The sequence below is a fragment of the Equus caballus genome, chromosome X, assembly GCF_041296265.1.
Source record: "Equus caballus isolate H_3958 breed thoroughbred chromosome X, TB-T2T, whole genome shotgun sequence".
NCBI classification, from domain to species: Eukaryota; Metazoa; Chordata; class Mammalia; order Perissodactyla; family Equidae; genus Equus; species Equus caballus.
Window position 1 is genome coordinate 118,365,857 of NC_091715.1, and position 72,089 is coordinate 118,437,945.

Genomic DNA, 72,089 nt, shown 5'->3' on the forward strand with positions numbered 1-72,089 from the left:
CTAAATCTGCTTTATCCTTTTAGCTATTAAGCAAATCCAACAGAAGCAGCCACCTATAAGAACAGCACTTTGCATTTTTGTATAGGTTTTATTTCACACAAAAATGTGCTGGTGTGGGTCTAAGGGATATACACACACACACAAACCTGTTATATCCACCAGGAGCAAAATACTTAAAATGGTGAGATTTCACAAATCTGTAGAACTGAGATAGTTAAAGTTAGTGACATTTTTTTCACATATAAATAAGATCAAATGGCCATGAACTCTTAGAAGTACTCTTTAAAAAAGTACTTTTAAGGAACTCGTGGTCTGTCTCTTCAAGGTCATCAAAATTGAAAGAGGCCTTATCCATGGGATGGGTTCAAAAGGCTGAAGTAGAGTTTGCCTTCAAAAAAGTGTATACTCAGGGGCTTCATCAACAGAGGGCTCATCAGTATCCCAGCTGTCACCATGGAAAATTTAGGACAGATTTGAAGACCATTACTTAGGTTAGACTGTTAAGTGGTTTGAAAGGGCTTAAGACTCACCACTTCTTCAAGCTGTGGGTCTTCTTCCCCACTCTCAGAGCAAGAAGGTTGCATGCTCCTCACTTCTAGGTTGTGAACTGCCCAAAGTGGAGACCATAAGCCTGCTACTGGGACTCAATCCTCATTACTAGAGAAAATGTACTATTTTTCTAATTTTCTATTATTGAATTCAGCAAACACTTTCTTAAAGCACCAGATAGTAAATATATTAGGCTCTGTGTGCTGCAAGACCACTGTTGCAACTACCCAACTCTACTGTTGTGGCACCAAAGCAGCCATAAAGAATATGTAAACGAAGGAGTGTGGCTATGTTCTAATAAAATGTCGTTTGCAAAAGCATTCAGCTGGCCCAATTGAGTTCACAGGCTTTAGTTTGAAGACCTTTTAGCTGTTCTATACAGAGTTAGGGATCTTGACATAATCTCAACCCTTAATTTTTTTTTATAACTTATTACTACATGGTTTTCAATTAATCTCTCTCTGTCTCTGTTTCTCTGTCTCTCTGTCTCTCTGTGTCTGCCTCTCTCTCACTCTCTGTCTCTCTCTCTCTCTTTCTTCTCTCTTCATTTCCTGCTTGTCTTACTCTCAGCTCTGGTGCCTAATCTTCCTCCTGTGCTATGACACGCTATTTATTCAATTGGACTAGCTCATTTTCTGCCGAAGATTCTGTCTCCCACCATTTTCTTTCTTTCTTCACCCTTCATTCTTCATCAAGTGTAGTTCAGTAAGTTAGTCATTGACTCGGGGTAGCAGTCATCTCACACTAACCACGCTAAGTATCTCACAATCAGAAGCCTCGTTTTCTTTAAATCATGCAGAGAGCCTGTTTCTTTGATTCCTAGTGATGCTGTGTATGGAAGAAATGAAGAGCAGTAATGAGGGCTGGGTTGGGGGCAAGGAGGCTTGGGTTCTATAGGGATGCACGTGTCCCACCTATCTGCCTTAGACTGAGGGTCTTATCATTTGCTCCAGGACCATAATGAGAGTTATTTGACGTTAGAGTGGTATTGCCAGCTACTATGTAGTGTGATATGTTGACTACTGCAAGGCCTGTACAGACTACTACCCTAGTCTGCTTACTTCTTATTATCACCAGCTGTAAAAAAAAAGGACTGGAAATATTCTCTCCTTAATCATGAATCTTAAAAATTTGCTCCTTCCACAATTTAATTAAAATGTGCTTTTATAAGGACTTTGATTGAGTCAGTAGCAACTTAGCAGAGAGCAGAGCTCTAATGAAATAAGACACAGGGCAGAAAAAAGTTGATAGGGAAGGAAAAGCCAGAACATGAAGTGATGTCTAGGATGGCCTGGTAAAATTGTGGGAAGCTTCACGTAGTTAAAGCTCAGAATGAGGACTCTGAGTGCCTGAAGGAATAGAATAAATCAATAGATAATTCTCTATCACAAATTTGCCTCGGGTAGGTTATGCAGTGATGTTTTAAATATGAGAAATAAGGAAAGAGAGTGGGTATGTATAACTTCAGTTTGAAAACTGATAATCAATATTGGCTCATCTATACCCTAGTTGTAAATAGAATATCTGTTGAATGGTAGAAGGACAGTTGCAAACCCTTCTATTAAAACGTCCTATTTGGGCTTGCCCGGTGGTATAGTGGTTAAGTTTGTGCATTCTTTTTTTTTTCTTCTTCTGCTTTTTCTCCCCAAATCCCCCCAGTACATAGCTGTGTATTATAGTAGTGGGTCCTACTAGTTGTGACATGTGGGATGCCGCCTCAACGTGGCCTGACGAGCAGCGTCATGTCCGTGCCCAGGATCTGAACCAGCAAAACCATGGGCTGCCGAAGCAGAGCACATGAACATAACCACTCGGCCACAGGGCTGCCCCAAGTCTGTGCATCCTGCTTCAGCAGCCCGGGGTTCGTGGTTTTGGATCCCAGGCATGGACCTACACACCACTCATCAAGCCATGCTGTGGCGGCATCCCACATAGAAAATGGAGGAAGATTTCCACAGATGTTAGCTCAAGCGAAAAGAGGAATATTGGCAATGGATGTTAGCTCAGGGCCAGTCTTCCTCACACACACACACAAAGTCCTGTTTTGTGCCAGGTCCTATGTCAACTGCTCAAGGCATACATATTAAAAAAAGGCATAGTCTCTCTCCATAAAGATCTTACTATTTACCTATTTCTCTTCCAAACTATTAAAACAATGTGATAAGTGCTACAACAGGAATAAGTGCAGTGTACTACATGAGCACGTATGAAGAGTACCTAACTCTCATTTATAGTCAAGTAATGCTTCCTGGAATAAGTTATACTTGACATGAGATTTGAACAAAATATGTTGCAGATTGAGGGAGTAGCAAGTTGACCAGACCTAAAATTGAGAGAATCAGAGCACATTTATAATTGAAAGAAGTTCAGTTTGGCTGGAGAAAGAGAGAGCAGTGGTTGCAGATAGCAGTGAGGCATGGGCATGCTGAAGTAGCTGTGTGAGCAGGATAAACTGGGAATGTCAGCAGGTGTGGAATGAACATTGACCCTGACTGATTTGCCAAAGAAAAATGAGTCCCGCTGCTATCGCAGGAACCTCAAGAAATCCTCCATGGGGTGGACCACTTAGCCAAGTGGAAGCAATGAGTCAATCTAATTTGGGCATAAATGTCAATGTCACTTCATTTGCACTGTTATGCTCATGAGGCCTGGGGACATTCAGTTTATATAAGATTGATTTCTAGCCAAGGCATTAGGGCATTTGTGGGTTACAAAAATATCCCTCACTACCCTTTGCCTATTTACTGTTGAAGGTTAAAAATATAATTAGCAATCGAGGAAAAGAGACACCAAGAGTGTGTTTGCCTACCATTTGGAGCAGGGGATCTATCAAGCCCTTCAGAATGGACAGTCCAGCTAAAGGCGTTTACACAGAATTTGTATTCATATACAACATAGTCAAGCCCTAGGGACTCCTGGAGCTCACAGCTGATAGCTGATAGTTGATAGTAGTAGCTTCCACTTCTAGCTTATGTACATGCACACACACTCTTCTCCATAGTTTCACGTTTTGATTATTATAGAATTTGGAGTCTCATATTACAATTTTCAAAGAATAAAGTATACTTAGCATTAAACTAGATTGAGTTTCTTGTCCTTTTACTAGCTCTATTTTTTTCTCATGCAGATGCCCCAATGTGAGTTCTTCATAACACTTGTTTCATTGGAATTGGCTTAGGAAACACCTGTTAAGCAGCAGGTTTTGCCGTCGTCATTGTTGTTTGCTTGTTTCTTATTGCAGAACTTTTCAGAGGCTTTAATATGCCAATATGAATTCTGGATGTGCGAAAGAGATCCACGTTGTACATTATTTGCGCCCCTTATGACCTTGAAACTTTTATAAGAGTAGAGATTATGTCTATTGTTTATTGCTACTTCTCCATATCCAATGCCTTGCCTGGTACCTATTAGGCACTTTAAATATTTGTAAAATGAATGATCATTTTAAGGGCTGATGTTCCATGGAAAACACTTCTCAAATGTATTAAGCAAATCTTTCTGTCAAATGCCAGCTAGCTAATTCTATCATATTGATATTTGGTATCCAATCCATAAAGCAGTACTAACATTTTGATAAAATGTATACTGGTAGCATCTACAATGATGCCAGGAAAGGTCAAGATGTAACAATAAGCATTTAGACAACAGGAAAATTTCAGAGAAGAGTTAGTAGATGAGAATCCTACGTAGATGGACTACTTCAGCTAAACACTGACTGTAATTTTTATTCTGCTTCTAAAACCCTTTTCGGTTGTTATGTGAACATAAGCTATGTAGTCAAAACATACTGTATAATGATCAAAGAATGATTGTTTTCCAAAATTCCCTTGGGATATTGAGAAAGTAAATTTGTTTAGTTGTTTGTTTTAGATTTTAGTAGTTTCTCAATCAAAAATAAATAAATAAGATCTCCTGGGAAAGAAGATGTTTTATAAATAAATTGGATGTGCATTCTGGATGTCCATGCATTCTGGATGACAGATGCTGAGTTCAGAAACATTTTGTCACTTTTTATTGGGAGCACCATCTTGCAGTGCACGATATGCTAATATGTCCTCGTATGATTAGAAGAATCACTGCCAGTTACTGATGTGAACAGACAGCAACTGCTAATTCCAAAGCCCAGTTGTTTAGATCAGGAAATGAAAACCCTTTAATTAAACCCCATAGCCAATTTATAATCACCCATTCTCAGGCATTCCTACAAATTTTTGCAATAAGCATACAATAAGCCTTTGACATCTGGACTTCTATGTTTATTCAGTTTAGGAACTCTACCACCATGAGTGAAATGAGTGTACACTATTCTTTTTGGTAGACTAGGGGAAACAGGTATAGGAAGTGATTCTTAATTTTTTTCTCCAACTGTAAATCTTGAGCAGGTCTTAGTAATGTATAAAGTGGTCTACATATTCTCCTTGGGAAGTTAATGAGTTTAATTTCCTGTTTTCTTCTTCTTTGTAAGTATTCGAAGATTCAAATATTTGTGTTTGTTTGCTTTTTTGCTTGTTTCTTTAAGTGATGCAGGCTAAGAGAGAGAGAGTAAACAGCAGTAAGAATTGAGAAGATAAGATTGACATTTGTGCTGATCTAAGATATTATAGCTGAATGTGACCTTAACGATTTTCTGGTCCATGAAGGATACATGGGCTTCTGCTGGGTTGCCAACTCTGAATGTCTGTAGCTGCCTGAAAAACTATGTTGAGAAAGATCCTGGGGTTTTGAGGTAAGTGAGAAAGATTGTCTCCATTGATTAAAGTGCCAGTTGTGGGGAGATGCTGTAGTCTAGTGACTCCAAATCTGTGATCTAGCCTTTGCAAGTATTTCATATGGGGGGTGTGTATACATACTGAACCACATGTAAGTGTGAAACTGTTGTCAGAATTATGGAGCAGTTTATGTCTGCAAAACAACATCAGCCTACTGATTAAGCAAGTGTTATCCCTTTTCCACTGCTAGACTTACTGCAGGTAAATGTTCTGTGACAAGAGCAATATGTTTATGTGCATGTGGATGGATAATAAATTATGAGCCATAACTTTGTCTTTAATACTTCTGGATATGTGGTGTTTGACTCCTATCAGCCACAGATTATACAAGGCAAGGTTCAGGAGGGCCTCTTTGCATAGAAGCTTTCAAGCATTCTTGCTCATCTATTTGAATAGTTCTGTGGAGCCCTGGGATTCTATGAAGGTGTCTCACAGGCTACCTCAGGGACTGATACATATGATTCCAGACTCCTCACCTATGCCCATGCATGTACTTTGAAACTTAAAAGACAAAGAAATGAAAAGTTTCCAAGCACATTGTTATTGTTCTTTTAGCAGCAGAACTTGTTAAAAAAATATTTTGTTGTTGGTGCCATCGAGTCAATTCCAACTCCTAGCCACCTTGTGTACAACTGTGCAGAACCCTGCCCTGTCTTTTTGCACCGTTCTCTCACCTTCTGGCACTATATCAGACAATGCTCCGTTGCTATTCATAGAGTTTTCATGACAAATATTTTTGGAAGTGGGTGGCTGTTTCCTTCTTCCTAGTCTGTCTTAGTTTAGTCTAGAAGCTCCACTGAAACATGTCCACCATTATAAAAATTATTTAAACCACTGATATAGACTCTAGTTTGTTTTCTGACTATGTTTTGTGAATTATGCCCCAGAACAGATCTTAGAATTTTTTCAACCTTTTATGAGATTAATATTTAAAATATTAATCTTTAAGAAAACAATGAGTTACCAATTCCCAAATGGTGTGTCAAAACAGACTTCCCATTTGAATAGTCTACTGCATATTTTATTTTTTTCCCTGAAGGTTTCCTTCCAACACTGAAAATGGGCTAACCAATATTCAGAATGGAGGGAACGGTCTTGCTAAGGAAGATTGCCTATCTCCTCAATATCCAAATAGAATACTATGTTTATTTAATTTCATTAGCCCTACTCTGTTTACTGCAACCAGTGCTTTACCAGAGCTCTCTTGTATGCGTTCGGGAGAGCCTATTATTAAATTTTCATTAATTTTGCAAGCCAGGTATGAAACAGTCATTATTTTAAAATACAAATTATTTAAATTTACAATTAAATAAATAATATTAAAAACAAAGAAAATAAATACTCTAAACCCTTAACTTCCTAATTACTCTTCAATATTTGTACTGTTATCCATGCTCTTGAGGTTATGTACATCTCTTGCATCTGTGTGGTGGAAATACTGTATAATGGTATGCTGCTGTGCATCTCTTCCCAACTCTTTGTTCAGTGATGTCATGATGACAGCTTGAAAACAGGAATCAGCAAATGCTACAAATTGCACTTACCCCCTTCCTTGATTTAAAATGGTGTTTCTACTTTCCCTATATCCAGACTTATCTGCTATCACTCCCATTTCCACAATGTATTTTTTTTATCTTCAGTCAGACAAATGCATCTGTGCTAAGGAGTGAAAGAAAAAAAGTCGTCATTTGTTGTTTCTCCTCAAATAGTTTTCTCCCAGTAAAAACCATTGTTGAGGGTGTGTCTCTCTCCTGACATAATGAGGTGATGGATTTCACTGACCCTTCTAGAGTTCTATGGTTCAGTTTGTTAAATGAATGACACAAAGAAATGGTTCACACCATAGTGCTAACTAACTAAATTAACCAAATTTTCACCTTGAAGCTAAACTCTTGCAGTGGTTAGCAAGCTTGCTCTTGGTATTAAACCCTGCTGACTCCTTTAGGCATTCATCCTAGGTTAATTAATCTCTAGTTGGCAAAAATTTGTTTTAAGTTATCAAGACAGCTTCTTGAAAATGTCTACTTGTTCACAGAACACTTTGGGGTAACCAGACTGTTTCTAAGAAGACCTATGATAATGTGGTAATGCTTGGTACTTCTCTAGTGCTATATTAGATGGCAGCTGCTTCTAGAAGATATAACATAAGAAATCAGGGTGAATGATGCTATTTAGACATAGACACCTGCAATTCCTGGATCAAAGTTGACTCTATTAGTCAGGATTTTTGAAAAAAACAATACTAAGAGAACATGTTAGTGCAATGATTGTTCCACTGTACCAAGTTAATCATGGTCCAGGGGTGTTATCTAAAGCCTCTTTCACATCTCAATAAACAAAAATAAGCACAGCAAAATATGTTTTGTACTCATGGAATCTTATGAACTTTTCTCTGATAGCTTACTAGCTTGGTAGGTATTTTTTAAGCTATCATTTTAAGGCAAGTGGCATTGCCATATATATTCAATGGAAATAATACCATTGTATCTTTAGAAATTCAAGCTTTTTTTTTCTATTTGTAATCAACATTTTCCCCATCTTTATGAGTCTGTTTGGAAGGGATAGAGTGTTCATAATTGTTGCTATAATAACTTGCCAAATAAACTTTCATAATTCAGTGGAAACATTAATAAATCATGATATGAGAAGAATAATACTGATGGAATAAAACCAAAACAGAAGGTTAGATGCCAGTTAGTTCTTAGCTATTCAACAGTAACAGGAAAATATTTGACTGTAAAATCTCCAACATCAGTCTGGAAATAGGATGCACATATTCCCGAATGTCCAAATAAGAAAGGCCTTCAGAGTGATATGAACTCATTACTTTGGTAAGTAGTTGGTCACTCAGTTTTTAGCTTCCTTCAGCTTCTTTTCTGTTGAGAGGGCCATCAGTACTTGTTTGTCCATTATTTTGGAGGATGAGTTTCCTAATGCCACACTAAATGAGCAACATGGATGTGCAAAGACATCAATGAGCCACTGATTTCCCAACAAGTTTCATTAAAATTTGAAGTGCAAATATTGGCGCATCACCTTCCTATTACAAATATATCCACATCAGTCCTTCAAAGCTTATTTTATGCATATTCTAGAGCACTCCTCTTCCTTGATTTGGTTGCAAGTAGGGTTCTATGACCACATTTGATGGAGTTGAGCAAGACAAGGTACAAAGCAGAAAAATTAATTAGCTAAATTAATAAGTATCATATAAAACCAATAGGAGGATGTGTGCAACTTCTCAAGCCCTTAAGAATGGAAAGAGGATAATACATTGCACTATTAAAAAGTGTTACTGCTGGGGCTGGCCCCGTGGCCGAGTGGTTAAATTTGCGCGCTCCGCTGCAGGCGGCCCAGTGTTTCGTCGGTTTGAATCCTGGGCGCAGACATGGCCCCACTCATCCAGCCACACTGAGGCAGCATCCCACATGCCACAACTAGAAGGACCCACAACTAAGAATATACAGCTATGTACTGGGGGCCTTTGGGGAGAAAAAGGAAAAAAATAAAAAAAATCTTTAAAAAAAATGAAAAAAGTGTTACTGCTAGTAGCTTATTTCCTCACACAGAGTCCAGAGGAAACTACCAAAAACTGTTTTTCGCTCTAGGTTTTGATTGTATCATTCTACTCATACTGAGTTTCTAGATGTAGGAGTGTTCAAGAGTCATTTCTCTAGTCTCCTCCAAACAATTCTTAGCCTTTAAATTGCTCTGAGTCTCACCCAGTTTTCTCATGGTGACCCAGGAACAGAAATCAGGAATACTGGATATTCTGCAAAATGTGGGACAATCTTAAAGGATAAGTTTCAATCCTGTGTCCCATATGACTTTTGAATTTCTCACTGGACATTCATGTAGCATAAAAGGAAAAAAAGCTAACAGTCATAATCTGAATCTAGAACTTAATTGTTTTGCTTGCAAACCTAAAACATTTTTCACATATTTAATATACACTGATTTTTTGAGGAGTAAAACTACCAAGTAAATCAAAGGAAGACTGTACTTTGTTTTGCTTAGAAAGTTACCAAACCTTGTTTGCCACTCTGGAAAATGATGTCACCAAAGATAATGCCACTTGTGGTATTTGAGTCAATAGTACAACACACTTGTATCACTATTTGTAGCTTTCATGTTCATAGCGATGTCTCACATTAGGTAGAAGCATCTGATAACTTCATTATAGCTTCTAGTGTAGTTGTGCCTGAGTATTTGTACAGTGAAGTACATATTATCTCATTATGAATTGGTTATCTTGTATTTATTATTTTTATTACAGTTGAGGCAATATATCTAATTAAAAACACGTGTGTAGGTAAGTTAGATCATCTGAGAATTTAATTTCAAGATAGTAAAGCAGGGAACTATTACATATTTTATGTAAAAAAGAGAATATTCAGTCTTATTGACAAACACTGGTATATATTAAACTCCCAACCATACTACAGAATTCCAGAAAATGAATTAAGTGTGTGCCTGAATGGGTGAAATTCCACCTTGTGACATGTGCACCTCTATCATCACAACACTTATGTACTTGAAACCTCAAAATCAATCCCCTTTATTATTTTTTTTTGAGGAAGATTAGCCCTGAGCTAACACCCGTGCCCATCTTCCTCTACCTTATATGTGGGACGCCTACCACAGCACGGCGTTTGCCAAGCGGTGCCATGTCCACACCCGGGATCTGAACTGGCAAACCCCGGGCCGCTGAGAAGCAGAATGTGCAAACTTAACCGCTACGCCACTGAGCCAGCCCCTCAATCCCCTTTAAATGAATAGGGCAATATACAAAGGAATATAAGTGTAATAGAGCCTGGATTTGAGTCTCTCAGTATAGCCCATTAAGTCAAACACTTTCTTTCACCCCATATATGTGACTATGGGTCCTTCAGGAATGTGCATTCTCAATCGCTAAAATCCTCCAATGACAGAGAAGAATTTTTCTTATTGCCACATCTATCATTTAGTACAATTTATGTGACAAATAAAAGAAGACAATATAAATCAGCTTAAATCATAAGAAATTTATTGCCAGGGGTAAAATGGCTCCGGGATTGTTTCACCTAGTAACTCAAGTATGTTGCCTAGCACCTTTCTTTCAGTCAGTTCCTTTTTATGAGGTATCCAATTAATTCTCCAGATGGTCCCCTTATGATTGCAAGATCACTGCTGTTAACAACCGGGGCTACATACTTTCTCCTACATATACAGAAAAGGGGATATCTCCTTCTCAACCACTGAACAAATTTCTATGATATTCTCTCTGAATAGATTAACCTAATTCAGGTGTCTTTCTGTGAATCAATCTCTACAACTGAAATAATGCCATATAATGGCTGGCTTTGGCCAATTAGGGCTCAACCATGGATCCAACCTAAAATAAATCCTACCTAATGTGCATGGTTGCTACGCAATGCAGAGAAGAGTAAAAAGGAATTGGGGAGGCAACAAACTAACTATGTCCAATAAACTACATTTCCCCACAGTGCCTCATCTTAGCCTTAACAGGAAAAAAGTGTTGAATAAAAAACTTAGTACCTAACAAGAAGGGCTGTACTTATTTTTTATGAGGTAGACTCCTTTATTTATCAATTTTTACCATTTTTCATTCCCAAAAGGAATTTATATATGCTATATATATTATTATAGAAAAAGAAAACATGTACTCTTAAAAAATAATCTGTGATGAAGAATGTTCTGGGGAAAGCCAGCTGCCATATTGTGAGGAAACTCAAGAAACCTGTGGACAGACCTACAAGGTGAGGAACTGAAACCTTCCAACAACCATGTCAATGAACTTGGAAGCCAATCCTCCTTCCCCAGATGACTACATGCCCAGTTGCAGCTTGATTGCAGCCTCATGAGTGACTCTGATGAAAGAAATTGAGGAAGACACAAATGGAAAAATATCCCATATTCATAGATCAGAAGAATTAATGTTGTTAAAACGTCCATACTAGCCAAAGCCATCTATAGATTGAATGCAATCTCTATCAAAATTCCAATGGTATTTTTTTACAGAAATAGAAAAAACTATCTTAAAATTTGTATGGAACAAATAAAGACCCTGAATATCCAAAGCAGTCCTGAAAAAGAAGAACAATGTAGGAGGCATCACACTTCTTGATTTCAAACTATACTACAAGGCTATATTAGTAAAAACAGTATGGTGCTAGCATAAAAGCAGACACACAGACCAATTGAACAGAATCAAAAGCCCAGAAATAAACCTCTGAATATACAATCAACTAATGTTTGACCAGGATGCCAGGAACACTCAATTGAAAAAGGATAGTCGCTTCAGTAAACAGTGTTGGGAAAACCAGACAACCACGTAAAGAAAAATGAAACTTGACCCCTATCTTACACCACTCACAAAATTAACTTGAAATGGATTAAAGACTTAAAATAAGACCTGAAACCATAAATGTCCTAAAAGAAAACTTAGGGGGAAAGTTCCTTGACATTGGTCTTGGCAACAATTTTTGGATATGACACCAAAAGCACACACAACATATGCAAAAATAAATAAGTAGGACTATCCCAGACTAAGAAGCTTCCACTTAGTAAAAGAAACAACAAAATGAAAAGAAAATAAAATCTATGAATGAGAGAATGAAGAAAACAAAATGAAACAAAACAAAACCTAAGGAATGGGGGAAAATAACTCCAAACCATATATCTGATAAGGAACTAATATCTAAAATATATAAAGAATTCATACAGCACAATAGCAAAAAAAGAAAAATCTGATTAAAAAATGGGCAAAAAGCCAAATAAACATTTTTCCAAAGACATACAAATGGCCAACAGGTACATTAAAATATGTTCAACATCACTAAGCATCAGGGAAATGCAAATCAAAACCACAAGGAGATATCACCTCATACCTGTTAGGATGGCTATCATCAAAAACACAAGAGAGGGGCTGGCCTGGCAGAGTAGTGGTTAAGTACATGTGCTCTGCTATGGTGGCACAGGGTTAGTTGGTTCAGATCTTGGGCGTGGACCTACACACTTCTCATCAAGCCATGCTGTGGCTGCATCCCACATACAAAATAGAGGACTATTAGCACAGATGTTAGCTCAGGGACAATCTTTCTCACCAAAAAGGAGGACAAGAGAGACAAGAGATAACAAGTGTTGGTAAAGATGTGGAGAAAAGGGAACACTTGTGCACTGTTGGTGGAAATGAAAATTAGTACAGCCACTATAGAAAACAGTATGGAAGTTCCTCAAAACATTAAAAATAAACCAACTGTAAGGCCTAGCAATCCCACTTCTGGGTTTATATCCAAAAGAAATGAAATCAGGGTCTTGAAGAGGTATCTTCACTATGTTTATTGCAGCATTATTCACAATAGCCAATATATAGAAACAACCTAAGGGCCTGGTAATGGATGAATGGATAAGAAGATGTGCTGTATATATCCAGTGGAACATTATTCAGCCATGAGAAAGAAGGAAATCCCACCTTTTTGTTTTTTAAAGATTTTATTTTTTCCTTTTTCTCCCCAAAGCCCCCAGTACATAGTTGCATATTCTTCGTTGTGGGTCCTTCTAGTTGTGGCATGTGGGACGCTGCCTCAGCGTGGTTTGATGAGCAGTGCCATGTCCGCGCCCAGGATTCAAACCAATGAAACACTGGGCCGCCTGCAGCGGAGCGCGCGAACTCAACCACTCGGCCACGGGGCCAGCCCCAGGAAATCCCACCTTTTGATACAACATTAATGGACCTTGTGTACATTATGTTAAGTGAAATAAGTCAGAGAAGGACAAACACTGTGCTAAGTGAAATAAGCCAGACAGAGAAAGACAAACACTGTATGATATCCCTTATATGTGAAATCTATAAAAGCCAAACTCATAGGAACAGAGTAGAATGGTAGTTGCCAAGGGCTTTGGGGTGGGGGAAATGGGGAAATGTTGGTCAAAAGGTACAAACTTCCAGTTATAAGATGAATAAGTTCTGGGGATCTCATGCACAGCATTGTGATTATAGTTAACAATACTCTATTATATACTTGAAAGTTGCTGAGAGTAGATCTTACACGTCCTCACCACAAAAAGTAAGTGATAATTATGAATTGTGATGAAGGTATTAATTAACACTATGGTGGTAATCATATTACAATATATAAGCGTATCAAATCAACACCTTGTACCTTAAACTTACACAATGTTCTGTGTCAATTATATCTCAATAAATCTGGGAAGAAAATTATCAGAGATAAAGAGGGGCATTACATAATGATAAATGAGTCAGTTCTCCAAAAAGATATAACAATCCTTGATGCATATACACCTAACAATATAGTGGCAAAATATGTTAGATAAAAACTAATAAAACTGTAAGGAAAAATAGGTGAATTCACTATTATAATTGGATACTTCAACACCCCTCTATCAGTAACTGACATATCCAACAAACAGAAAATTAGTTAGCCTATGGTTGAACTGAACAGTACCATCAATCAACTGGATTTAATTGATATCTATAGACTACCTCATTCAAAAACAGCAGAAAACACATTTTTCTCTTGCTCACATGGAACACTCACCAAGATATACCACATTCTGGACCATAAAACACACCTTAACAAATTTAAAATAATAGAAACCAGGGCCAGCCCAGTGGCACAGTGGTTAAGTTCACACGTTCTGCTTTGGTGGCCTGGGGTTCACTGGTTAAGAACCTGGGTGTGGACCTACACACTGCTTGTCAAGCCAAGCTGTGGTAGGCATCCCACATATAAAGTAGAGGAAGATGGGCACGGATGTTAGCTCAGGGCCAGTCTTCCTCAGCAAAAAAGGGGAGGATTGGTGGCAGATGTTAGCTCAGAGCTAATCTTCCTCAAAAAAAAAACAAGGTAAAAAAAATAATAGAAAGCATACAATGTATGCTGTAAAACCACATGGAATTAAAAATCAATAGCATTAAAATAGCTATCCAAAAATATTTGCACATTAAACAGCAAGCATCTAAATAACACTTGGGTCAAAGAAGAAGTCTCAAGAGAAATTAAAAATATTTTGAACTTAATAAAAATGAAGAGACAACTTTTCAAAATTTGTGGGATGCAGCAAAGGCAGTGCCTAGAAGGAAATTTATAGCATTGAAGCATATATTAGATAAGAAGAAAGACCTAAAATCAATAAGCTAAGCTTCTACCTTAATAAACTAAAAGAACAGAAAATTAAATCCAAATTAAGCAGAGGAAAAGAAATAATAAAATGTGAATATTCCTTTCCAAGACCATGGTATAGCTCTCAATTTATGCAGGCATCCATTGATATTATTTAGTAAATTTCTATAGTTTTTTAAATAAATATGTGGCATTCTTCTGCTTTGATTTATTCCTAGGTATTTAACATTTCTGAAATATCACCACAATGTGTCCCTGTGTGGGCTTATTATTTGTGATATTTTTGATTTCCTGAAGAATATTCAGTATGTTCTTGAGAGCATTCAACTCTTTCTTCATTTGTGTAAAATTCTACTTATCTCATTATTTTTTCTAAAATATTATCTCACTCCACTCCCTCTATTCATTTGATCTGGAACTTTGACTTGAAAGATGTTGGAATTTACAGATTTATTTCACATTTCCCTTAATTTGTTTTTGATATGGCATCCTTTATCCCTTCACACTCTTCTGGAAAATTCCGCAGGTCGGCCCTCCAGTCCACTAATTCACTCTTCTGCTTAGTTTTTTGTACTACCCATTCAATCAATATTCAACAACTAGATATTGAATGCATATTATGTTATGTTATGGTATATGTGCCTATTACATATTAATGAGTGCTGGAAGAAAAACAAAAAGATACTCAGAGAACGGAGAGTGAGGGAGGTACTACTTTAGACAGAGTGATCTTAGGGGAAGTGACAACTGAACAGAGGCTTGAATCAAATGAGAATGTGGAAGCTGTAGGTACCTGAGGAAAGATCAGGTGCAAATGTGCTGAGAGGAAATGTGCGATAACAAGGAAGTCATTGTGACTGGAGTTTAGTGAGGAATAAGAGAATTAAGAAAGATAAAGAGGTGAACTTGGGCAGATTATACAGAGCACTAAAGATTATTAGAAGGACTTTTTATTTTATTCATGTGTGATAGTCAGGGGAGTCCTTTGAACAGGGGAGAGGCATAATCTGATTTATATTATAAGTGGATCTCTCATGCTGCTCTGTTAAGAGCAGATTTTAGGGGCTGGCCTGGTAGCACAGTGGTTAAGTTCGCACACTTGGCTTCAGCAGCCCAGGGTTCACCAGTTTGGATCCCAGGTGCAGACCTACATACTGCTTGTCAAGCTGTGCTGTGGCAGGTATCCCACATAAAATAGAGGAAGATGTTAGATCAGGGCCAGTCTTCCTCAGCAAAAAGAAGATTGGCAGCAGATGTTAGCTCAGGGCTAATCTTACTCAAAAGAGAAAAAAAAAGAATAGATTTTAGGGGGACAGGGGACAAGGATGGGAGCAAGGAGACCAATTAGGAGACTACTACATTAACTCCAGAAAGAGATGATATTGGTTTGTTGTTAAAGACTGAATGTTTGTGTACTCCCAAAACTCATATGGTGAAACCCTACCACCCAATATGATGGTAACTGGAGGTAGAGCCTTTGGGAGATAATTAGGATTAGATGAAGTCATGAGGGTGGAGTCTTCATGAAGGAAGTTTGTGCCCTTTTAAGAGTCTCAAGAGAGTTTACTCCTCCTCTCTGTTCTCCACCATGTGAGGATACAGTGAGAATGATACTGAACCTCTTAATCTCAAATTCGTATGCCTGATGCACAATAAACCAAGCACCGAGACGTTGTGCTTGGAGACGGAGAAAGGTTTACTCAAATTGGCCAAGCTGAGAAGGTAGGAGCATGGGTTCTCTCAAGTCCACCTTAGCAAGAGAAGAAAGCAAGGGGTTTTACAGAGTTAGGGGGTGTGGCAGGAGGAGGTTCAGAGAAACAAAGGGGTAATCCGTGTTTCTTTTACTCCTGCTAAGCCCCTGGGAAATCTAACTTCTGGATGTCAATAGCAGCTGGGGGCTGGTTATCTGGTGATCCTTGAAGGCATTCTTTTTCTTCTGTAAAACAAGCTCATAAATCCTTGTGACCCTTGAGTCACCCCTCAGGTTAAACAGGAAAACAGCAAATTGAGAAGATTGACTTCTTTTCATAACAAGGTCAAAGGTAATCTTATTGAATATTTACAGTAATCCTCAGGTACCTGGCCTCAAGAAGCCAACGGTTTGCAACTTGGAAGAGGATCCTCATCAGAACTGTACCATGCTGGCACCTGAATCTCAGACTTCCAGCCTCCAGAACTGTGAGAAATAAATTTCTGCTATTTATATGCTACCCAGTCCATGGGTACTTGGTTACAGCAGCTGGAAAGGACTAAGACAGAAATTGGTTACTGAGAAATAGGGATGCTATTGTAATAAATACCTAAAAATATGGAAGTGATTAGGGAACTGGGTAATAGAGGCTGGAAGAGTTTTGAGGTGCATGCTAGGAGCCAATATAGCCATGAAGGGAATTTTAAAGGCAATTCTGATTCTGGTGAGAGCTCAGAAAGAAAAGAAGAGAACTGCCGATAAAGCTTCCATCTTCTTAGAGAATATGTAAGTAATCATGATCAGAATGTTGCAAGAAATGTGGACAATAAGAGAAATGAGAAACATTACCGGAAACTGAAGGAAACTTGATCCTTGTTATAAAGTGGCAAAGAACTTGACTGAGCTGTATTCGTGTTCTAGTATTTTGTGGAAGGTAGAACTTGCAAATGATAAAGTTGGATATTTAGCTGAAAAGGTTTAGCAAAATGGAACTTAAAGATTTGGGAAATTCTCAGCCTATCCATATTGCAAAAAATGAGAAAGCATGTTTGGATGAGAACTCTAGGGGTGTGGCTAAGAGACTTTATGATAAGGAGATTAGCATGGATGTGAGCCATGAACTTAATCAGCCACCTCAGTAAGAAAACTGCAAGTTTGGACTGAAGTGGGAGGAGATGGGAAGAAAGGAAGAAAGGCTGTTGGACTTTTTGGATTTTATAAGACAGGACCATAGAGTTATTTGGCTGCAAATGTATGCTATTCTTTATGACAAGGGAACAATGACCCCGATTGTGATTCAGAGATCATTGGGACTGCCTCCTCAATTTCAAAAGCTGCGGAGGGGAGATCATCCAGCAGAACCCTGGGAGCACAACCCCTGTCCAGTAAAGTTCCAGGGACAAGACTACCACCCCAGTTGGTCCAGAAGGTGGACTGCTGCCCCAGTGGACCTGGAGGGCAGAATATGGAGCCAAAGAGAATTGTCCTTGAACCTTAAGGTCTCACGAAGTTTGTCTAGCAAGATCTGGACTTGCTTGTGACCTGTCACCCCTTTCTTTCCTTCCAAATGGGAATGTCTACCCTATGCCTGTCCCACAATTGTATTTTGGAAGCACATAACTTGTTTGGTTTCACAGGTTCACATCTGGGGAAGAATTTTGCCTCTGGATGGATTGTACCTTAAGTCCTATCCATATCTGATTTAGATGACATTTATATGAAATTTTGAACTTTAGACTTTAGAGTTGATGCTAGACTGAGTTAAGACTTTTGGGGCTATTGGGATGGAATGAATGTATTTTTCATGTGAGAAAGATATGAATTTGAGGGAGCCAGCAGTGGGATGTTATGGACTGAATGTTTGTGTCCCTCCAAAATTTATATGATGAAACCTTATCCCCAAATGTGATGGTGTTAGGAGGTGGGGCCTTTGGGAAGTAATTAGGATTAGATAAGGTCATGAGGTTAGAGCCCTCATAAAGGTCACAAGAGAGCGTCCTTCTCCTCTCTGCTTTCTGCCATGTGAGGTTACAAGAAGTCAGCAGTCTGCAACTGGGAAGAGGGCCTTCATCAGAACTGACTCTGCTGGCACCTTGATCTTGGACTTCCAGCCTCCAGAATTGTGAGAAAAAATTTCCCGTTCTTTATAAGCTACGTAATCTATAGCACTTTGTTATACCAAGCTAAATAGACTAAGACACTTGGCCTTCGGGTTTCTAATTTCAAGAATTTTCCCATGATCTCTAATCATTTCTGTCATTTGGCCTAAAAAGGGAAGCAGGTATCTACAGCACAGGGATTGAATTGTCTGGATAAGTGTGCAGAGATAGCCATCTAGTTGTCTTGTTAGTTTATCTTAAGTCCCTGCCTGCTTCTGGTTTCTTCTATCTCCACATATGGAACACCTTTGGTGCTGATCCTCCCTTTCTGGTAGCATAATGTTCTCATGCTTAACCTTGATTGCAGCTTCCTTCTGAGACTCTGCTTCCCTCTTAGGCTTACTGTCTACTTTCCAGTTTTCAATTATCCCTCACAATTTCTGGTCCACTGAGAATATCTCTTATTGATTTTCAATGTCTGTCTCTCTCTCTCTTTCCATATGTGTATGTGTGTATATTCATCTGTACGTATGTGTGTGTGTATATATATGTGTGTGTGTGTGTATTTGTATGTGTTTGTGTACTTGTTTAATCTATTTCCATTTGTACCTATAATTTTCTGAGTTAGGTGCCAGAAAGAAACATCTTTGTCTCTATACTTACCTGGAAGGTAAATGTTTAAATAAATTTTTAAAAAATGCTTCCTTGAGCAAAACATACCATGCACGACACTTTGTGGTTCCTATAGATTACACTGTGTATACACTTTTGATGATGAGTGCATACTTCTTTTCTCTTGACATTTGATGTTTCAGAAGAAATTTAGTAATTTGATGGCTGATGTTGATTACTTAAGCCCTGAGGCATTATCATTGTACTGTATCCATTCAATAGAAAGATTATTCAGGAGTTCTTGTTTCAAATAATGATCAGATCCATCATCCTCTATATTTGCCTGGTTACTTTTGTGTATAACAGCACAAAATAAATGAGATTCATATTCACTAAGCATAGTTAGTTTTCTGTATTACAGGATCCCAGACTATAGCACTAGCTCTCATCAGCCATCTCCAGGAAGGGAGCTTTGGGTTACTAGAAGCCAGTTACTTTCTGGCCTATCTTCTGATGATATATCCCTTCCAGAGCAGGATCATCACACGACACACATTTTGATGATGGACTAGTCTTCTGTTTCCTCTTCTAGTTTAAGCCTGCACAAAGGCAGTGTTCGAGTGGAGAGCTTCAGATCCTGTATCCTCTTGATTGTTCTTTGTCCTTTAACATAATATTCTTATTGTTGTAATTCAGATAACAACTGCTCACCTGAGGACTCCCAAGAGTCCTTCTCCTTGGGTGATGGACCCAAAGGAAAGATCTCTGGAGCCTTGTTGGGACACATCAGAGTTGTACATAATGAATGAATGAAGGCATTGCAGCACAGAGCCCAAGGCAGAGACAATGTTGTGGAATTCTCTGTAATGAGGACTAAGATTTTCTTTTGGGAAAAATGCAGACAGAGTAGCTGTGAGCACTGCTATCAGTGGCTTCTGAATGCTGACACATCATGGGGGCACATAAAAATATAGAGAAATTTGATCTACCTATTTGCAAAATAACATCTAGAAAAAAAAGTAAAACTTGTAATTCAGTAAATGGATGGTCTCCACCAACAATTTTCAAACATTTTAGATAGAAAGTACCCTCACTGGTTCATAAAAAAGGCCATTCAAGCAGGTAACAATCCTCTCATACTATTTAAAAGTTCATGGTTATAATGAATAGAGAGAATAATGCTGTTTTAACAAGCACTACATGGAGAAACATGATAAATTTGTTGCTAATTGAGACCTGAATCCTACCAGTATGCTGTTACATCATTAACAGAAGCCTGTCTGCAGACCCCTCATATTATTTAAAAAGAATTACTTGCCTACACAAAACCAGTGCTCCAGGAGTGGGAAATACTAGGTTGACTGCAGAAAAAAAGCTGGGAGTAAAAATTGAGTAGACACACCCAAGCATAATTCTTAAGACTAGGTTATAATAATATAATAATTATAATGATAATAATGATTCTCCTTTAATATAACCACAAAACAGTGAAACACTGGTATGATCAAAAGAAAGAGTGAATTAGAAAGAAACACTTTTCTCTTCTGAATCTAACAAGAATGACTCATCTTTATGCAGATCCAAATCCAACAATCACAAGATGCTCCCTGAGCATTAAACTTCCACCTTTCCTTCCTTTTTCCTTGCTCCTTCCCTCCCCCATTTCTTCCCTCCCTTCCTTTATCAAACACAATTCAACAAGCTTATGGATGACATAAACCTAATGGGAGGACATTTTCACTGGCACTTGAATGGTTCTGTCCCCTAAGAAATATCCTGACCCGCATTAAGTCTCATCATTGTTTCCTCAGAATCAAGCCCCCTCCTCAGAATTTTAGGAAATAACTAGAAAATAATTAAGAAAAGGAGAGAGTTTATTGGAATTTTACCCATTGTTTGAATCTCACTTACAAGGATTAATGAGCAGGAGATGGAAGCTTATGTTGTAGGAATATAGTAAGACTTAGAGCCTTTATAACAACTATTTGTTGATTTAGTAGAAATTGTGTTTCAATAGCAAGGTCATTCATCAGCATGAGGCACTAGCAACAATGTGCCCAGGAAAATCAATTTTCCAGAAGACTCAGAGCTTACCAGAAGTCTTCTGCTCTGAAGGCAGGAGATTCAGTTTGGTTGCTGATGAATAAAAAGGAAGAATAAAAATGAGCATTTAAACCAAGGTACACATCATCATTGCGCTGTGTCAAGTTTTATCAGTCAAAGCTGGTTAACAAAATTTTATGGATTTAATAACCTTTTTATAGCAGAAATAAATCATTTGAGTTTCAGAAAATCTGAGACACTCAGTACTTCAGATGGACTTTCTTTCTGGATATGAGAATTTATCATCATCATCATCATCATCATCTTCTTCATCATAATTATTTAGCATTTTGGTTAATTACTGTAGAAGTTATAATATTTTATTGCTCTCAAGGCCATAATAAAGAAGCATACTATTCCATTACTCATCAGTAACATTTTCATATCTATTTTCTACCCAACAATTTTTCCTCCACATTTAGGATTAGGGACAGCACATGTTGCAGGTAAGTTTTTCATCTAGGGTAGAGTTCTCACTACCACCAGCTCATTTATCTCTATCTTGCTTTTTAAGAAAACGACAGCTGAAGTAAACCATGAATGGAGGTCTGTAGCTCTGGAATGAGTGTGATAGACCAGTGACTTTGGTCAGGGGACCAAAGGCTTTGGGACAGGGGAAAGTACCCATATAAGCCCTGGTCAGAATGGACAGGCTATAGACATTCGGTATTGAGATGGCACCTAGAGGAAGAAGGTCAGGTGTGTGTTAGGACACTTGAAGAGAAGATGAAAATGACAATACTTAGAAATCACCCACTTCACAATTTTACTGAGAGCTGACACTATAATAATCTGACCTGTATATTTACCATGTAACACCCCAGAAGGGAAAGCTTGGAACGAACTTAGCTTGAAAAGGTATAATTAGGCTACCAATCTTTTGGAATGGCAGGCAACATTCTGCTTAGTAAATCACACTTATGCAATAAAATCTTGTCGCCTAACTTTTCAAATGATAAAACTGAGCCTCAGTGAAGGAAGAAATTCACCCAAGATCATCTAGGCAGAAAGTAAGGGACAGGACTAGCAGCCAGGTCCTAGGAATCCCAGGCGTGAGTGTCTTCCTAACTTCATTGATTGTTTCTGCAACTGGCAGAATATCAAGTGCCACAAGGCTAATACCACCCTTTTAAAATGTGTTTGTTCAGAGTCCTAGGCTGTCCTGACCCTAGGGAAACTAGAAGTTGCATTTGCTAGTTACAGTATGTTCACCTCTGAAATTACATGTCGCTATTACTCAGAAAACACTCCATTCTAAAGCCAAGTTTGACACTACTGAGAATACTATTTCTTGGGAAACTGCTTTGCTTTCTTATTGATGGTCTAAATGTATTCAAAGGACTCAGAGGAGATCTCTCTTTGTCTCTGAGATATCCAGTATAGCTTTTTTGGGTAGTTTATTATTATTATTATTATTAATCTCACCTCACAAATAGGTACATAACATCCTAAATGGTGATATCTTCCTCAAGGCCATGTAGCTAAGAAACTGTGGAATAGGGACTAAACTTCAGATCCTACTCCTACAGTGCTTTGCATTTGCTACCCTTGACTGTGAATAACTCTCTGAGATATGTTGGATGGAGACTAAGATTAGCTCCTCTGAAAATAAAATGAATTCAAACCTCTATGAGTTATGTATGTGTTTCATAATTACAGTATGTGTGGTAGACGGTGATAGGAGCTGAGCCATTACCTCAAAGAACCAGAGAGGGAAAGAAACTGACAACAAAAAGTTCTATGCTTAGGAACAAAATATTCCCTGAAGTAGGAAATGTTGGCTCCACAGGGGAAAGAGAAAGGAATGAAGATCGATGGCTATTTTCCACAAATCCTTTTGAAAACTCAGTCCACCGGGGAAGTAACTATTCATTTTACGCAATTATAAGATATTTATACTTCATGATTTATTCAGAACCAAGTACTGAGATGCAATAAGCAATGTGTGCTCATTTATGAAAAGGGGTCTTCAGGGGACAATTGGATATTAAACTTAATTCTTCCTATATAAGTGTATTCTGTGTTAGGACACCTTTGTTCACTGGAAGAAATTGAGATTTTGTTCAATTTTAAATGGAAAGTTTAGTAAATATTTCTTATTCAGCATATTTTGGAATTGGTTGGATGCCTTCAAATAAAAATTATTTTTAATGAAGAGCTAATTTTTATTATTTATGGTAGTTTTTATTTTATGCCAACACAAGGACTTGAGAACTATTAAGAACTTGAGTTTATGAAACTGCCCCCATCAAGCAGCTGTAAGAAGAAAATTATTCACCATGGAAATATACTAAGACTTTTTCTGCCATGAAGGTAGAAAATAGCTGCATGTAGAGTTATGAACATTTAGCTGTGTTCCCTTGGTATTAGAAGATGCTCGTGTTCAAACCTGAAATCGTATGATTGATTGTGGTTTCTACGACAGAGAAATCTCCCTCACTTGAAGCCTTGTCTCACTTAATTCCCTTCCACACATGAAGCCATCTTCATAGAACATAGCTTTCACCATGTTATCATCAAAATCAAGGATCTTCAATAGTTCTCAACACCTGGCAACTAATGATTCTCTAAGAAGCTGCCTCATGTAGTAGAAATAACATAGGATTTGGAGTTAGACAAAGCTGAGTTCTAATCCTTGCTCTCCAATCTCTAATGTTTGCAAGTCATTCAAAGTTTCTGAATTTCATTTTCTGCTCCTCTAAAATGAGACCATGCATGTCTACCTCCATGGTTATTTTGACTATCAGAGATAATGTTGATGTAGATTGTTTTAGAAGGGCCTCAATAATTCCTCCCACCCCAGCAAGCATACTACTTTTCAATGTGACTTAGCAGCTCCTTCCATCACAAAGTAGAATCTATTTCTCCACTTCTAAATCTGGAATTGGACATGTAATAATCTGTGGTCAATTAAATATTAGCAAACATGTTGCAAGCAGAGGCTTTAAAAGCACTTGCACGCTGAATCTTGCCCTCTCCTTCCCTTTTTGAAACCTAGTCTCCAAGTGAACGAAGCCTGAGTTGGTCTTCTGGGTGATGAGAAATACATGACCCTTCCACCTGCATTGCTGCAGTTGACAAGAAGCCAACTCCCAGAAGCTAACTGCAGGTGTGCGAATGATCCCAGCCAAGATAATCAGAAAGAGTGTCTAGATGAGCCCAGCCCAAATTCTCAAGTTGAAAAATCATGAACTAAATACATGTTTTTTGTTTTAAGTCACCAGGTTTTGAGGTAGATTCTTATGCAGCAAAAGTTAAGTGATACAAATGTATGTAAAAAGTCTGTTACGGTCCGTGGGCTGTAATTCATGCTTTAAATTATCTTTCCTCATCTCCCTAATATAGCTTGACCTGAACTTTCCAAATTTTTGTTGCTTACTTACATAAATTTTCCCAAAGCATTGACATAGCAACCATGCTTCTTTCTTTCTATCTGTGAAAATCTACTTTTCTAAAACCTTTCATGATTTAAACATTTATTTCAAATCTCCACACCTCAAGAAGGCCTTCTTTAGCTATTGTAGACTACCATGATCACTTTTATTTTTCTGATTCTCTGTTATTTATAACCTAAAATATACAATGTAGCACTTTAGGTATTAATTCACTGTCCTTTAATAATTGATTCATATGTTCGGATCTTCATTCAGTGAATAAATATTTATTGAATTGTTACCAGATGCAAGACCATGTGATAGATTTTTGAGACATAGAAATGAGTGAGATATGACTTTACTCCAAAGTTATTCACAGTAGTAGGAAATGCAGACAAATAATCGTGATACAGTGCAATTTGTGCTATAAGAGAGGGAAGTATAGTGGTGGCACAAAGGCAGTTTTGAGGGTCAGGAAAATCTTTACAGAGGAACATATATTTTAGAACTCCAACCTCCCCCCCACCCCCATATCATTCTGGTGAACTCAGTCTTCCAGTATTCAGGAGGAAGAGTGTATACAAAGTTATTGAGAAACTGTGCACTTAATCTTTGGTGCATCACAACACTGTCAGTTTTTCCTGAGTGTTTATTGTGAAATTGGCGTTGTTATTCCTGTTTTACAGATGAGTAAACTGAGGTTTTAAGTGTTAAACAACTTACCAAAGATCTTGGTTTTTCTCCAAACTAGACTGCATGCATTTTGAGGACAACAACCACATCTTCAACCTCTATTTTCAATAAAGTTTATAGGACCTATGGAATGAAAGATAAACAGGACCTGAATATAGTAGTTTTCTATCATGGGTTAAGAAATAATTCAGTGGCTTCTCCTTAGTGTAAAATACGAAACTTGGTCTACAGGTCCCTGAAGGAACTGTCACTAATATATCTCTACAAGTTCCACTCATACTTGACTCAACTGTATGCTCTAGCCATACTGGGCTTCTCTCAGTTCTTAGAATATGCCAAACCATCTTCTAGGCCCTAACACCTGTTCTTCCCTCTGCCTGGAATGTTCCCCTCCTCTGTGAGTCTCCTTCATCCCTACTTCTGACCAATTCCTACTCATGCTTCAGGTTTCAGCTTAAGCATCACTTCTTTAGAAGGAAACCATGAGTCAATCTCCAGACTAAGTCAAGTCCTCCTATTAGAGACACCCACAGAATTGTATGTATCTATATATTAACTACATTTTGTCTTTTCCTCTATACTGATAACTTTCTAATAGGGTCTCTTTTTCACCGTTTTGTCCCCGATGGCAACTGGCATATAATAGGCATTCATAACATCCATTCATTAATTTGGTGAGCGATCTGTGCCTGTCCTGTGTAGAAATAGGTATTATGTTGTGCTGCAAAATATTTCATTTGGTGTTTTATTAAGGCTTTAAATTCCATCATGCTTGAAAGGGGTCTATGCACATTGTATCCAGTCTGCACTTGGATCCATATTGTACATTTAGTATCTTGATTGAGAATGAGAGACATGTGACCCCAAGCAGTCACAGCTAATGCAAACATTTCACTTCCATCCACTTGGCATTGTCTAAAACTAGATATCAAATTGATCATTGGAAATGTAATTTTTTTTTTTACTGATCAGCTAATGTTTGCTCCTGGGAAGCTTTCTTTAAGAAGGTCTGAGTAGCTATTTCCATCAACTTGCAGGGATATTCTATTAAAAAAGGAGCCTATTTGGTCATGAAATGCTTGTTGGATAAATTTTGTTTGTGGCAGATGTTTCCCTTTAGATATGATTTGTCCATAGGGTTAATACCTAATGTTTTTAAATTCTTAAAAAATAATAAAGTCACTGAATCACCATCAGTGGAAATTGTTGTTTGGAACCACTTCCTTTCTTTACTCAATCACAATATGAGAACCAAATAGTTTTGAGAATGCTGACTCCAAGAAGCATAACACAAGGGTTAAAACTCAACTCCTATAGTAGGATAAAACTGAGTTTGAATTCAAGCTCTGCCATTGTGTAGTGTGTAGTGGTGGGACTTTGAGCAAGTACTTAATCTTTTCAGTCTAAGTTTTCTTATCTGTGAAATAGAGATCACAATAGTATCTGCCTCACTGGGTTGTTACAAGGATTAAAGGAGATAATGCATGTTAAGTACTTGACTAAAGTCAACTGTGCTTACCTTTTGCTCAAGGAAATTATTTAATATCGAAATTCTTGATAACGATTATCATAAAGAAAAAGGATTAGGGAAACCCTTTTAAGCATGGGAATTGAATGTACAAATGCATGGAACTAGAGCTACAAAAAGAATATGAAGTATATTTAGGTGTCAGTGAGGAGAAGCCTCTACCTTGATGGAAGATTTTATGAAGAAGACTAATAAGAGACCAGATTGGAGATATGAGTACTGAAGATAAGAGGATAAGAAATTGGAACTCTATACTGTAAGCAACAGGGAGTCATTGAAGTTAACTGTTTTCCAAACACCGGTTTTTCAGCATATGTTCTGCTATAATTTCAAAGTATCAGAGGAAGCTTTCATTTTTACCAATTGCCATGGACTGAATTGTGTCCCCCCAAAATTCTTATGTGGAAATATTACCCCATTCCATGTGATGGTATTTGGAGAGGGGGTGTTTGGGAAGGAATTAGGTTTAGATGAGGCCACGAGAGCAGGGACTTCATGATGGGATTACTGCCCTTATAAGAAGAGAAAGAGATGCCAGAGTTATCTTTCTCCCTGCCATGTGAGGACACAGTGAGAAAATGGCAGTCTACAAGGCAGGAAGAGAGCCCTTATCAGAAAACAACTGCTGGTGTTCTGATCTTGGACTTCCAGCCTCCAGAACTGAGAAAATAATTTTCTCTTGTTTAAACTTCCCAGTCTATTATATTTTGTTATGGAAGCCCAAGGAGACTAAGATAGCAACCATTGAGAAATAACTCTGTTTGAAAATCATGTATTTTTTTTAAATGATGTCCTGGTATAGCATGAATTTATAGCTGCAAGTTCTTAAACATTAAGCAGTGGATCTCAGGGTATCAAACACCCTAGCTTTCTGAGTGATAGATGTTAAGAACAACTTAGTAAAATATAGACATTAAATAACTATCAGGAGAATACTGATAAGCAAGGAAAATTACTGCTCTCAGAGTAGAAATTGTTGTCAAATATTCGTGCTTCTGATATGCACATGCACTAGATGTCCACAATCACCAGTATCTTTATGCTACCAAGATACAGGAATGGGAAAAGTAGAGCCCCAAAGAAAAGGAACTCAAAACCAATGAAAAATTTCTTTAGAAGCAAAGGGCAGTTATGGATTCATTCATTCATTTACTCATTCATTCATTAAACATGTGTTTGTTGTTGACTTATGCCTTCTACTTGGTAAAGGTCACTTTTAGCTTCAAGGGAAACTATAGGCAATCTTGAATGAGTCAAAAAGGTAACAATAGAAAGCTCAGAGATAAGGTATGTCCTCTCAATTTAGGTAAGTAGCTAACCAAGCAGACAAAATAAACCTTCTGGTTATGAGAGAGAGAAACCATCACCAAAAATGTGAAAACCTCCTCTGATGCCTGAATATCAAATTGTCATGACTGCTTCTTATCTGGTCAGACAAGTTTAAATTAACTTTAAATACTGAAAATGGGCTATTTTTTGACCCTGAAAAAAGATTAAATTGTGGTGTGTCTCTAACTTTTCTCAAAGGTTTACCAAAGTACACAAATTCTTATATGTTTTTAAATTGTGCTGTAGTTTATTTCCTGCTTAATTATTGTACTTTAACAAATAAATATGCTCAACTGTTGAACAAGGACTCCTTGTAGTTTTGAAATATTTTGAATTTAAAAGCATAATGCCTTTAACCAGAACCATAGAGTGTAGTTGTTCCAAATACAAGACTACTATTGTACCAATATCAACATGGTAAAAGGTGATCTTTGTTGAGGGCCAAATAGTTAGGCATAAAGGGTATTTTTCCATCATTTCAAAACATTATTGAAAGCAAACAACTAGTTATTTTGAAAACAACTAGTTTATAACCATTATTACATTGAAATTAGGTAACTGGTTTTGTCAATTCATTTATGTAGACACAACCTTGGAGTGATGTCAATTATTGTAAATTTTTGGAACTACTCATATTTTATTACCTTTGGCATACGTATTTTCTTTTCTTTTCCATTTTTTAAAAATTTGGCCCTGAGCTAACATCTCTTGCCAATCTTTTTTTTCTTATTCCTTCTTCTCCCCAAAGCCTCTCAGTACATAGTTGTAGATTCTATTTGTAGGTCCCTCTGGTTCTGCTATGTGGGATGCCATCTCAGCATGGCTTGATGAGCACTGCTAGGTCTGTGCCCAGGATCTGAACTGGCGAAACCCTGGGCCGCAGAAGCAGAATGCGTGGACTTAACCACTTGGCCATGGGGCCGACCCTGGCATACGTATTTTCAAATACACTCTGCATATTCAATGTATTTAGAAGAGACAGTCTAATAATAACTATTACATGTTTATATGCGTATAACTTTACGTTACTATTTTACGTACACTTTCTCATATGATCCAACAACGTTTGAGTTTTTTTTCTCACTTTACAGATTAATGATTGATGTTACTTGATGCTCAGAGAAGTAAAGTGGTTCACCCAAGATCACAGTTAGTACGTGGCAAACACATCACTAGAATTCAGGTATCTAACTCTCAGTTCAATGCTGCTTCCATTTCACTAAGCCAAGCATCTCTTTTCTCAGAGAAAAGTAAGAAGATCATCACCTTGAAATTCCTTCTTTAGAAGACTTTAGTTTTTTGCTCTTTTCTTCATTAATCTTCATATTTCCTTATGTCTCAAATCATGGCCTTCTGTCACTATCAACAACATACAGAGTTTTATTCTTCACCCGCCAGCATAGAACCACAGCTTTCTTCATAGGGAAGGTCCTATAGGCAATTTTTTATGGTGTTTGTAAGAAGCATACTCAGGAAATAGCAGTTCTTCATTGAGACGCTGGTGGTCTGTTCTTATGACTAGGATAGGACATGGACAATTCTGGATAGAAAAGTTGTATAACTTTCTGTCATATTTTTCAGGTAATCAGTAGGCTGAGTTTTTGAAACAGCAACTGTAGGGGATTGAACACAATAGGGTTCTCAGTAGATCCTAGGTGTGCTAATTGATTGTCATGAGGATCTGGATCTCTTAGACTTTATGGAATGTGATAAAGATGAGCAATCATATAGATCAGCATTGTCCAAGAGAAACACAATGTAAGCCATATATGTATTATTACATTTTTGAGTAGGCACACTTAAAACGTGGAAATAAACAGATAAATTGAATTTAATAATTTATTTCAGTTAACCCACTATATCCAAATATAATTTTAACATGCAACAAGCATTTAAAATAGTTAGCAATATATTTTACATTCTTTTCTAATTGTAAGTTTTTGAAATCTGGTGAGTATTTTCACTTACAGCACATAGTTTGGATCAACCATCTTTCAAGTGTTTAATAGTCACATATAGCCAATGTTTGCTATATTGGACAGAAAATCTGGAAATTTTACTGAAGACCATTTCAAGTAGGGTCATGGGAATACTGGATTGCTTCTATCATTTGGAAAAAGATGAAGGTACACTTTCATGCCTGTGGATATGAGCCACATAAGGTGAGGATAGAAGTGGACTAAAGCAGGGTTTCTCAACCTCGGCACTATTGACATTTTTGGCCAGATAATTCTTTGTTATTGTGAAGGGACTGTTCTGTGCATTATAGGATGTTTAGCAGTATTCCAGTAGGTCTCCTTCCAGTTGTAACAACCAAAAATGCCTCCAGAACATGCCAAATGTCCCTGGGGGGTGGGTGGGGAGTGTCATCTCTGTTTGAGAACCAGTGATCTAAAGAATGCTTCCTACCAAATTTTTTTAGACTCAGACTGGATGTTACACAAAGCAAAGATTCTCGAACTCTGAGTCCTGAATATCAATCCTCCACTTCATTGTCAATGTGTGCTTTATGGATGGTTAGGTAAGAGGATCAACACGATTTAGTAACTTGTTCAGTGTCTAATGTTACCAAGGACAATGATTTTGAACCCAGATTGAATTCCTTTCTTCAAAAGTCAGCAAGGATGTTCTTGAACCTCTTCCAGAACTAGGAAGTAAAAGAGTGGATGGTTCAGAGAAAACTAATTTAAACCACAGAGAGAAAAAAAGACATGTGTTTTGCAAATGGTAAATTGTGAAAGGTTATAGGCACATATACCTTATTCGGTCTAAGAAACATTGCTCAGCTTTCAAAACCCTCCAAAATCTGCCCCCTTTTACTTATCTAAAATATCTCTCATAGCTTCCCAAATAGAAGTCTGAATCCTTATAATTTGCTGAGTATGCGATGGTCCTTCCCAAGGTCATGCATTCGTTCATGCTGTTTCTTTTACATAGGATGCTCTCGGCATTTCCTTTTACCAACGTAAATTTCGCTTATTTTTAGGATCTTGTTCAAGCCCTAGTTTATGACTTAATTGGTTTATAGTGATCAATCTTTTTTTATTTATGCTGAGACAAATTGAGTGTTAAGTTGGGAGGTGCTATTTTGTGTAGACTAGTCTTATAACCATAGTGAAAGTGTAAATTCACAGAAGGCAGGGGCTTTCCTTTTTTTATCTGAACACAAAAATACATAGACCCTCCAGACAGTACCCAGAAGTATGTTGCAGGCTGAATTCTCTGAGAAGTAGTTTCTTGGTTGGAGTTTAGTGGGCTGGATGTTTATTAGGGAGTATTCTTGGGATCAATATTACGGAAGAGAAGAGAAGAAAGTAGAATTGATCAGAGGGAAAGATTGAACTGCAATGTAGGTCCAAGAGCCTTAGCCAATCCCACAGGAAGCTCTAGAACTAGAATGGTCTTCGAGTGGCCAAAATTGCCAGACTTTTGTAACCTTACCTCAAAAAGTCATTATATGGGCTTCCTCTAACAGGAGATGAACTTGGACAGTCCCTGAAGGGGCTGAGTGCACTTTCAGCAGCTATGTCAACAAATCCTTCCCTGGAGGGGGATCTAGAAGACACTTTCCATATCTGTCACAAAGTGATTGATGTATAGAAGGAGTTCAGTGAATGTTTATTGAATACTACAAGATTTTTCCAGTGGTGCTAGCTAGCAGAACGCGTTAGGAGAAGTTTTTGTTTGTCAATCTGTGTGAGTGAGCCTATTTGATAGCCAGTCAGATGGCTTTTCTAAGAAACACTCCCCTTCCAAGATAAGAAGAGTGACTCGGTATTTGTGAGGCACCTCAAATTACTTCATCAAGGAGTAACAGTTATAATGGTTTTGAAATATCTCCAATAAATGTTACATTATCAAACAGATCTTGAGACTAAGGCAGCATAAAAACTTTGCTGGATATGTCAAGTTAGCCTAGTACACTTGCTGAAAAACTGTGTTTACGCTTGCAGGTTCAACGATGTTAAAAGAAAGCAAATAAATCAGGCCCTCAATTCCTGAGTCTGCTATTCCCTTTCTTCTATAGACAAAGGAAAGAATGGCTGGAGTAGGGTGGTGGGCAACACATTTATTTAGTTGATACTATATACCAAATCCTTTATATACTTATCTGTTAACCCCTGCAGTAATCTTGGGAAATAGGTAGCACTATTTCTAGTTTTGCAAATGAGAAAACTAGCTCTGAGATGTAAAATTATCCCTGGTCCCATCACCATCATCACCATCATCATCACCATCATCATCACATCATCAACATTGCTAAAACATACACAGTGCTTGCTTTGTGGTAGACATTCTTCTAAGAGTTTTACATAAGTAAACTCATTTACTTCTAATAACTGCCTTACGAAGTAGGAAGTATTGTTATTCACATTTTACAAATAAATAACTGAGGCACAGAGAGGTTTAGTCACTTGCTCAAGGTCATGCTGAAGTGGCAAAGCTGAAGTTTGAAAGCAGGCTGCTTGTCTCCAGTCTCCATCTTCTTAACCACTAAGCAAACTTGCCTAACTTGTCAGAGGCAGAAATGCGGCATAAAAAGAAGTCTGTCTTATTCTGAAGGCAGCCATTTTTCACTATACAAGGGTGCCTCCAAAAGCACCATGCTTGTACATTTTTAGGAATCATTCTCTTTTGATAGCAGGCGGGTTCCACGTGGCAAATTCATGGAATGATTATGTGGTGACCTTTAGGAAAGGTGTGCATTTTAGCAGGTCACTGCATGTGATTTCTCTTCAGAAATTATGAGATCTCTGCAAAGGTGGCTGGGAATTGGATTTCACATTTGATGTCTTCTAGAAAATAAAATTTTTCTCTTTCTAATTAGTACAGTCATCAAAAATTTCTGAGACTTATTTGGCCTTGTCTAGAACTTGCTGCCGTGTTTGAAGTGCCCCAAGTGACAGGAGAAGGCCAAAAACAAGTCCCAGCAACAAGAGTTTTAGTAGGATTCCAGCTGTCAGATTCAATCGTGACAGAAACTTAGCCAGCTCCCACAGAATTACCCTCCAATTGTATCCTCTCCAAGTGAATTGCAAACTTATCTAGAACAGACATTGAATATTGTTTGTATCCCCATCCCCTTGCACAACAGAGGGTAAATGAGGTTTTGAAACTGTGCCTATGGAAACTTACCAGTAACTGAATCACAGGACTCATATTTTCTTGACCATTTTGAAAATACTTTTTTTTAACTCAGTGTAACATATTAAAATGAAATCCTTTCAATCTCAGTGTTTCTGAAGAGGACCATGGGTTGAGAACAGTCCAATAGGTGCCAAATATCCCGACATCCTAAAGCAAGGGGCTATATTAACAATCTAGACCACAATACCATGCTAATATATTGTGAAACAGGTTTTGTTGCCATTAGCCAGCCCAAGATTCAATAAGGCTGAGATGGGGGAATGCATTGACATTGTGAATTTGAAGAATGAAGGTGAGAATGAATAAAGTTGCTTCTTGCTTGAAGCTCTTTCCAGTAAACTTTGCCTCATTCCAATAACTCAATGACATGAAATTTCCCATGAGTACCACATTGATCTTTTCTGTAATTCAGTCATTGAAGGCTATCATCCTAGGAATTTTATTTTCACATGAAAATTACAATTATCTTCTGCCTTATCCAGACTCTGATAGTAAATATTATTTTCCAATAAAATTAATCTTTGGGGGCAAATTGTAACTATATACCAGGATTCATGTCAATTAAATATACATAGAGACCAATACTATATTCAGATTTTGCTAGAAATCTAAATTTTGAGGCCAAAAACTGGCCTATCACTGAACATGTGGCAGGACTGGTACTTAAAGATAGAGGCTGTGACCCTTCTATAAGCATGATAAACACACTCAAAGGGGGGCCAATCTAAAGAATGAAAAAATCCCAAACCACTGATCTTCCTTCTTCTAGAAAAGCAACAACAAAATGTTAAAGATAGTTACAAAACAACAGGAAGATAAGGCTGGATTGAGAGTAGCCTGAATTTCCAGAGTTCGTATTCATTAGCGAGTTCCAACTCACTACTATCAATGGACTCCAAATGCCAAATTAAAACACCTATTTTATATATCAGATTAGGAAAAAATTAAAAAGAGTGATAATACCTAGGGGAGAGGAGGAGATGGAGAAATAAGACTAGTGGGGAGGCTTTACATTGGTACAATATTTCTGGAGGTTATTTCAGCAATAATTATCAAAAGTTTTAAAAATAGGCATATCTTTTTAAAAATTGGCACCTGAGCTAACAACTGTTGCCAATCTTCTTTTTTTGTGTGCTTTTTCTCCCCAAGTTCCCCCAGTACATAATTGTATATTTTAGTTGTGGGTCCTTCTAGTTGTGGCATGTGGGACGCCGCCTCAGAGTGGCCTGATGAGCGGTGCCATGTCCGTGCCCAGGATCCGAACCAGCGAAACCCTGGGCCACAGAAGCGGAGCGCGCGAACCTAACCACTCAGCCACGGGGCTGGCCCCCATAAAAATAGGCATATCTTTTAATCAATCCACATCTAGGAAAGTTTTTTATTGGAATTATAAATATAGGTATAGGGAGAGATATTCGGTGTAATGTCTATAATTGTGAATAAAACAGAAGCTATATAGTGTTCATTAGGGAGTTAAATAAATTATGGTACATCCATCTTGTTGAATGCCATAGGAAAATTAAAAACTGCAATGTCTATTTATGTATATTAATATAGAAAGATGCCTAAAACAAACGTGAAAAGTTCAGTTTATATAATAATGTATATAATAAAATCTCATTGTTTTGGTTAAAAATATTTGAAATACATAAATATAAATATGTATGAATATGCATATACTACCTGGGAAAAATTTTGAGAAAAACACATTTCTCAGCCATGGTCTCCCTAGAGGTCTGTGCACCTCACATTAGGAAGCCCTGCCACACTAACTTTCCCACTAAGTTTGGCATTGCACTTTATTTGCAGGTTAAAGCTATTTTCTTCTGTTCTCCCATTTCAAATCATGCATACTTGAGTATTTTCAGTAGTAAAACTCTTATTCTTTTTCCCTTCCAAACTTTTAATAGACATTAGCACCAATATAAATTTTTGTCCATAGAGTTTCTACTACACGCTAAGGCAGAAATAATACAGTAAAATGATTGTTTTATTGCCCAAGCATCTTGCACACACAGACATGGACATTATAGCATGCAGTTATATAATCCTTATGTTGAGAAAATTTTAAGATATTCATAGCCAGCTATCGAGTCAACCCATTTGAGAAAGAGAACAATTGGAACTGTCAAACAATGAATTTATTTGACTATGCCTCACTGCATATATGGTCCAGAACATAAATGCTATCACTATCCTCTTAGCACAGATTATTTTTTACAGCACGTTTGAGACTCACTAAAAAATGCAGTTTCAATCAAATGGGACTGTCAATACCTGCATTCTCAGACTTTATGTCATTAGCAGGTATTAAATGACATCATTTACATTGAATTTGGCCTTAGTGTTTAGAGGGAGTGATCTCAACAAGCCTTTTTAACTAAATCCAATGTCATTGGTTTAACTGAAATATATGAATTCAATAAGACTACCCCTGGATTCTTTAGCACAAATATTTTCCTAAATGTACCCTCCCCATAAAATGTCGCCTCCCATAAAACTCAGTAATTTCTTTGCAGGTTGCAGGCAGGTCTACATTTCGTAAATGGCATTTTTGGTTGAGTTTATTTTTCAGGTGGTTTTATTTTTCTTTCTTTTGTTTTCTTATTTTTCTGGATAGTTCAGTTAAATACTTTATAAGCTCAGTCTATTATTCATTTATACATTGTTAAACATTCAGGGATTCACTTTGTTTATAACTATAATCACAAAAGTTGTGTTCTAATGGTTCTTGGTTGGGTATTGAGAGAGGAGATCTTTTCTCTGAAGGAAAACAGTATCTTTAATGTCATAAGATGCAGCTGAGAAATCCATATGACAAAGCTCATTTTAAGGAGAAAGTTGACTTTTTCATTCAAATTCAGTAGATGTTGGTTCATCTTGAAAAAAACAAACAAACAGATATTAGAAAGCATTCATATGGATTCCCAGTATATTTCCCAAAGACGGTTTTAAAGCATTTTTTAAAGAAGTGTATTTCATGTTTGAAGTTAACTTTTCAATAGATTATTGCTAGCTTGGAATTTAATTATCTCTTTGAGGTAAGAACATGTTTTAGTAAGTTCAAGAATAGTTTACTAATTCATGTTAATTGCTGGGAATTCATGATGTAAGAAAACAAGGTAGCTGAGAAAATAACTCTTGTCTCCCTTACTGAGAAAAAGCAGCAAATTAGTGTTAAATCTTTATTAAAGCATTGCAGATACCACAATCAAAATTTCTGTTGCATATTTGAAAATGAAAATAAAACTTTGAAACATTACCTTCCATTAAATCTGCGCATAGCAAAGCAGGACTAGTGTTGCCTTATAGGTAACTTAAAGGTGACTTAAAGATTATAAGCTGGCCAAGTGGAACTAGGCCAATGTCTGAAGCTTTACTATGTTTTTTTGTTAAAACATAGCAACTCTATATGGAAATGGCTCATCCAACTCTTTTACCCTTGCTAGGTTTCCAGGACACATTTCTATTCTGTTTCATGTATGATAATCAACCAGCTAATCTAAATTGCATATTTAATTCAAAGTATTCAGGAAACATATTTGAATTTATTAGGGCAAAAGCATCAAACTTTAATAAGCCATCCTGGAAACACTTCTGACCCCTCAAAAAGTGAACTTATGTGCATTCAAACACGTTAAATTTTTAAATTTACTCTTCTTTAACTGAACATTTGCAAAGCTAGTAGGTGAAAGTCATAATTTTCTTATTAACCCATCTTTTGGCTTTCCATTTATCATGATAAAGCAGACATTATGAATTCTGCATCAGAATCCTATAGAAATATAATACGTATACTAAATAAAAGCTTATATGAAGATATAACTATTTTCCTGTGCATAGAAGTACCCTCATTGTCAAAATTAGTGAAGGAGTAAGTAATTAGAGAAGTGGAGAAGGGACCGTAATTGGTTATAGACCTGATTCCAACTACCCGAGACAGATCATTATCTGTTTTCTTTCTGATGCTCTCTAAGAAACAGATTTCATGGGCTCTGTTGTTTATTGTTTCCCATGTTTTATCATAGTGATATTTGAGGGTTTTTTCTTGTGTCTAAATTTCAGTTTTAGCACATAGATATCTTTTCAGGTATCTTCCAACATGAATCACATACAAAAAATTGATCAGCTTCTTTCTCATAATAGCTATTCAATTTAATTGAAATGGATCTAAAAAAATGCCCTTTCTTTTACCCAAATAAGCCCCTTTTATCAATCCCAAAGTTCTATTAATGAGAGTTTCATTCTCTCTGTCATCCAGGGTCATCCTAGAACACAGAAAACCTAGCACTTCTCCAAAATTTCATGGAACAAGGTCAAGATTTAAGGGCAGGGGTGAGGATGGAGGCCATGCAGTTTCTCGCTTGAGTCAGAAAAATAACAGCTATGTTGGCCAGATCAAATGTCATCTGTGCTTTGCTACCGATGATGTCAGTATTTAGTACACTGAAAGTGGCACCTCTCAGAAATAAGTCTCAAATTGCAAACTATCTAAATCCTGACAGTTACATAAGGTAGAACATTTGAGTGTGTTGATCCAAGATAGTATCAAGAAAAAAGTGATAATGACTGCTTTAAAAAGGAAGCCTTTGTTTAGAAAAGCTCTTTCCTCCAGATAATCATGGATCTTAGCATAATCAGCTTTTTAGATGGGTACTTTGTAGAACTATCCATATTGTTACTGACTCATTAAAAAAAACAACTAGAAGTAAAAGCAAACTTTAAAAAATTTAATTTAGCATGGCCTTTCAGTTCGATGAATCTTTATGACGTTAGAACTCTAGCTCTGATATTCAGCCTATAGGATTAGAGCTTTTCGCCCCACCTCCAATTCAGAAGGTTTTAAAATAAGATTAATATGCTTAGTTCCAGTACATGAACCAAAGAAAATAGTCCTGTACCTTGAACAACTTTTAAATGTCCCGTTAGACATTCACATAAGTGACATTGTCTGAGGCAAGTGAATATCTGAGCCCAGAAAACTATGTGAGCCTACAACCTTACTCCAGGATACATACAAAGTCATTTTGATTGATTTTAATAAGCACAATTTTTTTAACAATGCAGTTAGCATGTAAATTGAGGGAATAATGTATATTGTACATTGGTTTTATTAGAACTTATCAACACCTGCCCATCATTCAGAGAATTACATGATATTTGAATTGGAAATTCAATATTCCTGAATTAGTTTGCACTTTTAGCTGTCACATTTGTGGTAATATTATATACAGGTACAAGCATTGAATACTTTATTGTGTCATCTTTTGTAGTTGAGTCCAAGTATCTACATATTGAAACACATCATTTTATTATAATAGACTTTTTAAAATCTCCTTTAAGTTATATATGAGGCATTATATTGAGATTTAATTACGTGTGTACATAGGTTATATTAACTATGAACTTAATTTCAGCATATTCAAGGAGATGTCATGACATGTTTGTTAGTAAAAACAAGTTCATTAGATCTGAGAGCTCATTGGAACTGTTTTAGAATAAAAATTGAAGGATGAGAATATTGATTTATGTAGAGACAATTTTAACTATCTGTGAAATTGAAGTAATAATAGTATCTACTCCATTGTGATGTTGTTGTAAGAATTACATGAATATAGGCTGTGCATGTAAAGCACTAATTATAGTGTCTGTTATATAGAAAGTACTCAGTAAACCAGGTTATTATTAATATTATTATTTTTTTTAAAGATTGGAACCTGAGCTAACAACTGCTGTCAATCTTTTTGTTTTATTCTTCTCCCCAAAGCACCCCCATACATAGTTGTGTATTCTAGTTGTGAGTGTCTCTGGTTGTGCTATGTGGGACGCTGCCTCAGCATGGCCTGATGAGCGGTACCATGTCTGTGCCCAGGATCCGAACCGGCGGAACCCTGGGCCACTGAAGCAGAGCCCGCCAACTTAACCATTTGGCCACGGAGATGACCCCAGGTTATTATTAATATTATTATCATGAATTTATCATCTCTGGTAATTTATGTCATGCATCTTAGACTATAAATAACATATATGGTATAGAATATATATTCCACTTGATATAGTTGGACACCTATCCTTCCTAAACCCCTTCATTTGGCTTGTTGGTCCCAAAAGCTCAAGAATTTTCTCTTATCTAATGATCTGATCCTTATTGGTCTTCTTTTCTCCTTACCCTTATTCCCATAACCTCTTAACTTTGGAGTGTCCGAGGGCTCAGGGCTTGGACATCTTGTCTTCTCTATGCACAATCACTCTGCTAGTGGTCTCATCCTGCCCCATGGCTTTAAACAATATTGATATATTGATGAATTCCGAATCCATATGTCCAGCTAGGAACAGTTTCCTGAACTCCAGGATCATATATACAACTGCCAATTTGCCATCTCTTACTATGTATCTGATATGCAACTAAAATTAAAATGTCTAAAACTAAATTCCTAATATCTCCTTATCTGAAAATAATAATTTTCTTTCCTGTCATTGAATTGGCACCTTTCCAGTTAAGAAAAGAAATCCTGGAAAAACTCTTAACTCCTCTCTTTCACTCACAGCCTACAAGCCAGTCTATCATTAAATCCTCCTGTTGGCTCCACTCTCAAAAAATATCTTGACTATGGCCATGTTCACCACCTCCACTGCTGCCACAGTCTAAATTACCATCATCTCAGCCTTGGGTGATTACAATATCACACTAACTGTTCTCCCTTCGCATCCTTGCCCCTCATCTCCATTCTATTCACACAGCGTAATAGCCAGATTCATTCTTTTAAAACATATACACTCCACTGGCTCTCCTTGTCACTCAGAGTAAATGCCAAAGCCATACAATGGCCTATAAATTCCTAAACAATATGGCTTTCTGTTGCCTTTCCAATTTCATCGTTAAAATATTTCCCCTATTGCTGTCTTATTCTAATTGCCCGGACCTTGGTGCCGTTACTGGAAAATTTTCCTCTTCAAGGGCCTTTGCACATTCTGTTTCCTCTACCTAGAACTTTATTTCCCCAGTTATCTCCATGGCTTGTTCCTTCACCTTCTTAAGGTATTGCTCCATTATCAAGTGCTTTCAACGAGATCTTCCCTGACCATCCTATTCAAAATTGAAAACAGTCACCTCAGCACTCATTATTCCCTGACCTGATTCCTTTTTTCTCCATAGCACTAACTGCCAACATACTATATAATTTACCTGTTTATTTTGTTTTTTGTCTGTCTTTCCCCACTAAAATGTCAAGATCACAAGGACAGGGATTTGTCCTTTTTATTCATTTCTGTATCTCCTGCACCAAAAACAATGTCTGAAACTAGTAGGTGCTCAATAAATATTTACCAAATCAATGCATGAATATTCTGCCTTTTAATTAACAAACAACTGAACACTCTTTATATAAATAATTTCAGGGAAAATTACTTAAAATCACTGGTGTATATACATCTATTTGCTGTGTCAAGCAAAGCAAACTAAAAATGAAACCCAGCACTTTTATAAAGTGCTTTAAAACAGAAGTACACAAAATTGTTTCACATGTATTTTTTCCATGAATCTAACAGTCTTGAGTAGTATTCAAGGTAGGGAATATTATCTTCATTTAATTGAAGAGGAAAAGGTTGTAGAAAACAAGTGATTAACCGAGGAACCTATGTCTTCCCATTTCTGGTCACTCTACTTTTCCTATTAGTGCTGTATGTGGTCTCTTATCTATGATTCTGTGCATGCATGCTTACTAGAGCAACTATTTAGATGGATTCAATTGGCCAGTCAACCCATAATTAATTCTGCCAAACAATCCACTTGGTATTTTTATCGTGGAACGGAAAAAAGTGACCTAGTTTAACACCACCAACCTTTTTTGTATGTACCTGTCATCAGCTCTACATATGTGGTATTCACAGAATCTGCACCATAGCATTGGAAGAACCAGGAGAGAGATCATGTCTTCTCCACGTTTTGTTAACTCTTGTCACCTCTAAGATGTTTTTTTATGGTAGAAACTCAATAAGTATGTCTTTGTGATAGATGTAAGCCTAAGTGAGTACAAATAAATTGTAACAGACAATGTAACTTTTCTTACTTCCTCATGTAATAGTAATATTTGTAGGATACAATGTTAGTTTCCAAACAAAATACCCCAAAGAATTCTCTTTCAATAGATATTCTATCTATTGCTTTAAGTAGATGATGTGATCTTTAGGGGAAATACAAGATCCAGTTGATGACAGAGCAATTAATAATACCACATGTCAACAAAGTTATATGAAAGGTATATATAATCTCAAGACACATTGGAAAGGTAACAAACACTTGGGGATATTTTATCTTTGGATAAATAATAAAGTATCTGATCATAAAGACCTGCTAAAGTAAAATAGAACATATGCATTATGACATTTGATTAATCATTAATCTGATAATCATGTGTTGTGGGATAAAAGAATATGTTTTTAATACAAGGTGAGCTCCCAAAAAATGAAGCTAGCATTTATATGGTCAATTGATATTTAATAAGGGATCCAGGAATATCCACTGGAGAAAAGATAGTCTCTAAAAGATAGCACTAAAAATTAACAGACATCTTTTGAATAATACATTTACTCAGACATACAACATAGACACATAAAAGACCAATGGTTATTGTTTCATTCCATTTCGTTTTCTCCCTGATTTTTGTGAAGCTAAGGGTAGAGTCAGTAACAATCTCTATTGTTTAAGTTGCCTATGTGAGTATTAATTTGGGAAAGTATGATTCTACTTTACTATCTGGTGAATACTTGAACTATATGTTTTAAAAAATTTTTTATTGAAGTCATAATAGTTTATAACATTCTGAAATTTCAGTTGTACATTATTATTAGTCAGTCACCACATATATGTGCCCATTTACTCCTTAGGCCCACCCCCAACCCCCTTCCCCTCTGGTAACCGCTAATCTGTTCTCTTTGTCCGTGTCTTTATCTTCCACATACTAGTGAAATCATGCGGTGTTTGTCTTTCTCTTTCTGGCTTAATTCTTTTAACATAAAACCCTCAAGATCCATCCACGTTGTTGCGCATGGGACGATTTTATCTTTTTTTGTGGCTAAGTAGTATTGCATTGTATATATATACCACATCTTCTTCATCCAATCATCATTTCAGGGGCTTCTTCAGTTGCTTCTATGTCTTGGCTATTGTGAATAACGCTGCAATGAACATAGGGGCGCATAAGTCTCTTTGAATTGTTGATTTCAAGTTCTTTGGATAAATACCCAGTAGTGGGATAGCTGGGTCATACAGTATTTCTATTTTTAACTTTTTGAGAAATATCCATACTGTTTTCTATAGTGGCTGCACCAGTTTGCAGTCCCACCAGCAGTGTATGAGGGTTCCGTTTTCACCACATCCTTTCCAACATTTGTTACATTTTGTCTTGGTGATTATAGCCATTCTAAGGAGTGTAAAGTGATATCTCATTGTAATTTTGATTTGCATTTCCCTAGTGACTAGTGATGTGTAACATCTTTTCCTGTACCTATTGGCCATCTGTATATCTTCTTTGGAGAAATGTCTGTTCATAACCTCTGCCCGTTTTTTGATTGTGTTGTTTGTTTTGTTGTTGCTGAGTTGTGTGAGTTCTTTATACGTTTTGAAGATTAACCCCTTGTCACATACATGATTTTCAAGTATTTTCTCCCCTTAGGTGCGTTGTCTTTTTGTTTCATTCCTGGTTTCCTTTGCCTTGCAAAAGCTCTTTAGTCTGATGAAGTCCCATTTGTTTATTTTTTATTTTGTTTCCCTTGCATTTGAAGAGATGTTTCTAAGGCTGATGTCAAAGAGTGTACTGCCTATATTTTCTTCTAGGAGTTTTATGGTTTCATGTTTACCTCCAAGTCTTTACTCCATTTTGAGTTAATTTTTGGATATGGTGAAAAACAATGGTGGACTTTCATTCTTTTGCATATGACTGTCCAGTTTTCCCAGCACCATTTATTGTAAAGACTTTTGTTTCTCCATTTTATGTTCTTGGGTCCTTTGTTGATGATTAGCTGTCTGTAGATGTGTGGTTTTATTTCTGGGATTTCAATTCTCTTCCATTGATCTGTATGCCCATTTTTGTACCAGTACCATTCTGTTTTGATTGCTATTGTTTTGTCATATATTTTGAAGTCAAGGATTGTGTGCCTCCAGCTTTGTTCTTTTTTCTAGGATAGCTTTAGATATTCAGGCTCTTTTGTTGCCCCATATGAATTTTAGGATTCTTTGTTCTATTTCTATGAAGAATGGCATTAGGATTCTGATTGGGATTGTGTTAAATCTGTAGATTGCTTTAGGTAGTATGAATGTTTTAGCTACGTTTATTTTCCAACCAATGTGCATGGAATATCATTCCATTTGTTTATGTCATCATTGATTTCTTTCAATAATGTCTTATGCTTTTCATTGTATACGCCTTTCACCTCCTTGGTTAAATTTATTCCCAGGTATTTTATTCTTTTTGTTAAGTATTTAAATGGGATTGTATTCTTGAGCTCTCTTTCTGTTAGTTCATTATTAGAGTATAGAAATGCAACTGACTTTTGTAAGTTGATTTTGTACCCTACAGCTTGGCTGTAGTTGTTGATTATTTCTATTAGTTTTCCAATGGATTCTTTAGGGTTTTCTACATGTCATCTGCAAACACTGAGAGTTTCACTTCTTCCTTGCCAATTTGGATACCTTTTATTTTTCTTGCCTAACTGCTCTGGCCAGTACCTCCAGTGCTATGTTGAATAAGAGTGGTGAGAGTGGGCACCCTTGTCTTGTTCCTGTTCTCAGTGGGGTTTTTCCCCATTGAGTATGATGTTGGCTGTCAGTTTGTCATATACGGCCTTTATTTTGTTGAGGTACTTTCCTTCTTTACCCAATTTATTGAACCATATGTGTTGTGTATGTGTATGTGTGTGTGTGGAAGATTGCCCCTGAGCTAACATCTGTGCCAATCTTCCTCTATTTTATGTGGGACACTGCCACAGTGTGGCTTGACAAGTGGTGCCAGGTCCACGCCTGGGATCCAAACCTGTGAAACATGGGCCACTGAAGCAGAACATACAAACTTAACCACTATGCCACCGGGACACCCCTGAAACATATGTTTTTTAATGAAAGAAAAGAAACAATGGAAAGTTGCTTTTTAGGTTATAAAATTCAGGATGCTCATTGGGAAGAAGTCTATTTCTGATGAGACATGTTCATTTATGAAAGAGAAGATGGAGTACAGTATCGGTATTTAAAACCATTAACCTAAAAATAAATGAACCTGTTCTTTGATTATATAGCCAGGACTGAGTTCTTAATATAAATGTTAAAATGGTCATTAATAAGATTCTTTACATTGATTTCACATTTGAGAATTCACCATTGACCCATGTTCTATGGTAACAAGCTGATAATTATTCTAGAAAATTAATTTCTGCTTTGTTGAGAGGCATTGGGTATTCCTCTTTTTAGAGGTGATGTGATTTGAGTTTTTGTAATGGTCCATCTACTGAGTAGAGAGACAGCTTTTGTTAATAGAGACTTATAGTATCAATAGTTAGCCCAAGAATCTCTCCATGTGGCTATTTCCAACTTTTATACACACACAAACACACATATTTATATATACGTAAATAATAATTAATTAATTAAAAGGATTACACATTTTAACCAAGTGAAATTATACACATTATAACCAAGTGGAATTATTCCTTGGTTATAAGAATGATTCCACTTGGTTATAATGTAAATCCTTTCATATGCTGCTGAATTTAGTTTACTAGTATTTTGTTGAAAATGTTTACATCAATATTCATAAGGGATACTGGTCTATAGTTCTCTTGTAGTGTCTTTGTCTAGTGTTAGTATGAAGGTAATGCTGGTCTCATAGATTAAGTTCAGAAGTGTTCCCTCCTCCTCAGTTTTTGGAAGAATTTGAGAAGGATTGGTGTTATATTTTCTTTAAATATTTGGTACAATTTACCAATGAAGATATGTAGTCCAAGCATTATCTTTATTGGGAGGTTTTTTAAATTATTGATTAAATTTCATACTGATTATAAATCTACTCCGAGTTTCGATTTCTTCATGATTCAGTCTTGGTAGGTTGTGTATTTCTAGGAATTTGTGCATTTCATCTAGATTATCCAATTTGTTGCACATAAGTATACATACCATTCTATTACAATCCTTTTGATTTTTAAAAATGGATCATAATGTTCTCAATTTCATTTCTGATTTTAGTAATTTGAGTCTTCTTTCCTTTTTTCTTAGTTAATCTGGTTAGAGTTTAGTCAATTTTGTTGATCTTTACAAAGAAACCTACTTTTGGTTTCATTGATCTTTTTCTATTGCTTTTCTATTCTTTTATTAATCTCCACTTAAATCATTATTTCCTCCTTCTTCTAACTTTGGGTTTAGTTTTTTCTTCTTTTTCTAGTTACTTAAGGTGTAAAGTTAGACTATTTATTTAAGATCTCTCTTCTTTTTTAATGTAAGCATTGACAGCTATAAATTTACCTCTTACTACTACTTATGCTGCATTGCATGAGTTTTAGTATATTGTATTATTGTTTTCATTTGTGTCAAGATATTTCCTAATTTCTCTTGTGATTTCTTCTTTGACCCATTGGTTGTTTAAGTGTGTTTAATTTCCACATATTTATGAATTTTTCAGTTTTCTTTCTGTTACTGATTTCTACTTTCATTCCACTGCAATTGGAAAATATACTTTCTATGATTTCAGTCTTTTAAAATTTATTAAGACTTGTTTTCTGGCCTAACATATGGTCTATCCTGGAAAAAGTTTTATGTGTACTTGAGAAAAATGTGTCTTCTGTTGTTGTGTGGAGCACTCTGTATATGTCTGTTAGGCCCGATTGATTTCTGGTATTTTTCAAGTCTTCTATTTCTTTATTGATCATGTGTCTAGATGTTTTATCTATTATTGAAAGTAAGATATTAAAATCTGCAACTATAATTATAGGAATGTCTTTTTCTCCCTTTAATTCTATCAATGTGTGTGGCATAGCTTTTGGAGTGCTGATGTTTGGTGTGTACATATTCATGGTTGTTATGTCCTCTTCGTTCATTGACCCTTTTATCAGTATATTAGATCCTTTTTGTCTCATAAAAGATTTTGACTTGCAGTCTATTTTGTTTGACATTGGTATACCTATCCCCACTCTCTTTTGACTACCATATGTATGGAATATCTTTTTCCATCCTTTCACTTTCAAGCTATTTGTGTCTTTATATTTATTTATTTATTTATTTAGTGAGGAAGATTGACCCTGAGCTAACTTCTGTTGCCAATCTTCCTATTTTTGCTTGAGGAAGACTGTCCCTGAGCTATCATCTTTGTCAGTCTTCCTCTATTTTGTATGTGGGATGCCACCATAGCATAGCTTGATGAGCAGTATGTAGGTCCATGCCAGGTATCTGAACCTGCAAACTCTGGGCCACTGAAGTGGAGCACATGAACTTAATCGTTATGCCACCAGGCCAACCAATGTGTCTTTCTATTTAAAGTGATTCTCTTACAGACTGCTTATAATTGGATCATGGTTTTGGTTTTTGGTTTTTATACATTTTTCCAATCTATGTCTTTTTTATTGTGGAGTTTACACTTAATTCACCTACATTTAAGATAAATACTGATAAGTAAGGACTTACTTTTGCTGTTATTTGTTTTCTATATGTCTTATAAATTTTTTGCCCATCATTTCCTCTATTACTCCCTTTTTGTGTGTTTTGTGTGTTTGTTGATTTTGCAGTCAGACATTTAGATTCCTTTCTCATTTTCTTTTGTGTACATTCAATAGATAATTTCTTTATTATTACCATGGGAAGTACATATAACAACAACATAATAACAACCTAATATGAATTGATACTAACTTAATTTCAATTGCATACAAAAACTCTACTCATACACAGCTCTCTCCTCATCACTTTGTTATTGATGTCTCAAAGTTCATCTTTATACATTGTATATTCATTATCATAGATTTATAATTATTTTTATAAATTTCTCTCTTATTCTGCAGAAAATCAAAAGTGAAGTTACAAATTAGGAATCCAATAATACTAGTATTTTTAAATTTGCCCATGTATTTAGCTTTACCAGAGATATTTATATGTTCATATAACTTTGAGTTACTGTCTAGTGTCCATTAATTTCAACTTGAAGGACTCCCTTAAGCAATTCTTGTAGGGCAGGTCCAGCGGTACTGGATTCTCTTGGATTCTGTTCAGCTGGAAACATCTTAATTTCTCTCTGATTTTTGAGGGAAAGCTTTACCAGATATAAAATTCTCTGTTAATAGTTGTTTCAGCACTTTAAGTATATTCTGCTACTGCCTTCTGGCCTCTAAGTTTTCTGCTGATAATCTTATTGAGGATTCCTTATATATGATGAATCATTCCTCTCTCCTTTCAAGATTCTCTCTTCATCTTTGACTTTTGACAGTTTCCTTATAATGTGTCTTGATGTAAGTATCTTGGGCTTATCCTACTTATAATTCATTGAGCTTCTGGATTTGTAGATTCATATCTTTCCTCAAATTTGGAAGTTTTTGGCCAATATTTCTTCAAGTAATCTATCTATCCCTTTCTCTTTCTCTGGACCTTCTTTTAATCCATATATTGGTCCTCTTGATGGTATCCCAAATGTCATTAGGCTCTCATTTTTCTTCACTCTTTATCATTCTGCTCCTCTGACATGCTAATTTCAGTTGTCCTGTGTTCAAGTTCACTGATTCTGTGTTCTGTTCATTAAATCTACTGTTAAATCTCTCAACTGAATTGTTCAGTTCAGTCATTGTATTTTCCATCGCCATAATTTCTTTGTTTTTTAACAATTCCTACCACTTTGTAGATATTCTCATTTTTTTATGTATCATTTTCCTTATTTCTTTTAATTCTTTTTTCTTGTTTCACTTCAGCCCTTTGAGCATGTTTAAGACAGCTACCTTAAACTCTTTGTCTATTAAGGCTGAGATCTGTGCTTCCTCAGGTACAGTTTCTGCCAATTTATTTTCTTCCTTTTGAATGGATTATGATTTACTGTTTCTTTGTATGTCTTGTGATATTTTTTTGTTGAAAATTGGGCATTTTAAAAAATAGCCACCTTGGGCCGGCCCCATGGCACAGTGGTTGCATTTGGTGTGCTCTATTTTGGCAGCCCAGGTTCATGAGTTCGGATCCTGGGCACAGACCTACACCACTCATCAGCCATGCTGTGGCAGTGACCCTCATACAAAATACAGGAAGATTGGTACAGATGTTAGCTCAGGGCTAATCCTTCTCACACAAAAAGAGGAATATTGGCAACAGATGTTAGCTCAGGGCAAATCTTCCTCAGGAAAAAAAAAATCAGCCACCTCTCTTAGTCTTTGCAGATAGGCTTTGTGGTGAAGCTGTTCTTCACTGATTAACTTGGCTTTCTCTGAGCCTAGGGATGAGCCTGAGGTAAAATCTTAAGGTCTTCTCAGGTATTTTCTTAGCATGCATCATGCTCTGGCCTGCATTTGGCTTTCTCCATTCACCTGTATACATGGCTGCTTTTGAATGAATGCATTAAAAAATGAATGATTTCCCAAAATATCACTCCAGCTCCTCCTCAGGGTCTTTGATTGTCTATTTTATATCTTCACCATAAAACCTTGACCCACGAATATGTGGTTCTTTAATCCCCTTGCAACATTTACAAGCAATGGCCACCACTTTTCCTGGCCTGATATCTGAGTTAGGCAAGACAGAAACTAGTCCTTCAGGCAGCTTCCAGACAGCTTAGAACATTGTGAATAATGTCTGCTCTGCTTCCTCAGGTTCAATGGAGGAAATCTGGCACTGGGCTGCTGCCTCCTTCAGACCAAGACCACCTGTACCAGGAAGAAGGTGGGGCAAGAGCAATTAAAAATATCACAAAATTTCCTAGTGTTTTGAATGTGGCTTTTTCTTAAGTGGATATTTGCTTGGTTGGTGTAGATCTTTGGCTGTTTTACAAAGCTTCTATAAGGTTAGGTCAGCCAATTTCTGATTGTTTTTGATATTTCCATGGAGGAAAAGAGCTTGGAGCTTCTTAGTCTGCCATTTTTCTGTTTTCTTAAAGAATATTCAAGTAGATGGCACTCAGCTGCTCTGTTACTCTCAATAGATTGATAGTCTCCAAAGAATTTCTACTCTAAAATATGATATCACTACTCTCTTGAGTTGTGAGAAGAAGGTCATTTTTAAAAATTGAAGTATGGCTGACATAAAATATTGTATTAGCTTCAGGTATACAGCATAGTGATTTGCCATTTATATACATTATGAGATGATCATGCAGATAAGACTAGTAACCATCTGTCATCATACAAAGTTATCACAATATTGTTGACCATATTCCCTATGCTCTACACTACATTCTCATGCCTTATTTATTTTATGACTGGGAGTTTGTACCACTTAATCCCTTTCACCTATTTCTCCATTCGTCCTACATGCCTCCCCTCTGAGAGCTACAAATTCGTTCTCTGTATCTATAAGTCTGTTTCTTTTTGTTTTGTTTGTTCATTTGTTTTGTTTTTTTAGATTCCACATATAAGTGAAATCATACAGTATTTGTCTCTTTCTGTCTAACTTATTTCAGTTAGCATAATACCCTTTAGATTCATCCATGTTGCTGCAAATAGCAGGATTTCATTCTTCTATATGGCTGAGTAATATTCCATTGTATGTATATATACCACATCTTCTTTATCTGTTCATCTATTGATGGACACTTAGGTTGCTTCCACATCTTGCCTGTAGTAAATAATGCAGCAATGAACATAGGGCATGTATATCTTTTTGAATTAGCATTTTTGTTTTCTTCAGATAAAATACCCAGAAGTGGAATTTCTGGATCAAATATAGTTCTATTTTTAATTTGTGGAATCTCCATACTGTTTTCCATAATAACTGCACCAATTTACATTCCCATCAACTGAGCATGAGGGTTCCCTTTTCTCTACATCCTTGCCAACACTTGTTATTTGTTGTCTTTTTAATTTTTTTTGAGGAAGATTGGCCCTGAGTTAACATCTGCCATCAATCTTCCTCTTTTTGCCTGAGGAAGATTGGCCCTAAACTAACATCTGTGCCCATCTTCCTCTATTTTATATGTGGGACACCTGCCATGGCATGGCTTGATAAGTGGTGTGGAGGTCCATGCCCAGGATCTGAACCAGCAAACTCTGGACTGCCAAAGTGGAGCGTGTGAACATAACTGCTACACCACTGGGCTGGCCCCTGTTGTCTTTTTTTTTTTTTTTTAATAATAGCCATTCTTACAGATGTGAGGTTGTATCTCATTGTGGTTTTGATTTGTATCTCCCTGATTATTAGTAACATTGAGCATCTTTTCATGTGTCTCTTGGCCACATGTATGTCTTCTTTGGAAAAATGTCTATTGGGGTCCTCTGCCCGTTTTTTAAGTGGATTGGTTTTTTTTTGATATTGAGTTGTATGAGTTCTTTATATATTTTGGATATCAACCTCTTAATGGATGTATCATTTGCAAATATACACTCCTATTCAGTAGGTTGCTTTTTCATTTTGTTGATGGTCTCCTTTGCTGTACAAAAGACTTTTAGCTTTATGTAGTCCCATTTGTTTGTTTTTGCTTTTGTTGCCCTTGCCTGAGGAGACATATGCAAAAAAAATATTGCTAAGATCAACGTCAAAGAATTTACTACCAGGTTTTCTTCTAGGAGTTTTATGTTTACAGGCATTGTATTTAAATCTTTAATCCATTTTGAGTTTTATTTTAGTGTATGGTGTGAGAATGTGGTCCAGTTTCATTCTTTTGCATGTATCTGTCCAGTTTTCCCAACACCATTTATTGAGGAGACTGTATTTTCCCCATTGTATATTCTTTTTTCTTCAATTATTTTATTGAAATCATAAAGATTTATAAATCATCTAATTCTGGGTGTACATTACTTATCAGTTTCTGTATAGACTGCATGGTGCTCACCACCAGCACTCTAATTTTTATCCATCATCATACATATGTGCCCCTTTACACCTTTCGCCCAGCCCCAAGCCCCCTTCCCCTCTGGTAATCACTAATCTGTTCTCTTTATCCATGCATTTGTTTACCTTCCACATATGAGTGAAGTCATGCAGTATTTATCTTTCTCTATCTGGGTTATTTCGCTTAACCTCATACCCTTAAGGTACATCCTTGTTGTTACAAATGGGACAATTTTGTCTTTTTTATGGCTGAGTAATATTCCATCTTTTATATATACCACATGTTCTTTATCCATTCATCCATAGCAGGGCACTTATGTTGCTTCCATATCTTGGCTATTGTGAATAATGCCACAATGAACAGAGGAGTGCATAAATCTCTTTGGATTGTTGATTTCATGATCTTTGGATAGATATCCAGTAGTGGGATAGTTGGATCACACGGTGTTTCCATTTTTAATTTTTTTGGTAAATCTCTATACTGTTTTCCATAGTGGCTGTACCAGTTTGCATTCCCACCAGCAGTGTATGAGGGTTCCCTTTTCTCTACATCCTCTCCAACACTTGTTATTTGTCTTTTTAATTATAGCCATTCTGACAGGCATGAGGTGACATTTCATTGTAGTTTTGATTTGCATTTCCCTTATAATTAGTGATGTTGAACATCTTTTCATGTATCTGTTGGCCATCTGTTTATCATCTTTGGAGAAATGTCTATTTGTATCCTCTGCACAGTTTTTGATTGGGTGTTTGTTTTCTTGTTGTTGAGTTTTATGAGTTGTTTATATATTTTGGAAATTAACCCCTTGTCAGATATATGATTTGAAATATTTTATCCCAGTTGGTGGGTTGTCTTTTCCTTTTGTTCATGGTTTCCTTTGCCTTGCAGAAGCTTTTTAGTCTGTAGTCCCATTTGTTAATTTTTTTCTTTTGTTTTCCTTGCCTGAGTAGACATGGTTTTAGAAAAGGTGCTGCTAAGATTGATATCGAAGAGTCTAGTATGTTTTTTTCTAGAAGTTTTATGGTTTCAAGTCTAAAGACTTGAATGGAGGACCCATTGTATATTCTTGCCTCCTTTGTCTTAATTAATTGACCAATAGGCAGGAGTTTATTTCTGGGCTCTCTATTCTGTTCCATTGATCTCTGTGTCTGTGTTTATGCCACTATCATACTGTTTTAATTACTATAGCTTTTTGGTAGAGTTTAAAATTGGGGAGTGTGATACCTCCAGCTTTGTTCTTCCTTCTCAAGATTGCTTTAGCTATTTGGAGTATTTGTGGTTCCATGCAAATTTTAGGATTATTTTTTCTAGCACTGCAAAAAATGTCATTGGTATTTTGATAGAGATTGCATTGAATCTGTAGATTGCTTTGAGTAGTATGGACATTTTAATAATATTAATTCTTCTAATCCATGTTATATCTTTCCATTTATTTGTGTCGTCTTCAATTTCTTTCATCAATGTCTTATAGGTTTCAGTGTACAGGTCTTTCAACTCTTTGGTTTAATTTATTCCTAGGTATTTTATTCTTTTTGATGCACTTGTAAATGAGATCTTTTTCTTAATTTCTTTTCCTTATAGTTGTTAGTGTATAGAAATGCAACTGATTTCTGTACATTTATTTTGTATCCTACAACTTTACTGAATTTATTTCTTAGTTCTAATAGTTTTTTGATGGAATCTTTAGGGTTTTCTCCATGTAGTATCATGTCATTTGCAAGTAGTGAGAGTTTTACTTCTTTCTTTGAAATTTGAATGCTTTTTATTTCTTTTTCTAGTCTGATTGCTGTAGCTAGGACTTCCAACAATATTTTTGAATAAGAGTGGCAAGAGTTGGCATCCTTATCTTGTTCCTGGCCTTAGAGGAAAAGCTTTCAGCTTTTTATCATTGGGTATAATGTTAGTTGTGGGTTTGTCATATATGGCCTTTATTATGTTGAGGTATGTTCACTTTATACCCACTTTGTTGAAGGTTTTCATCATAAATGGGTATAGAATTTTGTCAAATTTTTTTATGCATCTATTGAGATAATCACATGATTTTTTGTTAATGTGGTGTAACACATTGATTGGTTTGCAGATATTGAACCATCCATGCATCCCTGGAATAAATCCCACTTGATCATGGTGTATGCTCCTTTTAACGTGTTGTTGAATTTGGTTTGCTAATATTTTGTTGACAATTTTTGCATCTATGCTCATCAGAGATATTGGCTTTAATTTTCTTTTTTTTGTTATGTCTTTGTCTGGTTTTGGTATCAGGGTAATGCTGACATCATAGAATGAATTTGGTTGTGATCTTTCCTCTTCAATTTTTGTTATAGTTTGAGAAAGATAAGTACTAACTCTTCTTTAAATGTTTGGTAGAATTCATCTGTGAAGCCATCTGGTCCTAAAGTTTTGTTTGTTGGGAGTTTTTTGATTATTGATTCAATAGAAGAAGACCATTTTTAGTAAATCACTTTAAAAACACAAAAAGTACATACCCAACAATTAGTGAGTAAATACCAAAGTGATCCTGGTCAGTGACTCCATGCAACCAAATGTAGATCCTAGAAAAGTGAAGAAGCATTGAACCACTGGAAAAAAGAAATAATAATAAAAACACTGAAAACCATTCGAAAATGTAAGACTGACAAAAGTTCATGTCAGCCTATATTTTTTAACGCTTGTTTTATTTTTGTTTTCTTAATTTCTTACACCTTTTGTGTTTTTAGATGGTGAACATGGAACAAAGTATAGCCTCGCCCAAAGAATGCCATTCATACTCATCTGGCTAGAGAACTTATTAAAATATTTTGCACAAAAAAACTGTAATTTATCCAAGAATTACTTTGTTAAAATATAAAATTAAAGTGATCTTTCAAGTATATTCAAAGAATGTCAAAAATCATGCAAGTACAAACACACACACACACACACACACAATTTTAGTGTGGGGAGCTAAAATCCTAAGAATTTCATGTATGCATCAAAATAGTTCTTGGGTGAATTGAACAATCTTTCTCTACCACCGCCTCAAGGTTCCAATGACTGAGATGTTGAATTTGATTGGATAGTCTGTATTCAGTAGTGCACAAATAGAAGTTTTCAGAGAAAATGCTCATTCTTCCCAAAAGTTCATAATAATTATCAATATTCTCAGGCAAGTTATCAAACTGGCTGGCTTGAGAAAGTGGTACACAGGAAAATAATTTCAACATAAAACCTAAATCAGGATATAGAGAAAGGTAGGTAGAATAGGAATATATGTATACATATATGTGTGTGTATATATATAAAATTTTAATTCTAAAGATAACCCATGTCTTGGCTGGGTTCTATTCATTGTCTCTTATTATAGAGCATGGTTGAAGCTACTCATATCTTTTCAGAGAATGTATGTCTACATGCCTAATCCATGAACAATTCTAGAACCTGTATCAGAATAAAGTGATTTAACTCATTTTGTACGATAATAATATGGTGCAGACTAAAGGTTGTATAGGCTGGTCATGAGATGCTAAACATGAAGGAAAAGCTTGTCGTATGTCCATTAATCTGATTCAAATATATGAAATAAAGACAGCAAGTAACAAAGAGGATTAATTTCTCAAACAGAAATAAGTCTCTCAGTGATATCAGAGTCTGAGGCTAAAAAAATTAATGCAATAGGGAAGGGCTCTTTGGACTTTGCTGGAGGAGTCCGTAATGTAGTTATTACAATAGTCAGAGGGTTTGGGCATTGAAATTAAAGCAACTGCAGCCTATTTTCTTCAAGTCATTCCTATGCAGTCAGATGTAATTAATTTTAGTGAATTGATCATCCATTGGGTTGCTATGGGCTATAATCTATTTTTCTTTGAATATGGCTGGAAAGTTCAAATTCACATGAAAATGACTCAAGGGAAACAAGCCAGACCAATCATTTCTAACTCATTCCCATGGTACTTACCACAAAGGGACCATATTATTGCTGGAGTTATTTAATATAGTGATAAAGTTCATGTGGGCTTTTTGTGACATCTCTGATATCATTAAAAGTGCATGCTAATTATTAAATTGGACAAAAATATCATTTATGAAATGACAACTAAGCCAATCTTTAAAAAACTAATCTCCTCAGTTGGATTTGGAATTTGAAATTTTTTAATTTGCTGAAATTAAAACTAATTTTTTTTTAGATTCAGAAAGACCACTTCAGGTCCAATCCTAAAAATCTGTTTAAAAATTCACCTGAATGACAAGTCGATTGGTCACTGGGGATTTCCAATCAAATAGCTCAGATTTTCCCCTCAAGGAATTTGGTCTAAATACATTTGTTTCTTCTGGTAACTGTGTTTCTCACCACATGCAAACCACATTGTTGTCTTTTAGCATGAAATTCACCATGGGGATTCTTACAGGATGCAGCAGGCAAAATGAGCAGATTTCACCTGACTTTGCAATTTTTTTTAGCTGTCTTCAGCATTGAATATCTTTTCACATAAGCTCAATTGCTTAACTTTCCTATAGAAAGCCTTTCAAATTCCCCTTCCAAATAAAATGTATCTAGCTTTTGATTGTCCTACATGAGAGGACAGATTCTACATAATGCCACAGACATCCATATGAACTCCCAAATCTCTCATATTACACAACATGGCACATAGTTCTCTTACACCTCTCAGCCCCCTTAGAAGATGCTTCTGCTGATGGTGCATGGTGGTTTTGTATCGTGTCAACCCAGTTAAATTCGACACTATAGTTCTGCATTTGAATTTATCACAAGAGTAATTTGCACAAAATTTGGAAGGTAGGAGTGGGTTACCTAGTTGGCACAGTGCAGCAGCTGGTCCCACAGCTCTCCAATGTCCACCAGATCTCCACCTTCAACTTCTCCAAGTCCTGATCCAGGCATGTATGTAGCTCCGTGGAAGGACATCAACTCATTCTTCAGGTCACCTGTGTTGTTGAGGACAGAGTGTGAAAGAGACAAACATGGATTACAGTTTGTTCTTATAAATTCTTATTTGTTCTCTTGGATTCCAATTTGATCTCATTAGTTCCAGTTTGTTCATACTCTCCCCTTTTTGATGTCCTCCCTTTCTTCCCAACTATTGGCCCTGCTGATTACAGCAACTTCAGGCCTACCACCAGCTACAGAGGCAACAACCTTCCATAGACATTTTTATAAGTTTCTACAATTGCATAAGAACGAACCTCTATAGAAAATCCCTATTTTGTAACACTCATAGTGATTCTGCTTCTCTGATTAAAACCTGACACACTATGTTACACATAAGATACATTGTCCTTAATCTTAGAAGGTATTACCACAATTCATATTACTATGAATATTACTATCTTTTCTGGACAATTTTGAATAGTATTGTAACATGTTTGCTGGACCAGAAATTTATATATAGGAGATACCTTTCAAATACTAGTTCTATAAGAAATATAAGCTCCTGCTCTTCCATTTACTGGCTAGAGCATTTGGCATTCTTTTAAATGAAGATCTTACTGTTTTGTAGCCCAGGGCAATGCTTTGACCTTTTCAATATTCCATAATTAGATTGGCTGCAATTCTACTTTGCCTCCTGTTTACAGCCTAAGCAGCCTCTGGGAAAGGGGCAGAGTGGCCAGCTGTTCACAGTTGAAAATATTTTAAAGGTCAAAGAAATAGAGCATTTCAACTGTCTATTCTACTGAAATGTATTCACTTTTTTCAGAGCAATCTAAAGAAGTAGGAAATATATTCTCTATAAAATAAAGCTGAAATCATGAAATTTTGTTACTACATTTAACAAATTTCTCAACTGACTTAGATAGATGTTTGGGCCCTTAGACAAAGAGAAGTGTGCTTCTCAAACTATTTTGGCCTGTGTCTTTCTTGGGTCACACTCCTCCCACTCATAGCACACCTCTCCCTATTATTATTGCAGAAATAAGATACCTCAACACAATTTAAAGAAAAGTCTTCCCTCTCGTAAGATGAATGAAGTGGTGTCTGGTTTTTAAGAGGTAGAGTCAAATGCAAATGTTAATGACTGGATTCTTCTGGTTAACAGAATTTGTGGGTTTAACCACAATTCTTTACGCTTCACCTTTTGTTTCTAAATTATTTAAACAAATTTTCCTGTTAGTCGGTTCTAATGAATATCATTTCATGCTGCCTTGATAATTGAGGCAATCATATTAATATCAACAGAAATTTTCTAGGATTAGGTCTAGAGAAGATGTGAGTTCCCAAAAACAGTACTAACCTCAGAGTATAATCTGAAAGTTGTTTTTGTTGTTGTTTCTTTGTTTTTAACTCAGCCAAATAATAAGAAAATGAGTTTATAATAGGGATATGTTTCTTTCTAGTAAATATTCAAAAGCTATTCACAGATAAATTAATATTCTGGTTGGCTTGGTCCTGGATAATTGAAGTTTATCATATTAAGGGTAAATGTAGTTACTGTTGCTTGAACTTGAAACCAAAAATATACTTTGGTGTATGTGAAAAATTCTTCAAGAGGTAAACAAAAGACCCAGGGCTGTTTAATTGGCAGTGCCATCGCTTATGCTACTGAATGGAGCTGTTAAAGTTTTTTAAAATTAATATTTATTTCCAGTATTAAAATTTGCCTTTATATTCATGTATAATATCGAAGATGGAGTTATTTCTGAGAAGAAATTGTGTACTTTGCCAAGCTACCTGGAAATAAAACTGCAGGGAGAGAGCTCTTATCTGACCTGCCTCAGGAAATAATACTTAGAGAGGCTTGATAACCGTAACTTGAGAAAAGATGTGGGAAGGGAGTGGGGGAAGATTCACATTTCCTCCAAGGCTTGGAGTAGTTCAGAGAAGCTAAGGGCATGATGCTGCGGTGTTCCACAATCATGCTTCCCTAGGGGACTCTGATTGATTTTCTGGCAAGAGCTACAAGTTAATAACTTTCACCAGGGTTACCAGTTCGTCGGGGAGAATAAAGTAGAACAACCTGGAGAAGCCCTGCAAAAAGCATGCTATTACGTAGTTATATAAGCTCCAGGGAGACTTGGACATATAAAAACTTTAAACTACTACTGGAAAAAAATTATCAGCAGTGCCAGGAGGCATGCACACAACAGAGATCTACTATTCCTTTGTCTACAAGAGGGCCTGCTCTGAGACAAGCCTATAAATCATAGTGGTATTGTTCAGAAGTCATCAGACTTGGGCTCTTGGGGCCACTCACCAAGGGTAAAGATTGTCTTTGAGATAGTGTGAAACTTGTAAGAAGCAACGCGATCAGAGAAAGATTATTGGTAAGCTTTGCCTAGTATGGAAATGTTACCAGTTGAAGACTGTTGTGTTTCTAGACATGTCATAAAGTAAGAAAGGGCAGATACCAAAAAAGAGGCCTTGTAAACTCTTCACCCATGGATAAATAGCATCCATTGGCTGGCTTGGAATACTAGGTTCCTTTTCTATGCCTCTCTTGACACTCCAGTATTAGACAACGATTTGCTGGGCATAATCCTTCATTTGGAATTTTACCAGTAATCTTAACAAGGACACAGATTTCCTTTCAAATTTGATAGAAATGCAGTTGAGATTAGACAATTCAATACTATTGCTTAATTCCCACAGTGAGCTACTGAGAAGATTTAATGCAACCCTGAAGGGAATAATTAAGAAGTATGTGGATAATCATGCTAATAATTTAGATGAGAAGTTTTATCACTTCTGTCATTTACATATAGAGAGGTCTCATAGGAGCTATTTCATTTTTTTATAATTCAGAATTATATATGGGAGGAAAGAGGGGAGTCCTTTTAACTTAATAGCTAGGTTATCCATTCTAGAACAATATACTAAATTGTAGAGTCAGATATATATATATGGCATCATTTTTAAGGTAAATTATTTAAGTACCAATGTGATAATAATGTAGAGCTTATAATAATCATATGATTCGTATAACTTCTTAGAGACATCAGACATGACTTACTGTTTATATATTTTATTTTTTAAACTAGCCTCTGTAAAATTTACACACAAGGATTAAAATTTGAGGGGACCAGCAAGGTGGCATAGTGGATAAATTTGCATGCTCCACTTTGGTGGCCGAGGGTTCACAAGTTTGGATCCTGGGTACGGACCTAGCACAGCCCTTTAAGCCACACTGTGGTGGCATCCCACATAAAATAAAGGAAGATTGTCACAGATATTAGCTCAGCAACAATCTTCCTCAAGCAAAAAGAGGAAGATTGGAAACAAATGTTAGCTCAGGGCCAATCTTCCTCACACACACACATACACACAAATTTAAAATTTAACACATATTAACTGAAAATGACACTATGTATATCAATAAAAATATGCATAATTGTATATACAGATTAATTTATACATATATGGTTTACATATACTATACTATTATCTATTAATATTGATACCAAATGTCAACTTGTTTCCAGACACTAGAATCTAGGGAGACTTCTCACCATTAGATAAATGAAAACAAAACCAAAGTTTCAAAAACAATGGGAACATATTCATGTTTACTGAAAATGGCTGATGAAATGAGTAAGTTGAAGATAAGAAACATGCAAAAAGATGAAAATTTACTAGAAGGAAGATTAACTTTCAGAGTATATTATGCCAATAATACAATATGTTAAACATTATAGACCAATGAAAAAATGTGTCTTTTGGAGGTAAACAAAAGTATGGAAATTCACTAGCAAACTAGAAGTCATAAATTCATAAAACGAAACATATTAAAATTGTTGAAAGAAGGGGATTGGCCCCGTGGCGTAGCGGTTAAGTTTGCTGTGCTCCACTTCAGGGACCCAGGATCGTGGTTCAGATCCTGAGTGCAGACCTACACCACTTTTCACCCATGCTGTGGTGGTGACCCACATATAAAGTGGAGAAAGATCGGCACAGATGTTAGCTAAGGGCTGATCTTCCTCAGCAAGGAATAAATAAATAAATAAATTTGTTGAAAGAGGGTAAGAATGATATTCCTGTCCTTGTATATAGGTAAGTTGAAGATTACTGCAGAGATCTACCTATGATTCCAAACTAGCTAGATGAAAAGTCTTACGCAATTTCTCTTGAGTAAGTCATCACAGAAACCCCAAACAGAATATGTAAACTAAGCTAAATGCATTCTTCTTAAATATTAATAAACATCAGAACTACCTAGAGATTTTTAAAAATGTATAATTATTGAGCTCTACCACTACAGATGCTGATTAAGTGGGTCTGTTATAGAGCCCAGGATTATATTTTTTAACAAAACTCCTGGTAATCACAATGGAGGGATTCCAGCTACAAAATTTCAGACACATTAGAAACCTCAGAAAGTGTAGTTCTAGATTCACCACTAGATCAGAAGGCTGTAGAAACCCAGAATCAAGGACAAAGAAACCACTGGCATTCTTGCTCATCTCCTAGGAAGATTGATTGTTGTTTCATGCCATCAAGCCAGCTCTGACTCTTGGTAACTCTATGAATGAGTGATGTCCACAATGTCCTGTCCTCAAGAGCCCTACTCAGCTTCCATAGTAACTCTTAAAATAATGAAGGTAGTCTGAGAGCACTTTCCAGTAGTCTTGTCTACAGCACAAATATTTTTCACTTTGTTGTAGTGTAATTTGTCTATTTTTTATAACATGTAAGAAAGTTATATCTGCTAAGAGAGATCACAGATGTACTTCACTGAAAACTATGTAGAACCAATTTGGTTGTCTGTATAGAGGGGATGAAAGTCCAATTATGGCACCAACTTTTAGAATGAATGGAAATGCTTTAGATTAAATCACAATAGTGGTGAGAAAGTAAGTAATTAACCAATCTTCTTAGAATTTTTAATCTTCTCCTTTAATCTTGTTTCTAAATAGAAGGCACATTAAATCCTATATGTATCATAGATAATTGAATTCCATGGCAATGCTTGCTGTTTATCCTATGCCCAAAATTAATGCACTATTTGATCAATTAGGGAGTACTAAAATTATTTCAACTATAGAGTACAGTAATGGCTATTTAAAAAATACCTTTAGGGCTGGCCTGGTGACATAGTGGCTAAGTTTGCATGCTCTGCTTTGCTGGTCCAGGGTTCACAGGTTCAGATCCCGGGCCTAGCACCACTTGTCAAGACATGCTGTGGCAGCATCCCACATAAAATAGAGGAAGATTGGCACAGGTGTTAGCTCAGGGCCAATCTTCCTCAGAAAAAAAAAAAAACTTCATTGAGATATAATTCACATGCCATAAAATGCATTTATTTTAATTGTACAATTCAACAGTTTTAAGTATATACACAGAGTTGTACAACCGTCATCATGTCTAACTTTAGCACATTGACGTCAACCACAAAAGAAACCCCATGTACATTAGCAACTATTTCTCATTCTAACTCCCATCACTCTCACCCTGAGGCAAACAGTCATCTACTTATTCTATTCTACTTATTCTATTTATTCTATTTTATATAAATGGGATCATACAATTTTGGTCTTTTATGACTCACTTCTTTCATATAGCAAATTGTTTTCAAGGTTTATCCATGTTGTAACATGTATCAATACTTTATCAATTTTTGCTGCCAATTAATATCCCATTATATGGTTATTTTACATTTTAAGTGGTTTTCACATTTTGGCTATGATGAATAATAATGCTATGGATATTTGCATACAATTTTTTGTATGGACATGTTTCATATACCAACAAGTTAAATTGCTGGTCATATGGTAATTCCATGTTTAACATTCTGAGCAACTGCCAGACTGTATTCCAACGTGGCTGCACCATTTTATAGTCCCACTATCAATTTATGAGGTTTTCAGTTTCTCCACATCCCAACCAACACTTGTTAGTATCTAATTTTTACAACCATCCACGGGAATGTGAATTTGCACCTCATTGTGGTTTTGATTTGCATTTCTATAAAGGTTAATGATATTAAGTATGTTTTCACATTCTTGTTGGCCATTTGTATCTCTCCTTTGCAGAAACGTCTATCAGATATTTGTGCTTTTTATAATTAGGCTATTTATCTTTTCATTATTAAATTATAAGCATTTTATATATTTTCTGGATAGGAAAACCTTTTATCAGATTTGAGATTTGAAAAAATTTTTCCCTATTCTGTGACTTGTATTTTCATTTTCTTGATGATATCGTTTACAGCACTGTTTTTCATTTGATGTAGTCCAATTTGTCTATTTTTTGAAACTTATGCTTTTTATGTCATATCTAAGAAACTATTGCCTAACTCAAGATCATGAAGATTTACTCCTGTTTTCTTCTATGATTTTTATAGTTTTAGCATTTACATTTAATTCTATAATCCGCTTTGAGTTAATTTTTCTATGGTATGAAGAAAGACTCCAACTTCATTCTTTTGTATGTGCTGTCCAGTTTCCCCAATATCATTTGTTAAAGAGAATATCATTTCTCCTTTGAAACGTCATGACACCCTGTTGAAAATAATGACCTTGAATGTAAAAGTTCATTTCTGGACTCTCAAATTTATGACATTGATCAACATATCTAGACTTATGCCAGTACCACACTTCTTTCACTACTGCATATTTGTAATAAGTTTTGAAATTGAGAAGTGTGAGTCTCCAAAATGTTCTATTTTTTTCTTTTTGATCTCTTTTATGATGTTTTGACTAATTTGGGTCCCTTGCATTTCCATATGAATTTAAAATTAGTGTGCAAATTTCTGCCAAAAACAATACAGCTGGTATTTTGATAGGAATTGTGTTACATATGTAGATCAATTTGGGGGAATATTGACATATGAACAACATTAAGTCCTCCAATCCAGAAGCATGGAATACTTTTCCATTTATTTGTGTCTATTATTTCTTTCCTCGGCGTTTTGCAGTTTTTAATGTACAAGCCTTGCACTTCATTTGTTAAATTATTCCTAATTATATTTTGTGCTATTGTGAGTGGAATTATTTTCTTAATTTTATTTTCAGATTATTTCTTGCTAATATATAGGAATATAATCGATTTTTTTGTATATTGATCTTGTATTGTGCAAACTTGCTGAACTCATATTAGTTCTAATAGTTTTTCTAGTGGATCCTTTGAGATTTTCCGTATACTAGATTATCTTAAAACAGATATAGTTTTATTTCTTTCTTTCCAGTCAGAATACCTTTTATTTATTTTTATTACATAATTGCCATGGCTAGAACTTCTAGCACAACATTGAATACATGTGGTGAAAGCAGACATCCTTGGCTTCTTCCTGATCATAGGGGTAAGCATTCAGTCTTTTACGATTAAGTGTGAAATTAACTGAGGAGTTTTTCTAGATGGCCTTTATCAGGGTAAATTTCCTTTTAGTTCTAGTTGAATGAGTGGTGTTTTTTCAGGAAAATGGTTGAAATTTGTCGATTCTTTGTACTGTCTATTGAGATGATCACGTGGTTTTTGTCTTTTGTTTCAATAATGTAGTATGTTACAGTAATTGCTTTTCAGATGTTAACCAACGTTTCATTCCTGGGATAAATCCTACTCAGTCATGGTATATAATTCTTTCTATATTTTGCTGGACTGAGTTTTCTAGTTATTTTGTTGAGAATTTTTGAATCAATATTTATATGGAATATTGGTTTATAGTTTGTTTTCTTTTTCTTGTGATGTTTTCTTCTGATGTCTGATTTTGCTTCTTGGGTGATTATAGCTTCATAAAGTGAGTTGTGAGCTATTTCCTTCTCTACTATTTTTTGGAAGAGTTTGTGAAGAATTGGTTTTAATTCTTCTTTAAATGTTTTTTAGACTGAGAAATGTCTCTACACTTGGGCTTTTCTTTATGCTAAGTTCTTTATTTAATAATTCAATTTCTTTTTTGATTATAATCTAATAAGATTTTCTATTTTTTCTTGAGTCAATTTTGGTAGTTTGTGTCTTTCTAGGAATTTTTCCATTTTATCTAAGTTATCTTATTTGTTGGCATATGATTGTATATAATATTCCTAAACAAGCTATTAATTTCTGTAAAGTCAATAGTGATGTCTCTTCTTTCATTTTGCATTTTATAAATTTGAGTCTTCTCTCTTTTGTTATTGATCAGTCCAGCTAAAATTTGTCAATTTAGTTCATCTTTTGAAAGGACAGCTTTTTGGTTGTTGATTTCCCTATTGTTTTTGGAGTCTACGTTGCAGTAATTTTAGTTCTAGTCTTTACTCTTCTTTCCTAGTTTTATGTTGGGGTGATTTGTTCTTCTTTTTTTAGTTACTTAAGGTGAAAGTTTAGATTATTGATGTGAGACCCTTCTTTTTAAAATGGAGACATTTATAGCTAGATATTTCCCTCTAATCACTTACTTAGCTGCAACTCATAAGCTCTGGTGTGATTTTTTATTTCTCTAAAAGTATTTTTTAACTTCCTGTGATTTCTCCTTTGACTCATTCATTCTTCAGGAATGTGTTGTTTAATTTCCACATATTTCTCAAATATTTATATAACTGATTTTTAATTTCATTCCATTGTGATTGAAGAACATATTTTTTAAGATTTCGAGACTTTTAAATTTACTTAAGCTTGTTTTATGGCCTAAAATATGGTTGATCCTGAAGACTATTTTATGTGCACTTGAGAACAATTTCTATTCTGCTTTTTTTGGGTGGATTGCTCTATAAATATTTGCTAGGTCTATTTGTTTTATAATATTTTTCAAGTCCTCTATTTTCTTGTTAATCTTCCATCTAGTTGTTTTATCCATTATTTAAAATGGGGTATTGAAGTCTCAAACATTATTGCTGAATTGTCTATTACTTCCTTTAATTTTGTCTCCTTTTGCTGCATGTATGTTGAGGCTCTGTTTTTAGGTGCATATATTTTTATGATTGCTGTATCTTTCTGATGAAGTGACCTGTTTTGCATTATAAAATCTCTCTCTTTTGATCTTTAGCAGCATTTGTTTTGTTTTGTTTTTAAGTCTATTTTGTTTGATAGTATAGGCAGCTACTCCAGCTCTGTTGTGGTTACTGTTTGCATGGTTTAATGTTTTTCATTCTTTTACTTTCAACCTATTAGTATCTTTAAATCTATAGTGTGACTCCCGTAGATTGCATGTAGTTAGATTTTGTTTTTATCCAGGCTGACAACCTATTCTTTTGATTGGATTCTTTAAACCACTCACATTGAAAGTTATTATTGATATGGTTGGACATGTGTCTGCCATTTTACTTTTTGTATTCTATATATCTGATGTCTTTTTATTCCTCTGTTCCTCCTTTCCTGTCTTCTTTTATATTAAGTGAATAGTTTCTAGGGTAAATTTTTCGAAAGATTTTTTTCAGTATATTTTTGAGTCATTTTCTTAGTGGTTGCTTTAAGGCTTACAGTGTGCATCTTAACCTTTCAGAATCTACTTCAGATTTATACTTACTTAATTCTGGTGGGATATAGAAACTTTACTCCTATATAGCTCTACTCCTTCTCCTTTTTGATGTGGTAATGTTATCCAATTTACATCTATATAAGTTACCTACCCCAAAAGATATTATTATAATTATTGATTGATATAGTTTCATATATATTTTAAAAGCTCAGAAAAGGAAAGAAAGCAAGTATATATTGATAGAGTTTTTATATTAACTGTATTATTTATCATCTTTGGTTTTCTTCTTCTCTTTCTGTGGAGTCAGGTTATCACCTGATGTTATTTCCTTACTCCAGTATGCCTTTGGTCTCATCTTTCTCCTTAATGCTATTATTGTCCAATTAGCTTTCTGTACAACATTTCTATATGTTATAGGCTCAACAGTACAATTATATAAATGTTGTTTCATGCAATTAATTTTTAAATCATTTAAGAGAAGAAAGAAGAAGAAACATGCAATTTTACTCTCTTTTATATTTTCTACATAATTACCTATAATGGCACTCTTTGATTTTTCACATGTATTTAAATAACTGTGTGCTATCACTTGCTTTCAGCCTGAAGAACTCCTTTTAATGTATCTTGTAGCACAGGTTTGCCGGCAACAAAACTCTCTCTGTTTGTTTGCTATGGGCTGAAACGTGTATCTCAAAATTCTATGTTGAAGCTCTAACTCCCAACATGATGGCATTTGGAGATGGGGCCTTTTGGAGGAATTAGAATTAGATGAGGTCAAGAGAGTGGGCCCTTATGATGGGATTAGTGCCTTTATAAGAAGAGGAAGAGAGATTGCTTTCTGTGTGCATGTACAAAGAAGTCATGTGAACACAGAGCAAGATGGTAGCTACCTACAAGCCAAAAGGAGAGGTCTCAGAACGAAACCTACCTTGCTAACACCTTGATCTTGGACTTCCCAGCCTCCAGAACTGTGAGAAATAAGTTTATTTTGTTAAGCCACTTAGTCTATGGTATTTTGTTAAGGCAGCCTGAGCACATTGTTTATTTACTTCCATTTTTGAAGGATAGTTTTGATGTACATCAAGTTTCTCAGTGATGTATTTTTTCTCTTTCATCATTTTGAATATGTCATCCCACTCCTTTCTGACTTTTGTTTATGATGATAAATCAGCAGTTAATCTTGTTGGGCTTCCTTTGCATATGAAGTGTCATTTTTCTCTTGCTGCTTCCAAGATTTTCTCTTGGTCTTTGGCTTTCAATGGTCTGATTATGTGTCTCAGTGGACCTCTCTGAGTTTATCCTACTTTGAATTTGTTGACCTTCTTGGATGTTTTCTTAAGGTTAGATTATTGATGTACATTATATCTACATTGTTTCTAAACTAAATTTGGGACCTTTCAGCCAGTATTTCTTCAACATTTATTTTGCTCCTTTTTCTCTCTCGTCTCTTTCTGGTACTCCTATTACATGTATGTTTGCGTGCCTAATGTTGTGTCAAATTTTTCTGAGGTTATTTACTTTTAGCTATTCTTTTTCTCTGTTTTTCAGAATTCCTGATATCTATATTCTAAATAGATATCTATAGATAGAATTCCTAACATTCTATCTTCAAATCAACTGAGTATCTCTCTACAAGCTCTAATCTACTGTCAAACTCCCCATAGCGATTTTTTTCATTTTTATTGTACTTTTTAACTCCAGAATTTCCTCCTTTCTTTCTTTTTTTTTTTTTTTTTTTGAGGAAGATTAGCCCTGAGCTAACTACTGCCAGTCCTCCTCTTTTTTTCTTTTTGCTGAGGAAGCCTGGCCCTGAGCTAACATCCGTGCCCATCTTCCTCTACTTTATATGTGGGATGCCTACCACAGCATGGCATGACAAGCGGTGCCATGTCCACACCCAGGATCTGAACCGGCGAACCCCAGGCCACCGAGAAGCAGAACGTGTGAACTTAACCACTGCACTGCCAGGCCGGCCCCCTTCCTTTCTTTTTTATAATTTCTATATCTTTATTCGTAGTCGTAGTGTTTATAATAGCTGCTTTGAAGTCTTTGCCTGCTGTGTCTAACATCTGTGCTCCATGAAAGGCAGATTTTTTTTGCCTGCTTTTTTAACTGTCTATGAATCACACTTTCCTGTTTCTTTATGCAGCTCATCATTTTTTATTGAAAACTGAACATTTTAGTTAATATATTGTAGTAGCTTTGAATAATAACTGCTTCTTCCTGGGACTTGTTGTTTTTTGCTGTTTGCTCTTTTGCTTGTTTATTTTTTTTTAATGACTTGATAGAAAAATTCAGTAAAGTCTGTTTCCCCCACAGTGTGCAAACTTCTAGTATCGTTCCTCAGAGCAGTCAGCCTTGATCATGCACTCGAGTCTTCCTGACCACCACGGATGACTATGGTTTTAGCTAGGTCCTCTTTGACTGTCTCTTTTCATGACATCCTTGTTAAGTTTATGGCTGGCCTACATATATTGGTATCACACCCAGCTGTTAGTTTTCACTAATTGCTAGTTGATTTATTGATTGTTTTCAACAACACCCTGGGGCATATATTGGTCCACAGTCTGATCCAATTAAATTTGGATCCTTGGCAGGGCCAGGGTGTTCCAGTTTTTGAAGCATGATCTTTCCCTCCCCCAGGCAAAACTGTGTTATGGAGCAGGAGCTGTGGTGGATGGGAACAGGAACTGGTGTCACCAGCTGACTGTGACCACCACCCATATGGATCTTCATCAACTCAGACCTGGAGAGGATAGGCTGTACTGATGCGCACCAGCTAATGAATCTCCCCAGATTATCTTGTACATTCCAGGAACCTGGGGGAGATGAGAGCTTCCACTCAACTGCCAAGCCCACCAGAGCAAGTCTTCCATAACACTGTGCTGTGTAGGAAAGGACGACTGCACACTTCACCAGCTTCCTTGTCCAGATACTCCCTGTGTAGCAGGAGTTAGGGTAATGGGTGCTTTGGCTGCTGCCACCCGCTAGATAAATGGCTTATGTAGCACAGAGCTGTGAAAACTGTTAACCAGGTCCTGAAATAACTGAGAATAGCTCTTCCACTCCAGGGATCTTGAGGAGATGGGAACTGCCATTCAGCTGACAAACCTGCTGAAAGTTCTTCCACAATGCAGAACTTTGGGGGCATGAGTGCAGTCCCTGGCTCGAATGCCACAGCCTCCCACTGTTCTTACCAAGTTTCCATAGATTTTTTTGAAGAAATGTTTCTCAACTTGTTGTAAGCCCTTTGATCAAGCGCCAAAGATTTTGAAAGTTTGTCTTTGCTAATTTCTATCAGTCTAATAGATGTCTCCCTGGGGGAGAAGTTTCCCTGAGCTCCTAGCACTGCCACCATTCCAGAAGTCAGTAAAGGGTTTTGAAAATAAAAATAGATGAGGAGCAAAACAATAACTTTGATACAGATATTTTTTTAACACACACACAGAGTGCCATGGTCAAATCAGTCTGGGAAACTCTGGGTTTAAAAAAACTAGAGATTTTTATAAACTTTATATTACTTCGGAGTGTTAATATGCTATATGCAATTCTTTTTTCCTTCTCTTTTGAAAAAGATTAGCCCTGAGCTAACTGCTGCCTATCCTCCTCTTTTTGCTGAGGAAGACTGGCCCTGAGCTAAAATCCGTGCCCATCTTCCTCTACTTTATAAGTGGGATGCCTACCACAGCATGGCTTGCCAAGTGGTGCCATGTCCTCACCTGGGATCCAAACCAGTGAACCCCTGGCCACTGAAGCGGAACATGTGAATTTAACAGCTGTGCCACTGGGCCGACCCCTAATATGCAATTCTGAATCTCCAAGAGGCTGATACAGTATGCATCTTGTCCCAAATTTCTGTGACCAATTAACCATTTTGTTTTAATTTGTTTTGTTTGTGTTTTCATTTATTTATTTGCTTGCTTATTTGTTTTTTGTTGAACATTTCTCAAGTCTTGTGGTATTGAGAATACCCTTTGGAAAACACTGATTTGATATGTTACCCTTTAAACCAAAAAATTCACCTGTCTCTTTGCAATGTCTGGTTGATAGTTTAATCTGGGAACTATGGCATTTTCTATATACCACATGATTGCCTAACTCTGTATATCCAGGGTATACATGAACATGTGGAGTAGCTCGGGGTGTTGCTGAAGTGCTAGCTGCCAAACAGGATTTATGGAGAAACTTAAAAGCACCAATTTAGATTTCCAAATATCAAATACTAAGGACACATAGTGATAACTGAGCCCCAAACCCCACTGTTGAATAAAGGAGACTACTGAAATTGTCAGCTAAGTTACAAGCCAGGTCATTCTGAGGACTAACATAATATTACAGAAGGGTTTATCCCCATGTGGGGACCATTTCCTGAATGTAGTATCATTTCCTGAACCAATATGCTCAGTGATATTTTAAAACTTCAGAGTCTCAAAAAATTCTGAAGAAGATCTGAAATAGGTTCCAATTTCTTCCCACTATTTCCCAAAGTTTCCTAGATGAAAGATCATGAATTTTAAGAATCAAAGAAACAACAGAGGTTCAAATCCTTACTCTGAGCTTACCAGTAGTTATGACCGTTGAAAACTTGTTTATCTTACTTGAACCTCAATTTCCTTGTTTATAAAGTGAGAATGATAATACTTATTAGAATTGCTTGGAAATTTAAAGATAGTCTAGGAAATTTCAAATGCTTGGCACGTAGCATAGCTACCATCTATTGGCCTCAGCATCTCAGCCCCGTTGAATGTAGTTAATGATGTGTTTTGTACCAGAATTCGTTTTAGACAATGTAAATGTAACACATTCTTAGCAACTAACATAATGTCTGGAATTTAGTGAGAATTAATGTGTTCATTTAATTGAAGGGAAAGATACTAATGGAAGGAAATGTTTGTTTAATTCCAACAGTATACCAGGCATTCCACATAAATTATTTTTCTAGAGTTGAATCATCACAAAATTTCTGTCAACAGTATTATCCTTATTTAATAAACGAGAAAATAAAGTTTCAGAAAATGTATTGATTTGCTAGTACTCAGTACTCAGCTAGTAGGAAGTGAAGCCAAGATATAAGTCTATCTCACCCCAAATCTTACGCTCCTTCCAATATACCAGGCTGCTATTTAACAAATTTGGGGACTCTCCCTAAGCGCAGATCTTAAACTTTTCTTGCCAGGGGATTATTTATGTTATGGTGTGATTACAAATGCAAAACTCTAATAGCATCTTGCCAATATGGCTGTGGAAATTTGGGTACTCATGATAAACATTTAATATATTTATAAATGAGTGAATGCCCTGGCAAGTAAACTTTTTAAAAATAGGATGAGAAAACATAAATAGCTGGAATCTTGTAGATCTACTTCCAACTAAATGAATGCCACTTTAACATAAATTTAGAGTATGAGTATCATAGTACCGAGAAAAATATGAAAAACACACCATATATTTTCATTAAAGTACTTCATCTGTCAGGTAAAAATATATTTTAAAATTTTGGATTGGAATCCAAAAGAGTAGGCTTCTATAAGTATAGCTTAGCTAGAAGCTGTTTATATCAGGAAAACACAAGTTGTGGAGGTTCTGGAATGTCCTTCAGTAAAGCTGGGGAAAATGGAAAATAGCACAAATAAAGAAATGGAAAATATCACAAATAAGAAAGGTTTTATAAATTTAGGTAGTGTATAGGAAGCAGTAAATGGGTTCTCTCCCCTCAATGAACTGGATAAGAAATTAAAATTAACAGCTGAAGGTTAATATCTTTTCTCTCTGATGAAACACATAGAGATATAGACCACGATTCTTTGAAAGTGGCTGAAACTAGAGGCTTTCAGGTTCTAAAAGAGCGTTAGAAGTAGCAGAACTGGAGACAGTTTAAGCACACTGCAAATGGAGAAGTTGAGTGCAAACATAGGATTGAGGTAACTAGTGACAAATATTGAACTATGAGATAGTAAGAGGGCAAACGTATATATTTCTTAAAAATTGTTTCAAATGTTATGTTTACAAAAACAATATTTAGTAAAAAATATCGGGGATGTCATTTGACTTAATTGTATCATCATCATTATTATCACAGTTTGTGTTGATTTTCAAGGAAAAAATCATATGTAAATGTAGACTTGCATTTTAATTTCAATCCTTAATTCTCACTCTAGAAAAAGAGCTTAATCATCTGGCTTGAGTTCCGTAGTGTAAGCCTCCGCGGCTCACCTAGTGGCAGATACCTTGTGGAAGAGCAGGTAAACAGTCTCTAAAATCAGTACCCTAAAAATGTTTAAGTATTTGTTGATAATTGTCACTAAATAGTGGATAATAGATGAATCTGGAAGCAAAATCAATCTTAAAAGACACATGCACAGTTAATTTAAGTTTTAAATGTTGTTTCTAAACTAATTTAACTAAATAGTTGGTCATTATTCTTGCCAAACAAAAACCTTCAAAATAAAAATATGTGTAATGGATGCACTGTACTTTTTATTTGCACAGTATCTTTTTATGCTATTGCAACATTGCTATTTATTGAAAACTTTCCATAAAATCTGATGTATCTAATTGATGCAATTCACTTAGCATTCCAAACATTCATAAAATTGCCTTTTAGTATTTGGAATGCATTTGTAGTAGGCAATTATAATATTTTAAAATGTTTATTTGTTTTAGGGTAATCTATTCTTATATGTTTAATTCAGAACCACCTTAATTTCTCAGTACAAGTGCAACCCTGGAGGGGCAAAAAAG